The following is a 68,172-nucleotide window of genomic DNA, read 5'->3' on the forward strand; positions in this document are numbered from 1 at the left end:
AACTGTATAAGTATGTTTGCTGAAATTTCCTAGTTTTGTAGTACCTGGGGGCACCTTAAGATGCTAAAATATTATTTCTTTTGTAAATCAAATAAATTACCTATTTGTTCTCTTCTAAAATCTTGAAATTTGGTATTAAATCACAGCTTACTTTAGCTTGTCCAGCATACTAATTGGACATCGGGAGAATTTTACTGTATGGAGACAGCGTAAGATAAAGGAAGATAACCTTAAGTCTGGCTCTGTTTTTATAAAATAGTTCTTAAACATTCGATATTAATTTCTGAATGCCTGGTTAATGGACTCTTATTTCTATCCAGAGGGCTTTGTTTAATATATTTTGACTAGCTGGAAATTCTTATTTTCCAAATATAGGTTATAAGAGCTGCTTTTGACTACATCTTTAACTCTTACACAATAAAGTAGGGAATTCATTTTCACTAGTGCATTTTCAGTAAAAGTACAATCTGGAGTCATGCAGGAATGGCTACATAATTTGGGTAACTGTGCAAGATAAAATGCAGGGCTCTTGTTAAAAATATTATTAAGAATTTCAAGACAGGACAGCAGAGAATTAAACTAAGTGTGAGGCCCTATGCAGCCACACAGGTCGAGTGCCCATGAAGCTGGCTGGCCCTGTTGCCTGTTTTTGAATCCTAACTTTCTTCCTTATTGGCTCTGTTACCTTGACCAAGTTGCTCTGCCTGCTTCATGGTTTGTAAAATGGGGATAATAAGTCCTTTGTTGTACTTTTAAGTTTACAAATATAGAGTGCTCAATAAATGTTAGCCAATATAATTTACTTTTATGATCATTCATGAAATAGGACCATCTGGTTGAAGAAATACACAGGAAAATATTAGTATTTACTGTTTAAAATTCATTAGTTAAAGCCTTCATAATCCTAATTCTTTGCTGTACCTCTCCCCCCCCCCTCGGAAATTATTAACCCTACTTTGCATGTTTTCCAGGCTACATTTTATTTTTGAACCTATAAAGTTCAAAAATAAACTTTATAGGAAAAAGGAATCTAGTTAACTTGAAATTGTCTTAATGTTCATCTAAATTCCCTTCTGAGCTTTCTTTAAACTTCATGGTTAAAACTGTAGGTTAAATAGCATGAACATCAAAATATTTAGTGTGCTTCCTTGAGGAGCTTAAAGCCTTAATACTTTCTGGCTTCTGCATTTAAGGTACACATTTTACTTTATTGATAAATATTTAGCCAGTTTATCTGCATACCTGAAAAAAAAAAGTTGTTACCCATCTTTCAGATGAGAGTACATACAAAAGCCTCAGGAGCCCAATTATCAGGGACAAACAGTAAAATGTACGCATTAAAATTAACCTATAAAAAATCTGTTTCAAATGGACTAGAAGCTTGTTCAATTTGATATGAATGTTTTAATCATCAAAATTTATTTCTTTCCTTTACTGTTTTTAGAGCCAGGTATAGTGTTTAGAGTATAACATGATCTGAATCCTTTTTGAAGGGGAAAAAAGAAGAAAAAAGCCCTCAATATTCTACATAATAAACTATGATTTAAAATTTTTTCTTATCCAAGAATGTTAACTTTGAGTTTAACATAAACATAACAGACAACCTGTCATTTGTTTTGTAGCCCTTATACCCAGCACAGTGCCTGACATTAAGGTGAAAAAACTTAACAAGAATTTATAAACATGAATTTTAAATTATTTGCTAACTAAAGGGTATCTTTTTGAGCACTTGCAATGTGTGTAAAGTTCTTTGAACAATGCTAACTGGCACGTAATAAGTGCTGAATAATGTTAACTTATTATGCCACACTATCTTCTCCAAGCCTGTGTTACACTGCAGCATTAGCTGTATAGTTACATCTGGTTATACAGGCAGAAGTTTAATCAATCGTTGTGAAAATGTTAAGGAGAGTTGCCCTTAAATGTATTGTGACATGAAATTGGGAACATCTGCAAGTTGATTAGGGACATCGTTCCATCTCATTAAATGGACTTTAATTTTTCCTCTATTCTTTGTTTTATGGTAGTATGTTATGGATGTATATCTTTGAATTCTTTGTTTCAAAGAAGAAGGCAGGTATCAAATAGAATAGTTTTTTTAACTGAACATAAGGATAGAAATGAAACTTGGGGTTTGCTTCAGTCTTCTAGTAATTACTAGGAAGACTCTTCCAGCAATTCTGTGCTTCACTGAAGTGCCTCCCTTCCATTTTTATGCTTTATATATTTTTCATCCCTTCTATCTTTGTATCCATTATTTAGTCTCAGTTTTATTAGACTACACTTAGAACCTGCTGACTTCTGAATGTTCAAAAAAGAGAACAGTACCATATTGATAATTTTTCAATAGCATGAAAAACACTGGCTATTCTTAAGCTGCTTAAATGCAGCTGAGAAACTTATAGATTTTTAGAAAGTCTTGTGAAAACAAATCCAGTAGATACTTAGTGAGAATGTATTATAGCTGAAACCAAATATTACAATGAATGCAGAGAATCATTAATTTAAGCCAGTTCATCAGTTACCTTCTCTTCATGGTTCAATATATATATTAAAAAGTTACATGCCCAATAAGTCTTCCTTAATGGCAAATTAGACCAACAAATGGTTTTCTAGCTCAATAAAAAAATCTAATAATGTAAAAAAAATAAAAAATGTAGCCTGTGAAAACTCAGCTATTCACAGCATTACCATAGGCAAAAATGTTCAAAAAGACCTTTTTAAAACTTTTAAATTTACTCATTTGTTTACTCTTTGATAGTAGTCATATGTTTTCTGTGTATCTGTAGTTATGACATTTAAAGATTCAGGATAACTAAATTAAAATATCTTGTATATCTGTTAAAGAATTTTTCTAATTGCATTACTTTTTATTAAGAAATTTACTTTCTTGCCAATCTAATAACTTGTATTAAATAAAATGCCTTAACATTTAAAATTTTATTTTAGACCTTACTGTAAAAATGAAACCTGATGAAACTCCTATGTTTGACCCAAGTCTCCTCAAAGAAGTGGACTGGAGCCAGAATACAGCTACATTTTCTCCAGCCATTTCCCCAACTCATCCTGGAGAAGGTTTGGTTTTGAGGCCTCTTTGTACTGCTGATTTAAATAGAGGTATGGACTCACATAGTTTACAAATCCTGGTTAGAACTATAATTAGCATTCTATTTTCTCCACAAATATGATGATGATGGTGATAATTTAAAAAAATAATACTTGACTTTGGATTATTTTTTGTATTTAATTTTTAACGTGACTAAGACCCTCAATTTCAGTGTGTATGTATCAGGGCCAAGATCAGCTATTACTGTAAAATATTTCAAATAACTTAAGTACAGTACCATTCTTTCCTATAAGAGGCCAAAAGACTTCTCACAAAGGTGAAATTACCATGTATAATGAAACCTAAGGAAGAATCTTCTCTAAGAACCTGGATAGGGAATGAGAGTGGAGATAATCTGCCTGGGATAAGTTACAAAAGGTTTTGTCTACATGTTCCTTTTGTTTTAACAGCTAAGTTCTCCAAAAAGATTTCCTTAAATGTTGGTAATCAAAAATTAACTTTTTACAGTTTTCTTTTTGGTAGGAAACCTGAAGAAACCACTTTCGGTCAAGTTAGTGAGTTTGTAGAAATTAAGATTGTCAAAGTTCTAAAATGTACTGTTCACATTAATTTAAGATAACATGAAGTTAATCAGGCATCTTTAAAAATTGCAGTCTCAACAATTATATTTTGTATAGTATCATATTTGGTCATTGAAAATCTTGCACTTTTAAGTAAAACCAAAGCACATATTTGGGAAAATTAGGCATCCCTTGCATTGAATTTAATGCAAATTACATGAAAATGTACATGCTGGTTCTATAAATATTGAATATTAAGATTAACAATATTCCAAAAATCTTATGCAGGCAAAAACATTGGTAAAAATTATTCTTTGTTTTATATAGTGATTATAGAAAGAATAATGGGTTTCAATTTAACCTTTTGAAATAATAATTTTGAAATGATTCATTAAAGTTTTGAAAAAAAATTCCCCTTATTTTACACATTGCCCTATTTGATATATCTTTCATCTGCTCGTATGACTTGAAATCTGTTTTTGCAAACTAGGTTTTTTTAAGGTACTAGGTCAACTGACAGAAACTGGAGTTGTCAGCCCTGAACAATTTATGAGTAAGTACTACAGCTTCTTTTTTCTGAATGAAAGAAAGGGAAACAAGATTTTATTTTTCTTTAGAGGTCTGTTTAGTGTATACTATGTGATTTTTATTCAAATAGCTAGATATTATTCAAATAACAAATTAGCTATTTTTGTATCTTTAAAACATTTTTTTGTTATAACTGACATCAATATTATATTAGTTTCAGTCGTGCTAGACATTATATAACTTACGTGATCCCTCGATAAGTGTTGCATCTGACACCATGTATTGTTATTACAGTATTATTGACTATGTTCTCTAAGCTGTCCTTTACATCCCTATAGTTTGTAACTGTTGATTTGTACTTCTAAATCTGTTCACCTTTTTCATGCAATCTCCCAAACTTCCTTCTGGCAACCATCAGTTTGTTCTCTGTATCTATTGGTTTGCTTGTGTTTTTTTAGATTCCACATATAAGTGAAATCATGTGGTATTTGTCTTTCTCTGTCTGATTTATTTTATTTAGCATAATACCCTCTAGGTCCATCCATGTTGTCACAAATGGTAAAATTTCATTCTTTTTACGGCCAAGTAATATTCCACATCTTTATCCGATCATCTATTGATGGACACTTGGGTCTTGTTTTATTATCCATTCAGCCACCCTGTCTTTTGATTGGAGCATTTAATCTACTTACATTTAAAGCAATTATTGTTAGGTATGTAGTTATTACCATTTTATTCATGTTTTTGCTTTTTTTCCTTTAAGTCCCTTTAACATTTCTTGTAAATGGTGGTTTGGTGGTGATGAACTCCTTCAGCTTTTTCTTGTCTGGAAACTCTTTCTCTCTCCTTTGATTGTAAATGATAGCCTTGATGGGTAGGTAATCTTGGTAGTAGGTCCTTGCTTTTCATCACCTTGAATATTTTGTGCCAGTACTTTCTGGCCTGCAGTTTCTGTTGAGAAATCAGCTGACAGCCTTGTGGGAGCTCCCTTGTATGGGACTGTTTTAAAACTATTTTTGTCTTTAACTTTTGGCATTTTAATTATGTGTCTTGGTGTGGGCCTCTGGGTTCCTCTTATTTGGGACTGCACTTTGCCAGGATAGGGAAGTTTTCAGTCATAATTTCTTCAAATAAGTTTTCAATCCCTTGCTTGCTCTCTTACCTCCTTCTGGTACCCCTGTGATGTGAATGTTGTTACGCTTGATGTTGTCCCAGAGGTCCCTTAAGCTATCCTTTTTTTAAAATTCTTGTTTCGATTGAGTGTTTTCTGCTACCTCGTCTTCCAAATTGCATATTTGATCCTCTGCTTCATCTGATCTGCTGTTGATGCCATTTTGTGTATTCTTCATTTCAGCTATTCTTTACTTCTGATGGGTTTATCTCTTTTTTTGTTGTTGCCTGTCTCTTTGTTGAAGATCTCACTGAGATCATCTGTTCTTCCCCTAAGTTCACTAAGCTTCCTTATAACCAGTGTTTTAAACTCTGCATCTGGTAGACTGCTTGCCTCCAATTTGTTTAGTTCTTTTTCTGGTTTTGTCCTGTTCTTTCATTTGGAACGTTTCTTTGTCTCATTTGTCTGCCTCCCGTGTTTGTTTTTATGTATTAGGTAGAACTGCTATATCTCCCTGTCTTGGCAGAGTGGCCTTATGTAATAGGTATTCTGTGGGGCCCAGTGGCGCAGTCTCCCTGGTCATGTAAGCTAGGTGTTTCCTGGGCCTCCCTTATGGGGGCTTTGTGTGCCCTCCTGTTGTAGTTGAGCCTTGATTACTGTTGTCACATGAGTGAGAAGGATTTACCCTTAGGCTGACTGGCTGTGAGGACTGGCTGTGAGCACAGCAGACATTTCTCTTATACAGGGGCTGACCCTATGGAGCGAGATTCACTTTAGTGGGGCTCTGGTGCCTGCCAAGTCCACTCCTTTGAGTGTGTCATTCATGTTGCTAATTGGGTGGTGCTCTGGTGTGGTCTGAAGCTGACCACCAGTTCTATTGGTTCTGGAGCCTCTTGGTGAAAGCTAGGTCAGCTGCTACCTATGCTGAGGCCCTGGGAGTGGTTGTGCTGTGTTAGCTGTAGAAGTTGTTTTTACTGTAGTTATTTCCTTTCATGTGGTTAGATTATTCACAGAAATTTAATCACCAGATCAAAAATACAATAGAATGTTTGATTTTTATTGTTCCTTTATATTTATTTTAAGAGTAAGAGGTATTTGAGGTTATAGTTCAGCCCCACTCCCTCTTTTATACATATGAGAATGGAAGTCAAGAGAGGTCAAAAGAGTCTACGGCCATGCTACCCTGAACAAGTCCAATCTGGTCTGATCTTGGAAGCTAAGCAGGATTGGACCTAGTTAGTACTTGGATGGGAGACCACCTACGAAGACTAGGTGCTATAGACATAAAAAATAAGGGATTGTAAACTGACAAGGTCCTTGCAATCTGTGAGGTCAGCCAAGGGTTGCCTCTCCAAAAAAAAAAAAAAAAAGTCAAAAGATCACAAGTAGTTTATTGGTAAGGAAATAACCAGAACCTTCCTGACTCTATCCAGTGCTTTAAGTCATTTCTTATTTTCTATAATTTCATTTCCTTCAAAAAGAATTTTGTTTTGTTTTGTATTGTCTTACCCTCCTTAGATGAGGGTCATCATTTTTTAATTCTCATTGTTTTCCTTCATTGAATTTACTTCTTTCTACTCTGCACCACCCCTATCTAGAATGAGACTCTGGAAATAAACAATATGTGAGACTATTTCGCTTAGTTTTTATTCCCGAATTGCTTTTTGCATGCATTCCAGATAAGATGAGGACTATGTTATTTCGGTAATTAAAGTACTAAAAATCAAATCTGAAAGTAAAGTGCTTATTTTCTTTGCTCCTATTTGCTGTGTGATTTTGGGAAGATTACTTGGAAACATATTTTTCACCTACTTCACAAGGTGCTTTCAAAGGAAACAAAAACAGTGATTTCGTTTCTAAAAAAGAAAGTCGTGTAATCACGAAACACCTAAGATCACAAGGGAAAAACTGAAAAACTACTTTCGTCAAAATATTTTGAAACCAAAGACTAAAAATCAGAGAATGAAGCCAAACATTCCTGTTAAAATTTGCAAAGTTTTGTTCTACTCAAGTATCTGTTAGTGTAAAGGTTGAAGAAATAGATTTAAAGTAACTAATGATTAGGCAAAAAAGTGGTAACATCTATAGTTTATTTGTATTATAAGTGTTGTTCATCTAAAATAGCTATTATTAGTCTTTTACTTTGCTAGCATATTTTTTTAATGTGTGGACTATATTCTAATTTGGTGTTTCAACTACTTGGTCATTTTTAATATTTTCTTAGAAACAAAGTATAAATTACTATGGTGAAACAGCTTTAGCTATCTGATAATGAAGCGGCTAATCTTGGTATTTTTCTGGCACCTAATAGTTTAATGTCTACCACATAACATTGTTTTCCAATTTCCACAGAATCTTTTGAGCACATGAAGAAATCTGGGGATTATTATGTTACAGTTGTGGAAGATGTGACTTTAGGACAGATTGTTGCTACAGCAACTCTGATAATAGAACATAAATTCATCCATTCCTGTGCTAAGGTACATGCTCACATTAATGCTTATGAGCTAAAATGGACAAGTGTTTTCTAGCAAAACCTACACTGAGTTTCCATTAAACAAATCTGTTTTCTCACTACTTTTCATTGTAAAATGAGAGCGATATTGCTCTGAAAAAAGTTCTTAGAAGTCCCTTAGTACGAACAACTTCCCATTGTGTTCTGAGTTATGAGGAAGAAAATGTACTAACAATATAAAATGTTTGCTAAAAATTGTTCCTGAAGGAATTAGATTTGGCATAGTCATAGAGAAACCAAGTCAGCATCATGAAATTTGGCAGTAATGTTTAGAATCCCTAATGCTTTTTTTTTTTAAACAGTACTTTGAATATATTATACTAACACAAATTCCCATCAGTTTCCAAGTGGTAAAGGGTTCAGAATACTATATTTTTTCTAATTGTTACATTTTTAATGCCTGTAAAGCCCCTTTACTCCTAATGACACGCATGAAATAGTAAAGAAAGCCTAGGTAATCCAATAAGATAGGAAAATTTGGAATGTTTTCTATGAGTTACGAATTTTAGTGGAGTTTCTAGCAATTAATAAACTATTTAAATGTCTGAAATAAACTGTTAAGCAAGGAGCAGGATGACAGATATAGTACATTCATGACAAGATTATATTTAGGTGATGGGGATTCTGAGATTTGCTTTAAACAATGGGCTGGGGAGGTTCAGGATATAGACAAATAAGATTAGGACACAAGTTGATTCATTATATTATTTCCTCTATAATAATGGTTAAAAAGTGTTTGCATTTGGTTTTTGTTAAGTTCAAATTTATAAAACATTTATTTTTGTCAATGAATTTTTACCAACCGTAACTTGTTGATTTAGCTAAAGAACAAAACTACATGCTTAGTCCTTTAAACACTGTAAATGTTTTCAGAGAGGAAGAGTAGAAGATGTTGTTGTTAGTGATGAATGCAGAGGAAAGCAGCTTGGCAAACTGTAAGTAAGCAGAAACAAGGTAACCGTGTATAAATTAGATGCTCTGTCACTTTACAGTTTTTGCCAAGATAACTTGAACATGTTTTCCTGTTTGAAGTTCTTTTTTAGGCATCATTAATTGTGAACCTGTTCTCACTCTATAGCTTAGACTGAATTTAATGAAGTAATGAAGTACTTTTATTATTAGTTTTGCCAGTTTGAATATTGGAGGTATGCTATTTTACAGGCAGTAACATCTTTAAGTTACTTTTAACAGTAGTAGTCTCATACTAGTAGAAAATGAACTTTTGGCCAAGTCAATTTCCCCATTTCTCTGTCACGTTTAAAAACAAAGGAAATGTTCTGAGTCTCATAAGTTTTAGAAACATATACTAAAGCAGCCTCCACTGTATAATCCTTTATACATTTACCTAAATCCTTAAAAATAAATGTAAATTTCATGGGTTTAGTGCCTATTTTATAAGATGGAACTTGCTTAACATCTCTTCTGAGTTTTAAGGAAATCACTTAATAAATATGTACCTGCTATGTGCCAGATACTATTTGAGGTATTTGAGATACATCAGTGAATAAAACAGAGCAATTTCTAGTAGTCTAGTCCAGGAGTCCCCAACCCCCAGGCCATGAACCTATTAGGAACTGAGATGCACAGCAGGAAGCGACGGTTGAATAAGCAAACACTTCATCCGTATTTGCAGCCACTCCCCAGCGCTAGCATCACTGCCTTAGCTCCACCTCAGGTCATCAGGCATTAGATTCTCATAGGAGCACCAGTTCCTGATGCCAAAAAGGTTGGAGACCACTGCTCTATTCCACTTAGTCATACTTTTTATAATTCTTAAGTTCTGTCTTCAAATTGATATGATTTTTCAGTCTATGTAAACATGAGGAAACACTTCTGGTAAATATCTGTAGATCTTTTTTAGTTTTTTTTATTTTTACCCATAAGGCAGTTAGAAATCATTCTTATACTGGGCTTGGATTCTTTAAGGATTTGTAAAGCTGTATATGATACTTTCACAAACACTTAAGTAGTTTTAAAATGATAGGTAAACAATAGCTTTGTTCTCTATTTTATGTGGGAATGTTGACTGTTCCTAAGTCAACACTGATGAGAAAAAAACTTAATAATCTGGACTATATTTTTAAAAGGTTGATAGTCTTTAGTGTCAACAATAATCTTAAAACTTATTTTTAAAGAGCGTTAGGTTTAGTATTTGTCCTATTAACAGGCTGAAGGTTATCAAGTATATTTGAAAAAAAAATGCTTTGCGTGATTTAAATGATTATCTATGTACAATTTGAATATTAAAATGAACATACAGTAGGAAAGGCCATGACTTAAACTTATTTCTAATGTAAACTTGAAATTTTATGCAATATTCACTCATATTGTTACTAAAATCCATTTTTATTAACAAATGACCTATGCTTTTCCCCCCCTTTAATTTCAGGTTATTATCAACCCTTACTTTGCTAAGCAAAAAACTGAACTGTTATAAGATTACCCTTGAATGTCTACCACAAAATGTTGGTTTCTATAAAAAGTTTGGATATACAGTATCTGAAGAAAACTACATGTGTCGGAGGTTTCTAAAGTAAAAATCTTTTAAGAAAGACATTTGTCAGAGGAGCTAATGTACCAAGACTGTATATCCTTTTTACAGTTAAAATATTTTGCTGTAATCCAGTGACCTCTATAATGGATTGAAAAAACATTGTAATACAACAGATATGACATTTAGAAGATTACTTTGGGCTGGTGGGACATGCTGTGAGTTTAGATAACAAATATTATGAAGAGGATGATTTTTAACCAAAGGAATATATTTTTAACTTGAATCTTTTCTTGCATTGTATTTTTCTAAAGTTTGGCTTCATTCCTTGGCAGTCAGAGCATAGGTAGTAAGGAGTTATGTATTTGCTATCTGTACTGCTCATTTTTAAAAATCATACAATAAACAAGGCTGTTTCTTACCACATTCATAAAATTATTTGTTTCAGAGAAACATATCTAAATACCAGTTAGAGGTGTCATTTCCCATATATTACTTGAAATTCGATGTTAGATATATCATAACTAAATGTACAGCCCAACATTGTTGTTCCTAATACCGTACTGGCAAATAACCTGGTCAGCCTTTTAAAGTAGAAATAAAAATTAACATAAAATGTGATAAGATTCAAAGTAAATTTAAATATACAAGTTCATATAATTCTAATGTAGTGAAGTACCACCCATCTTATATGTGATATATAAATTCATTTAAAATACCTAAGAGCAAATACAAGGTACTTTTAACAGTGAATTAGCAAATCCTGGCATATTATGTATTTGTAACCTGATTTCTCATCTTTTCATGGGCATCTGAAGCCTCTCTTCTGAGAAACATTTTTATGAAAAATAGATTACAAAATTGAGTAGAATACTTAAAAATGTATCATACTGAATTTGTTATATTCTTAAAAATGTTGATGGAAGCTTTTCTATTTAATGTGATTATAATGGCATTCTGGTCACTATCCCGTTTTGATTTTATTTATTTCTTTTTAAGTTGAAGTAGAAATTACTTTATTAATGGTTCTAATCTTTTGCATTCCGTATTACATTAAAACTATTCATATGATAGTCCTTTGTTAGAATCCTGATGTTGTCTGTGTTTTTCTTGAGTCTTCTCTTAAACTCTATTAAGTCATGGTTGATATAATTAGTTTTGTGTACTTTGTAAAATGAACTTGGAAACTAAAGACTACCTGTTTTTCATCCCTTTTACTCACACCTACCTCAGCTGGATTTCATATTTCCCTCCATGCAGTAAGTTAAAGTTGGCTTTCTAAAATCATAGAAAGCCTTTACCAATAGAGGGTGACTGTTCATCTGCTGATGACCTATGCAAATGATCTGTCTCTTGCGAAAGCAACAAAGCTAGTTTTACCTTTTCTGAAATCCTACAGCCTTGTTATGACAGCTTTATTAAGTATACTCTAATTAAACTCATGTTAAAAAATGAGCCTAATAAAAGGTAAAGTTAAATGCTTCATTGCATTTCTTACCACTGAACAATTTGAAGTAAAACTGTCTACAAGGTTGGTGTTTCAGTGGTGTTCTTAAGGTCTTAAATTCCCCCTAAAGGAAATAGTTACAGGTAAGATAGAGTATATAAAAATTGTGTCACTGAGGAAAATGGCAATCTGTATTTAGCTTTAGTTAACCAAAGTATATTTATGGTTTTCTAAGCCACACTGTGAGTAAACTTGAGTACAAAAAAAGCTGCATAAAACACGTTACATTAACTATATTCACAATTTTGGGTATAATTTGCTTTTGAAAAGGTATAATGAAAAAGGCAGTTGTGATTTTTTTTTTTATTGTGCCCCATATATTGTATATTTGTATTTCACTGATTCTAAGATGTATGTTTTATGATCAAGGGCTTGTAATAGTTTACTCAGCAATATTTTACCTTTTAGTGGTATCTAAAATAATAGTGTGGTGATGGCATCTTAGATTTGATGAAAAATAGTATGTAGGTAGGCTAACAGGGAAGAGGATATTGTAAAAGCAGGAAGTATTTTTCTAAATGGGCTGGAAACTTTTCTATGGATTACCTTCCCTTTCCATTCAGGCATGAATTCCCTCGCTTCCAACTCTAAACTTGATCACCTAAACCTTAAAAAATATACTTGAGCTGAAATTTGGGTCTTGCATAGACTAGTGACCATATTTTGTGTGTGTGTAACCACAATGTTTTGGAAGATACGCAAGTGCTTATCAACATCCAATGTTCATTTATCCTTCTTAATCTGTGGGAGTAAAACTAGGTTAGTCTTACCTAGAAACCAGCAATTTAAGAAGTCCTGAGGCATATCAGTATAAATGAGTTTTTCAGTTCTTTGAGGTATAATGGCACAATAGTTTTAATACAACCACCAATCTTGACAAAATAATTTTAATACTTTGTGTCTGAGCTAGCAGCATCTTGCACTGTGACATTCCTATACATACATAAGCATTTTATCCAAGTACAAATGTTAAAAGCAGAGTAACTTAAGCAATTGCCTATACAAAGGTAAGTAGACACTGTAGGTTATTCTTGAATCGTTTTTGCTGCATAGTAAATTGCAATTACATGTCAGTATAATGTTACTGATCTATAGAATACACTTTGAACTGTGAGGTATGGCAACTCCCTATGAAAGAGAGCTAACATGTAAACCTGAATATTTTGAGTGATTTTTTTTAGCTGCCATGAATGGGTAAGACAAAAAAAATCCAGCATTCAAAGACCCTAAAAACACATTTTTCTAACCAATAAAAAAAATAAAATCTTTTAGCAATTCTCAGCTGTTTCCTAACATTTCCTTTTTGGAGCATTGTTGAATGGACAAAGAAAGTAAATACTGAAGTGAAGCTAAGTTTGTTATGGAATTGTGGATTAAGCCAGTTATTAAAAGAAATCCGCCAGGTAACTGCTCATTTACTTTACATCAAGTTGAGATCTCTATATATACATATATATATATATTCATCCCAACTTTATAATTCAAGATTGCAGTTAAATACTTCTAATTCACTTGAATTACCATGGTAATAAGACAATTAGAAACCTTATATTTTCTTTAAAAGGGCATGCTTAACATTTTTTGACATTACTTCTAAAATCAGGCGAAGCACAAATCCCACCCCCCTCCCACCACAAAACATATATTATGCCCTAAAAGTTAAGTAAGTGGTTGAGAGTTCGTAGCAAAAGTCATCACGGTTTAACATTTCCACCATAGAGTAGATACAAATAAACAGAAGTAACTGCTGTTTAAACATCTGATAAAAAAATTAATCGACCAATTAACTAAAATTAGAAGGTAAGAATACACAAATCCCACCCCCCTCCCACCACAAAACATATATTATGCCCTAAAAGTTAAGTAAGTGGTTGAGAGTTCGTAGCAAAAGTCATCACGGTTTAACATTTCCACCATAGAGTAGATACAAATAAACAGAAGTAACTGCTGTTTAAACATCTGATAAAAAAATTAATCGACCAATTAACTAAAATTAGAAGGTAAGAATACTGCCATTTCAGTTTGAATATTCTCAGTATTTAAGTTCCATACTTTGAAAATGGACAGTAAAGCAGTTGTTTTATATTCTGATGTAATTTTACTTTAAATTCTGTGCCCAGATTACGTAATGTTTAAAATTGGGTGCTACGTCACTCATACATTATTCAAATATTCTAGAAAATAAATCATGATTGGTTAAATGAATTGTAGTTAACTATCACAAAACATCAACGGAAAGAAAGGAATTACAGAAATGGAACCAAACAGAAGAATTAGAAGAGCTACCAGAAGAACTAGCTGAACATTAGGTGGAAGAATGGATACAAGATAAAACTTGCAATGTTCTTATATGAAAGAACAAACAACATGTTTGTCCACATTAATATTGTACTCAAGAAGATGACAGTCCCTTTTCCTAGTGTTTTAAGAAGGAGACAGTCTTTAATGTACAGTGCTGGGCAGGCACTTTAGTGACAAACATAAAAATTATAGTGGTTAGAAAAAGTGGGAAATTACCAGCTATAAATAATAAAATCTATTTTCGGCAACACTACTAGAGAGGATATGCATATTTAAGAAACTAATTTTAAAAAACTGCCTCATTTTCAAAACTTAAACGTACTCTTATGAAGATTCTTTTAAGCAGAATTTCTGCTGAATGAAGCATCACAGATTATTAGTTTACAAGAGAGATCTTTGCTGACCTATCCAATAGTGATCTATATACAGGAAAGCTGTGTTATCTGGCACTTTACCAACTGGAATTTCTGAACACTCGGTCCAGATCTTGACTATTAGACGGCCACACCAAATGACCTAATCACAACAGAATAGAGATCACAATGGGATTAACAATATGCTATTTTCAGGGTGGTAAAGCAGAAAGACAAGGGACATCAGAAGAATACCACCTGGATCAACAAGAAATTAACTCTTATTTTAACAAAGCAATTTTAATTCATTTCTACTCTTGCTATGCTGGATAAAACAAGCTTTGACTGTATTATTACATTTTAGGGAGGAAAGCCAAGCAAGTAACTTGGTGTAATAGGTTACCTTGCATAGTACCTCTTGGTACCGAGGGAACGAATGGAAATCATTCCCATCAATAAAGCACCTCAAGAGAGGACAGAAAAGTGAGATAGAAAGAAGTTTTGTTTGTGCTAACCTAAATCATCAACTATAAAAAGTTAAAAATATTCCTCACTTCCTCACATCATACTTAAAATAGCAAGAATGTTTTTCTTAGAACAATTTAGATGTACATGTATATGGAGAAACTAGGATCCATGAAGTAACTTGCTACTGCAAATTATGGGGGAAATTTGGATTAACTCAATGTAAAGAACTGATTAAAACACTAAAATACACTAAAGTCTCCCACAAACCACTTTCCCCAATAAATGCATCTTAAAAGAAAAGCTTCTGTCTGAGCCAGAACAACCTCACAGAATCATTAAGACAACATAAAATGGAGGAGTTAATATTTCCGAATAATGTACTGAGGTTTCTTCAAGCCTCAGACTTTCAGTGTAAATCAATTTATGGTTTAAAAAAATTACAGAAAATATTTAAAAACTTTTCATTGTTCTACATACTAATTTAAAGGTCATGAGGATTGTTATTTTTTAATGATGCAAGGCACTTTTCTTTTTTGGGCTTCATTTAGAAAAAAATTAGCACTATACTGGTTTATTATATTCTATTTAGAACTATTTTGGACAAAAAAATGGGCTAAGCAACTCTAAAAAGAACAAACAGCATTTGGCTTTTAAGAAATGCAAAAGGAAAGTCCCTTAAAAATCTAAAACTCTCCTTGTTTTTAAGTATTTGGTATTTATAATTAAAACATCTTTTGTTCATTGAACTTTTTTCTGTAGACTAAAATTAGGAAAGTAACAGGAAAGGAAGCAAAACTTGGATCATGTTAAAGTAAGAATAGTTGGCTAATGTCATGATTTAAAGGTAGTAATAAGGAATCAGAGAAGTTTTTAAAAAAGGGTAATTAACTACTTAATTATACTAAAAAAGAAATGTGGCAGATTCCTGCATTTGTTAATGTTTCTGTAAGAGGCTCCATCATAAAACTGAACTGTTAAATTATTTTTTAAATGTAATATATAGAACATAAAATGAATTTTTAGCAAACTTTAGGAAATTCTTGTTATAAATTACCCAAATTATATAAACAAATCCCCCTAACTTGCATTTTTTTAAAGTAATAACTTTATATCATACAAATAAATTTCAAGTATGAAAAGTGCATTATTGCAATAATACCTCTGCAAGTCCAAAATTCTTGGTTTATAATAAAACTGTAACGTTAAAAAAAAAAAAAAAAAAGAATAGGCTTAAAACCATCAGTGCCATCTACTGCAGAAGTCCAACATCTTCTTAAAATGTTGCTCAACAAATTGTAGAGAAACATGTCTGGAAGCAACATATCATTGAAAAGAAACTACTTGTGTTTTTACCATTTTACATTATTATTGTCTCTAGTATTTGCTCCTTCCCAAATAGAAATTCACTTCCTCTATAATGTTGCTGTTGAGTCAGCCATTCTGAGCAGTCGCCACTTGCATGCCTCCAAAATCATCATCTTCTTCATGTGTTCTCTTCAAACTGCCTAAAATTTATTGCATGAACATAACATAATGGGAACTTAAATAAATTCACTTGTTAGAATGTTACAGCTAGTAAAAGTTTCATTTTTAATGAAGTGTTACCATGAATATGCACTATGAAAACTCCATGACTGAATTTCTAGCAAACTTAGTAAATTCTTTGGTTATGAATTATCTAAATAACTTTTTATCTTCATGAGAGGATACATTTTTCCCTCTTGAGAATGAAATATGTCTTGGGTATTGTAAATGATAAACAATTTCTAAAATAACTACATAAATAATTGGTTATCAAGTTTATAATGTGACTTAGAACATTAAATTTAAGAAATTCTATATTTGTACAATTTTATTTTGTAGATATAATTATTTTTGCTTCCATAGATGCCACTGAAAATGTTTTTCCATTGTAGCTGTGGTTTTTATTACCAATGAGTCTGAAGTTGGAAGAAAGGATGGCATGCAGCAGATAAAGGGACTTTCTCTTATCCACTTTTCACATCAAGAGTCAGCCGGCACAGAAATTTCCCACATATAATCAAAGCTATCCCTACATTTCCCATAGTTATAATCAAGAAACTTGAATCTTAATGGAGGAGAACTTTAGGGAACAATTAAATTTGGTAAAATGTGTGCAGTGTTATCTGCCTAACAATGGCATGACCTTAAACTTATGCCCTAAAGATTGTGCTAATAGTAATAATATACAGTAATAATGTTAATTCAGAAGGCAGATTCCAACATGAAAGTAATGTGTCACTATAAGATTAATCAAATAAGAACAGAAACATAATATCGAGACAATGGAATAAATAAATATGGTAGTCATACAGCTAAATACAGCTGCTGTAACTGAATTTCAGATGAGGTGCTACACTTGTATTCTAAGGGAGGTAAGACAATGCAAGGTAGAGCGTGATGAAGTACAGAAAAAGCTCCATAAGAGTCAATCTTGAATGACTTGGGAATAGAGGAAGAGTAAGTTAATCATGTTTTCTTGAGGAGGCAACGCCTGAACTAAATGTATGAGAACAGAGAGACTGCAATGCTTTCTAGGTGGAGAAAAGAAGACACACACAGGAAACCATCAATAGTTCAGCTTTCTGGAGTGCATATATAAAGAGGAACAGTAAGAGATACAATAAAATTAGAAGGGCCTTTAATTACTACTTATGTATTTTCGTCTGTAGGAATTAAGCCAATGAAGGCTTTTGTACAGGAAAAATAATCATAAGTCGAACTATCTTTAATGAAAATAAGTCTGGCCACATACAGAGAACAGACCAAATAATAAGAGTTTGGATAGGAAGCCAATATGGGCATGAACTAGGTTAAAATTAAGGGTATATAAAAGAGGGAATGAATTTTAAAGGTACTGAGGAAACAGATCCTAGCAGATTTGGAATGACTAGATGGAGGTAGCAAAGGAAAAAAGAGTCAATTACAACTAGGAAGCGCACCTGAGGGATGGATATATAGCATTATTGCTACAGGCACCGCAGTAATAGAATGAAGAGAGCGCTGGACTTAGCAATCAGATCACCAGTGCTCCATTTCCAGATCCAAACTAGGAATGTAACCTGTTCTTCCTATCTTATAAGGCTGTTGGTTCAAGTAAGACTGAAATGAACTTATTTACCATAAATAAGTAAATTCCATAAGTGCTCTAGTAGAGTACAAAGAGCAAACGAGTAAAAAGTAAAAAGGTCTTGGAGAAGAAAGGTAAAAGTTAAAAGATTTTAAGAGCTTGCTTGAATCATAAACTTTGAAAATGAAGGGGACTTTGGAGGGAAGGAAGGGATAAAGGATTGAAATTATTGATGGCAAGAGAAAAACTGAGGTAGATGACATCAATCAGTCTATTTAACTTGAAACATACTTTCATTTATTAACCACCACTTATTTTTAGTAAGATCACCTAAGTGTACTTAGTGCCCCTTCTCCAGACTTCTCTTATTATTTTAATATAAGTAGTAACAGCTAAGTACTACTTAAAGACTTAAAACTAAACCAAGCAGAAATGTGATTTTCCACTCAGCATATTCTGATTAACTAAGTAGTGGTGTGCACAGAGCAGATAATACACGTTTATTCATTATAAAATTAAATTCTGAAATTATCTTGTCTTAATTCAATAGTCTACTCAAAATTTTCTAAACAATTTAAATTGTTCACTTTAACCCACATTGAGCAAAAGATGTTGCTGCTTTTCTACCTTTCATAGCATTATTTTTCTCCCCTAAATGAAAAATTCTTACCTGTGGTACCAGAATGAACAGATAATGACCTTTCTATCTGGAGTGGTGACATCATCTGTATTGTTAATTTTGCTAGGTAGATGGCTTCATATTCCTAAAAAAGATTTACATTAACATTAATATACTTTTAAATTCCTGGATACCCAAAACAGCAGTTAATGCGTACATTATTGGTATTGTTTATACTGAAAAATCTGGTGCCATATTATTTTACAAGAAATGCAGGCTTAAAATTCTTACCTCATAATTTCACATTTACTGATGAGACAATAAATCAAGGCAGGCCAATAACTTGCACTAGGGTATCACACACTGAACTGTTAGCAAGTATGTGTTCTCTGCCACTGGGGCACGATAATAAGGTAAGAATGATACTATTACCACTATCACTTATCATTGTTCTGATAAAATGAAAATTCAATGAGAAAGCAACAAGAAAAAAGAAACAAGTGGCAAAATTACCATGATTTGAAGATGAGATGAAAAGCTAAGACAACTAGAAAATTATTTAGAATCAATGAGTTTAATAAGGTTGCCAAGTGAAAACTTAATAAAAACCAGTAACTTTCCTATGTACAAATAACCAATTAGAAAATGTACTAGAAGAAGAAACAATTTATAATGGGAACAAAAAATATCTAGGAATAAATTTCATAAGAAATGCACATATTATGTGCAGAGGAAACTTTAAAATACTAAAGGATATAAAAGTTGATTTGAATAAACGAAACATATTCTTAGAGTGAAAGACTAAAAATTTAAAAGTGCCATTTCTTTCTGAACGGTGACTGTAACGATGATACTATTAAAAAGTATAGGACTCCTTCTAGTAAAATTAACACACAAAAAAAATGTAAGAATTTGTAAGAAAAATTCTAGAAAAAACATTGAGGGAATCTTGAGCCATACCCTTAATATACAAAAAGCCCTTTACAAACCTATGAGAAAAAAAACCAACCACCTTATGGGCAAACCGTAAGGAGCTGTCCTTTTTATCACCATGATGACAAATGACCAAAATGTTTAAAATTCTTGTGGCTATTGGTATTGATTAGGGTATGGGTAAACAGGTACTCCTTGTTTCCTGGTGGTGTAAGTTTACATTATTTCAGCCTTTTTATAGTCAATTTGACATCAAATTTCAAATACCCTCTGACCTAGCAATTCAACTTTGATCGATTATTTTACAGGTATATTTATATGTGTAAACAGAGATGCACTTACTATTCTGTCCAATATTGTTTATAATCAGGAAAGGCTAGAAACAATCTAAAGGTCCACATATAAGGAACTGATAATATAAAACTATGATATACATACATATAAAAATACTTTGCAGATAGAGCTATATATGAATGATCTTTATTACGATCATTAAAAATCATTAGACTGATCTTCGAGATATAATATTAAGGAGACATATTTTTCATTGTATCCCCCTTAGGCATTGCTGAATTTTAAATTTTTTAACCATGAGTATGTTACTTTTTCCAATACAAAAATCAGTTTAAAAAGAGACTGTTTTTACAGAACAGGGTTGAAAGACAAAGAAACTTATAAATTACAGTTAGTTTTGTATTCAATAACTATAAAGAAGGAATAAAAAGAAACATTTTACACAAACAAGGTAAAGACAGGGATACCAGGTTCTCTTTTAAATGAAAATTAAAAGTAAATTGAAAACAAAAATGAGATAAAATTTAAAATATGGTTAGAGACAACCCATATTGTAATGCACTTGATGTCTCAATGTGAGCTTTATTCCTACATAACTGGATAGAATCGGCCAGAGCACATTCTTCAACCTATGATTTTCCTTCTTGGAAAAAATTAAACTAGTCTAATCAGATAATTAATAGGTTTATCTTGTATTTTAGTACATATTCCCAGCACCAACAAAATCTGAAGCAACATGGAAAAGACAAAACATATAAAATAGAGAAAGCTAGTCTATGTAGTACACTTAGAATCAAAACTGTCTTATGCTCTGTGTGTGAGCAAAGTGGGGAAAAAAAAAAAATGAAGAAACTCCTAACATCAATTAGTTAACCTTAGATTAAAGAAGGTGTCTTTAATCCTTTTTTCTTGGTAAAGGCAGCTTTTAAATTCTTTTAAATAGAAATGTAAACTTGAATAAAGAATCAAATTAGATGATGGCAATTTTTAAGTATTTACAAAGTAAACTGTACACCTAAAATTACATGGACCTAAGATTTTAATTATCCTACTTTCTGACTGCTTTAAAGAGGAAGAACAGAGAAGTTACTTGAAGTTGATGGACAAATCCAGCATTAGGATTAATACAAAATCTTCTTTCTTGAACATAAGCAAATGCATCTCTGAAAACAGAAAAAATTAAGGTAATGTTATTATTTCATGAATTAATCTCAATTTTTCCAGAAATTACCCAAAATAGGAAATCAATTATACAGGTTATACTCCAGAGCGGTAGTGAGTTACAGTGGAAAAACTGACAGCATGGTCAGACTTACAATCACAATCCCTCTGCTCACCAGCTCTGTGTCCTAGGAGAATTTGCTTGACTTTTCTAAGATTTATTTTTCTCATCTAAAAATGAGATTATAATAATAACCTATCCTGGAGGGCTATTGTAAAGATGGGAGATAGTAAGTGTAAAGCACTTTGTATAGCACTGCCCCAAAGTACATGTTCAAAATATTATTGGTTAAACAAGAAATATATTTACTTCTTTGTGTTGTTGTGAGGCTTACATGAGATAAAACTGCCTCGAATAGTACCTGGAACATAGCAGAGACTCAATAAATGGATGTTACTTTCAGTATTAACATGGTTACTGATAAGAGGCCGAATAATAAAGAGAATATATAAAACAAAGTCTCCCAAAGTTTGTTAATCTTTTCCAATTAAATAAAGCATTTGTATTCAAATAACATTCCTTTAAGAACTGATACTTTTAAGGAAACTTTTCCATTATAATTTAAACACAAACGATACCAAAAAAACTAAACAGCATTTAAATGTCTACTCCGTCAGGCATGTGGATCCAATTAACAAAGCTCAAATGGAGAGTAATAGGGAACATGGTATAAGGATGGAAAGGTTGATAGGGTGCATGTAATGCAAAGTTTCAATGATCATGTTAAGAATTATTAAGGATTGGAAACTTCTGAGAGGTTTTTGGGGTAAAATGATTATACTATCAGATCAGGTTTTTGAAAAATCATTCTGACTGTAATGTAGAGAACAGAACAGACTAGGGAAGGAAAGAATAGAGTAGACCACTATGAAGACAAAAAAAAAAGTCCAAGGGAAACACAAGTGGAGCTTGGATTAGGGGGATTAACTGATGAACAGAAAGATAGAGACAGACCAAATATATACTTTAAGACATCAAACAGACAGGGTTTGGTAATGGATCAGTTTAGGAGATAAGGAATGAAAGAGAAGGAGGTGTTGATGATCACAAGATTTCTACAACAAGAGACACTAAGAAAGGAAACACTGTATACTAGGCCAAGTTTTTGTTTCGTTCTGGGGCGAGAAGCTCGTGACCCACCCTCGTTTTTATCTACGCGGTATGCTTGGAAAAGATGATTTTGGCTAAGAAAGACTACACTAAATTGTGAATAGAAACTAAAACAATTCCTAGGTAATTTTTCATTCAATTACTATTAAAGGAAAACATAATAAATTAGCTTTTTAAACAAGGAAAGCAGCATCTCTGTCTTCAAGTTTTTAAACTCAGACTAATTCCCTAGTACTAAGTAGCTTCTCATGAGTTATTCTAACTATAACTACCTTTGCTTCTTAAAATAACAACAGCACTAGCTCCATAAAACAATAAAATATTAGCCTAAGTAGATAAGGTAGACAGGCTACAAAGGTTAAGAAACTAGCATGGGGTATTATGGTCCTGCCTACTCAAACATGACTAGATGACAAAATCAAGAGAATATTAATTTCAAACTGCCAAATCATCTCCATTAAGCTTCATTTTAATAAGAATTTAAATTGTAGCTAGGTTTCAGAATACTTTCTTACCTGTACTTCATTCCAAATGTTTCCATAATGTATGCAATAACAAAGGCAGCACTGAAGAGGGGGAAAAAATTTTAGAAAAAAAACAGAAAACACAACTCATTAATTAAATGCTAGAGAAAAAAAGATTATCTCTAACTTCATACCTCCTGGAGATCCCTGCATTTCCATGGACAAGAACTTTCCCTGAAAAACACAATAAATAGTTATTCTTATAGAATAATACCTCATTCAACAGCTTAAATATACTGAAACCATGTATCATACCATAGTAAAATCTTTTCTTAAACATTTTATACTTTATACATATCACTTGGATATATATTAATATGCAAATCTTTACAATGTATTTATACTGTGTAAAGAATACAACAGACTTTTAGATTAAAGAGATTTAAAGGTGACCTAGACTTTAAAAATAGTCCCATAGGGATATTTAAGAAAGCTATCCAAATGAAACAATAAGTCAGGAAAACACAAATTTGGGAATGGTCCATTATATATAATCGTAACTTCCATAACCTGCATTTAGGATGACTACTAACTAAAAACTGAACAAATAATCTCCTAAAAATAAACATTAGCTAAGTAAAGGAAATATTATTTACCTCCAGTTTGTAAACTCCCATCAATAAATTCTTTAGTCTGAGGGCAAAGACAATGTATTACAAAACATGTGGATAAACATAAAATACATATAGTGATACAAAATATGTTGAAAATAATTTCCTGGTAATTTATATGAATAAAAATTATATTAATTCATGCTTGCTTTGGCAGCACATATACTAAAATTACATTAATTCAAGAATTTTTCAAAATGCTACCAACACCACTATTAAGAGGTTAAAAAATTACGCAGGGGCTAAAATTTAATTTGAATTTAATAAATTCAAAGTGTGATTTCTCAAATTTGTAGAGATCATAAAAAGGTTTTAAAAATAATTTAAAAAATATATAACTCCACAATTTTCAGTTATAACAGAGTAAAAGTTTTAGAACCACAATTAAGAGGTCAAACCATAAATAAATTTTAAATGATATTAAAATATTGATACCTACCATGGGAAAAAAACGTATTATATTTTCAACTGGATTATCTGCAATATCCAAGACTAAATATCTGAAAATAGAATATTTTGATAAGTACACATTCAGATGAAACTCTATGTATAAAAAAAATAATAACACTTAAAATTTCTTGGCAACCATGAAAAAGAATGCAAAACAACTTTCAAAGAATCATATTCCCAAGAACTGGGCCTTAAACAACATGTTAACATTTTTCTGATATTTTACTATTAAAAAAAAACTATCTGGTTATAAGAAAAAAACCACAAGTAGGAAGAAACCTTCCTCCAGATCCGAGTGGACCTAGAAAATAAAGACAAAAAGTGTCTGTGTTCCTTATTTATTTCTTCTACGAACTTCCCTAGGACTAGAAAATTCTGAGTGGCCCTGTGACCCCTACTTACAACTCTGCAGAGAACAATTCAGAAGAAGCCCAAAGTCTGAAAGAAAAGGAGCTAATCAAAATAAAAGGCAGTCTGATGGAGCCACGAGTCAAACCTCCCGTTTGAACTAAACTTCATTAGTGCAAGAAACAGCCAAGACACATCTGTTCTGGAATCTGACATGTTGGAAAACATTTAAAATAAGGCATTTTAATGTGCTAATAAGCTTTTTTTATTTTGCGAAAAACTTCCATTTCTAACCTATCCAAGATTACCTGTTTATTAACACAATTATAGGTAATTAAATTATAAAATTGACTTTTAAGGTCAATACTGCTTTAAAAATCATAATTCTTTAATGATCATTTAGTTGGTAACAACATCAATAAATCTGGGGCTTATCAGAGAAAAAGTTGAAGTTCAGGATCTAAGGATGATTCAATGTAAAAACCATAAGGACTCTGACTGTATCCTAAAGTGGTTAGGTAGACCTAACTTGTATAAAACATTGCTTCAGGGGGAAAAGTTAATTCAGAGTCAAACTAAAATATTTTACTACATGCAATTTTGAATGTCAAAAATTACTAGCAGAACTATCAATCTATAATCCAGTACTCTAAATCTAAGGAGAAAGGGTAAAGAACCTGTACCAAGTACAAAAAACAAAAATTCTATACAAATTAGAAACGTATGGTATGGCATTTTAAAATAGAACATATTCATTTTCTTTAATATACACAAGTCTATATGTGTGTATATATAAAGCACATATACGATAGAGAAATATTCAGAAGGAAATATACCAAAATGTTAACTAAAGTTTATCTTCTGGACTGTGGAATTGAATGACTTTTATTTTTCTTGGTATCACTGTAGATTTTCCAAAGTATCTATAAAGAACAAGTATTTCTTTAACACTTAGAAAAATTCAATCTATTTTATTTTAGAATATAGACATTCCTTTTTTAAAACTAGTTTTTATTAACTGGGAAATGTATATACACAGTCAAAAGTTCTAAAAGTATAAAAATATGTGCAACAAAAAATAGGTCCCTCTACCATCCCAGATCCTGAATTTCCCTTCTCAGAAGCATTCACTGTCAAGTTTCTAGTACAGAAATTTTCTATGCCTCTACAATATATATGCGTAATGTATTGTATATATTTTTACACGTAGAGTGTACACATGGTTCTGCACCTTGATTTTTCTTTTAGTAAATCTTAGAGATAATTCCATATCAACACATAGAAATATTTCATTCTTTTTCATGGTTACAGTATTTTCTTGTATGTTCAAACAATATATTTTATAGTGTCTTGTACTGATGGACATTCAGGTTACTTTCATTTTTACAAACTATAAAGCAGAGCACTAAAATATTTTTAACATATATGCTTTTATAGAGATACAGAATATCTCTAGAATGATATTCAAGGAAGAGTTTTAATAGTAGATGCCTCCTAGAAGAGCAGCTTGGTGTCTGAGTTTAAAAGAGGAAAGAGACTTACTTTCATTATATACCTTCTTATACCATGTGTATTATACTCTTTATTGTTAAAATAAAGAACATTAAAAACCATTAGATGTTCACGAGCACTCATTGTAAGATAAATGAGAAAGGCAAATCAAAATTACATGAATACCATTTTTATTTCAGATTTGGAAAAATTTTAAATGTTTTATAATCTGTCTTGGGGATATACTAAAAAAAAAAGTCATTTTTATATACTTCATAATGTAAAAGTAAACTGATACAACTCACTGTAGGACAATTTGTAACATCTACTAAAATTTTAAATGCTCATATTCTTTGATCCAGCAATTCCACTTCTACAAATTTATCCTATTAATATAGTCACATATGAATTAATTGACATGTACAGAGATACTCACTATGTGCTATATTAGCAAGTCTGGAAATAATCTAAATGCCCAACAATAGGAGACAGGTTCAATAAACTTGTGTAGTCTATACAATGGATTACTATGCAACTTAAAAAGAATAACACAGCTCTCTAAGTAATGATATGAAGGAATCTCCAAAATATATACAATTTTTAAAAAGCCAGTGTAAAAATCAAGATTATCTGTAGGAATATGCTTATATATGTAACATAACACTGGAAGGCTACTCAAAAAGTAACAATGGATGCCTTTAGGAGGAGAATTGAGTAGTTAGGGGATAGGAATAGGGAAACCTACTTTTCAGTACACTTCTTTTGAACCTTTAGAATTCTGCATTATTTTCTGCATGAATTATTTTTTAAACATTTTAAAGGAAACTTATTTTTAAATGATGTACTGTACAACCTATCTATAAAATGGTATGCACAGAAGAAAGTCTGATACAATAAAATCAACTTGAAACAAAAGCATTACATGTTTGCTACACTTAACATTTTAATAAATCATAACAATAATTCTTACCTAAATAATTGCTGAAAGTTTGGTTTAATAAAGTTTGCTTCAATATTTTGTCTTATGCATATTATATGGGTTATTCCATGTTTCTGTAGTATAGGTAGCTATAAAAAAAAGGGGGAGGCAGGGGAGAGAAATAGTTTAAAAATATAAAACATCATCTTACTGTAACATGATTCAACATTAGAATTTATATAGCCACATCTGAGCTTTAAGTACAGGGTATTAAAGCTAATTTAAAATTAATATACCTGAAGTGATCAGCAATGTATTTCAATAATTCAAGATTAATACATTAAATGTCCTCAGAAGGTTAACAGTATTATTTTACATCTATAATTTTAGAGTTTAGTAGGACTTTAAAGATAATTTATTTGGAAAACAATACTAAATAGTGGTTAAAGGCATGCGCTTTGGAGTCATCAGAGTCCAAGCTTTATATCGCAGCTCTGCTAATGACCTGAGCTCCATGGTTCAGTTTTCTCATGTGAAAATGGAGAAAATACTATAATTCACTGAGTGGTTTTAAGAATTATATAAAATATGTAAGGTGTTTGGCATAGTGACTGCAGCACATGTCAAAGTGTTTAGTAAATAGTATTTACATATACTAACTACAATCTTTTTTCTTTAGAGGGGATTACTAAGACAAACAGTTGTTCGGCTTCACTGCCTAATTAATAGCAGTACCAAACCCAAATCTTTAGATTACCCCTGGCCTCTCCCAGTATACTTTTTCTACTATAAGCCAGAATTAATTTATCCAGTGCACAGAATTTACTTAAACCTTTCACGGTTTAAAAATTCCACTAAAAGGAAAAAAAGGCAAAGCCAAATGATATCTTCTTGTATTCTGTGGTGCTTTTTTTGACTCGAATTATAGAGTAATTTAACATGACAATTCTAAAAACTACCAGTTTTATTTGCAAGTGATTCGAGGTTCAATGAATCTATAGATGACATGTTATTTTAATAGCTATAATGTAAATTCCACGGGAACAAAGACTTCATTCACTGATTCATATTAAGTATGTTTCAATGCCTGAAACATAGTTGTTCAATAATTACCTATCAATAAATGAACAAACAAAATAACCTTGAGTTTTCTATATATTTAATTTCTACTTTCTGCATTAAATAGACCAGAACAGTAATACTAATAATTCATGAGAGAAGTCAAAGGATAATTTATGTTTGTTATGGACTGAATGTTTGTGTCCCCCTAAAATTCATTTGTTGAAGCCCTAAACTCCAAGGTGATGGTATTAGGAGGTGGGTCTTTGGGAGGTAATTTGAGAGATACCTCTCAAGGCAACTGGCTTAGATGAGGTCATGAAGGTGGAGCCCCATGATGGAATTAGTGCTCTTATGAGAAGAGGAAGAGACATCAGCTTCCTCTCTCTGCAGTGTGAAGATACAACAAGAAGGCGCCCTCTGGCGAGCCAGGAAGAGGGCACTCACCAAAACCTAAACTTGTTGGCACCCTGATCTCAGAATTCCCAGCCTCCAGAACGGTGAGAAATAAATGCCTCTTGTTGAAGCCATCCAGTCTATGTATTTATTATAGCAGCCTGAGCTGTAATATTTCCTGAGTATACCCTGAGTTAGGGGAAGGGAGATAATTAAGCATTTGGTAATGTTCCATATTCATATTTATCCAACTTCCACAATGAATTCATTCTTTTGTTTACACTTGATCTATGACATATGAAAGCCTTCATATCTATTATTGTGAGAAACTATAACATTTATAATTGGTAAAAACAAGCTTTGAGGGCATATTAGACTATTACTAAGTAAGAACACCTTATCGAAATAGAACCAAATGCAATAGCAGAGAATATTTTTTACTGCTCAATAGATTTTCAATTATATAAAGCAAATTATGACCTTATCATACCTACAAACAGAAGTTTTACAAAAGAAATAGTTTTACAAAAGAAATAGTTCACAAAGAGCCTTAATCTGTCATTTCTATTAAAACTGTATTTGAATGTAATAAAAGATAGGCTTAAATAACGAGTCTAAGAAAAGGAGTTTATTCCTTAATGTTTCTTTATCTCCATTATAATTTTTTGTTTTGCTGTTGTTACATATTTTTGGAATGATGGTATAAAAAGAAATATGGGTAAGTCAGGGTGGGAAATAATCATATTTTGCCATACAAATTTTTCCTTAGTCTAATAAGACCATGGTAACATTGAGAGAGAAAAGGTTTTGAAGAGACAGACCAATAAACAATGTATAATTTAACATGACAGATGGTATATGTATATTATAAACAAACTATGTATAATTTAACATGACAGATGGTATATGTATATCTTATAAAGTACAATAGGAATACAAAAAGCAAATAATCTAAAACCACCTTAAAGGCCAGTATTTTGTGAATACTACATTATTTAGGTAAAAGTTTTATGTTTGTCTTTTACAAAGTAAGTCACATTTAAGTCTATAGTTATCTACCCTATCCTTTCCTTAGTACTTTTTTAAAACAAATTGCCCCACCTTTCCAACCTAGTTGTAGGCCATCAAAATGACTAGGGTTACTTTCATGCCTTAACTGTCAAAAAGCCTTCCAGTTTCAAAAGGAATGGCTCTAACTTTAAGAATTCCCAAGCCTAAAATTGACAAATACGTCAACATATCATGAACGTTTAAAATTCTACAGTTTTTACAAAACCTATTGTAAGTAGATATACATGAGAATACTGACTTCTAAATAGGGAGAGTTTTGGGGATAACATTTGTAATACAATGTTTCACATTCTAATTCAAAAAAAATTGGCAGTATTTGTCTTAATTCATAAGGCTGGATCCACTAGGAAGTAGCAACAACAATGCTGCATATATTAAAATGAAATCTCCTGCCTTAACTGTATAACTGAAGAGATCAATTTCAGTTTGACCATTTAGAATACCTATACATAGTGCAATACTTTATAACCTGGAGCATCCAGACCCCTAAAGTCTGGGGAAAAAAAAAAAATTTGAGTTATTTGAATCAAGATCAGTGTGCGTACAGGTACACACACAGGTACATACAGAGGTACATGCACACACACACACATACACTCCCTCTCTCTCACCCTAGATAAGGAAAGGTTAACTAAATGTTAAATATCCTTATTTGGGGCTTTAACTGTATCTCATATTGTTCAGAAGTTATGATTAGCAATTACAGATGTCTAATATTTTAGAGGGTAAAATAAATGATTTAATAAAAGTCCATTATTTGGTAAATCTTCCAAACACATGATTTCATGAAAAAAATAAAATATAAAGCTCATTTGTGATTTGTGGTGAAACACTTGAGAATCCAGTAAAATTGGTCCAGTAAAATTTGGAAAGAGGTAGGTATTCCAGAGTGAAAATTACTGTTAACATACAGTATCTGTAGACTTTTCTTCAAATAAAACTCTTACTACTAAAAAAAATAAATTTTACTCCAAAGTTGGTTAATAAATAATAGTCTCTTGAAGAACCTAAAGTTCATACCTTGCTTTTCATAGCAGAAGAATATGGGCCTAAAAACAATCCAGGTAAAATTTCCTAGAAAAAAAAAAATTGAGATATTTATCATCAGCAATTTAAATCTATGTAAAATATATACTGTAAAAGTAGATTTGTCAGGGTGTTTTCATAGTTGTTATAATAATTGCTGAAACACTTATTATTTTAGGGAGCATTTCTTAGCCACATTGAGCAAACAATTGGGAAGAGAAATGCCAATGTACTTTTTATATCAAATGAGACAAAGTTTAAATACAGTTCCAAAAAGTCAGCTATTCCAGATATTTGAACTTCCACAGTGCTTTTTCTCCCGTTTTATTGACAATTATACTTTTATAGACAGTTTAGATAGAATTAGTACATTTTAGTATTGTCTTTTAGATTAATAAAATGTCTCTAATTTTACTTCTAGACAAAGAAAATCTTCCCTTTGGAATTTCACAAAACCTTATGCAGCCAAGTCAAAAGCAGCACAAGATACAAGATTAGAACTGTTATCTACAGTTAACAATAGAAATAAAGTAGTACGGCAACGTTAAAAAAGACTAATATCAAATGTTTGCTTATTAACAGTTTCAACAATTTAAATAAGTAACTTCTATATGTTGAATTAAAATTTATTCTATGTGAATTCAATATAGAAAGCTTTCAGTCGGGCTATATCATACCCTAGGTACTAATATAGTATAATCTGTAGTTTAGTTCCATAGGCTATCAAAATTATTTGTGTATAGGTCTGACTTCTCCTACCAGCTTCTTCTGGACAGAAATTACATTTTACTTATCTTTGTATTCTCCATAGCATCAAGTAAAATGCCTCACAGGTACTCACATATTTTTAAAAAGTGAATTTTCACTGAGAAAAAGGAAAGAGTTTTAGAAGTCAAGGGATTCCTAGGAAAAGACAGTGCTTGATCACAGGGCTAGCAAAGCTAACTGCAAATGGTGAGAAATGCTAAAGAAAAATGAACCACTACATCAGTATCTAGGGTACGATACTGCAGACTGAGCTTTCTATGTACAGTCAACTCTCCTGAGCTTACCTAAACTAGACAAACCAGAGCAAACTGCTTTTAAAAGGAATAGAAGTATTGTATCCAATTTTTCAGATGTGGAAAAAACAAGTGACTCATTAAAGACATACATATATTACTATGTCCATGGTTCTAATATAAGGAAGAAAGGCAATAATTCATTTCCCATCTTTTTAAGATCTACAATTAACCTTAAATATGTTAACATTTAAAATACTTAATGATGAATCTACAGATTGGGAGTCAATAGATGATGAGTCACAAAGGATTCAAATCCTTTATGAAGTTACATTATTTAATTATAATAATAATAATAATAATAATAATAATTTGGGTTTGCATGAGTAAACAAAAAGGCTGTCATACCTGCATTTCTCGTCTCATAGGGTAGGTCCACTCCTTAAAAATAAAAGGAAAACACAGAATAAAAGTAACATTATGAATAATGTCATCCAATTAAAGGTTAAAGATGTGACATTCAAGTGTTTTAAAAACACATACTTTAAAAGAACATTCTATAAAAATAGCAAATTCAATTGCCTTCACAAACACTGAAAATTTAAAAGATAAACAATTAAGGTGTTCTTTAAATAATCGGGCTTCCAAAATTATGATTATGTTACTTCATACAATGAATGGAATAGTTCATTAATTATAAAAATATATATTCCAGAAGTTTCTCCCCCAATCTTCGAAATCAGAGATGTTAAGTCTTTTTGTCATTCAAGCCAACTCAAATCAACTGGCAGTAGATAGCTAAAACAATGTGTGGAGAAAGACTATGGAAGAAAGAGTACTGTGAACAATGAGCATTATCTGCATCGATGAAAGAATGGTTATGTGACAGGCATTTGCCATACCTGATCTAAACTGCCAGATGCTTATCAAACAGCCTTTCCAATCTCTTACTTGGACTTAAGATCATGTCTAGCTCAATTCCCTTTACACATACGTTTCAAGAATAGCATAGATTTCATTCATCTTTGGAATGCAGACCAAGATAAAGAAATTAGAAAATAATGCAAACTGCAAATTGGAGAAGGCAAAATATTTTAAAAGTTAGGGAAAAAAAGGAACAGTTAACAGTGAATAAGAAGGATCAAATGTAGTCTAATTTGTAAATGATTGCATTCCAAGTTTCTAACTTGGTTGCTTAAAACCCAGAATCATAAAATAGTAATTAGGTTTCTAAAGTTAAAACTAAAAGTTTTTTTTTAATTTCTTTTATTTTGAAATTTTAAGATTACAGAAAAGTTGCAAAAATCATACAAGAAATTCCCTTTATGCGGATTCCCCAAATCAGAAAAGTATTTTTAACACACAAGGTAGAAAAGTTTTACATTTGTAATGGAAAAGCAGAAGACTCCTGCAATGACAGTAGGATTTTTTAAAAAAAGAAAAATTTTATTTTTAATCTTGAAAATTGGTCTCAGCAATGTAGAAGTAGACTACAAACCTTGAGAAACTGCCTATGTAATGACAGTTAAAATATGTTTTAAAAAATTATTTTAAATGCACAGCTGAACTAACAAGCAAGTTACTTCTATCACTAGATAGAAGTTTTTGAACTTCATATAAGTGGAATCTACAGCAGTACTATTTTATATCTGGCTTCTTTCATTCAATCTAATATCTATGGGATTCATCCATGTTGTTGTGTATGTCAGTAGTGTGTTCCTTTTTATTGCTGTATAGTATTCTATTGTATGAATATTCCACAATTTACTCATTCTCCTGTTGGTGGAGATGGAAAGTTTCCAGGTTTTGGCAATTATGAATAAAAGTGCTATGAAATGCTTTTATATGATCTTTGATGGGTATATGCATTCATTTCTCTTGGATATGTAAATAACAACAAATTGCTAGATCGTAGGGTAAATCTGTATTTGGCTTTACTAGACATTGCCAAGTTTCCTCTAACCAATCTACACTCTCATCGCCAGTGTATGAAAATTCTAGTTGTTCCACATCCTCACCATGGCCATATGTTAAATGGCACTGTACATGTGAAACAAAAGACAAAACCTAGGACCTGCTCAAAGTGGGAAACCAGCTCAAGGCCAAAAAGCTGGGACCCCAAAGGCAACACCTTCAGTGAAAGAAACTAGGGAGGGGACCAAAAAAATAACAAAAACAAACCCACCTCACCTCATACCCATAAGAAATGAGTACTCTTGCCTTTCTTAGCTTTGGCTCAGAGTAGAATGTGGTAGTAATGGTGGGGTAGGGTCTTCCTAACCACAACCCGGCCTTCACTCAAGTTTGGCATTATAATTCCATTATCTTTATGAGGCCAAGTGAAAATTTAATGTCAAGTGGTCCTGGGTAGACAGTGTCCATGGGTTCCTGGGCAAAGCAAATGCATTCTCTCTCTAAATCTAAACCAGAAATAATTCACACAGATTAGTTCCAATGAGCACACAATAAAAAACTGATTTTAAAAAGGGAGGGAGGAAGAGGCCACCATGAAAAGCAGATGTAACTGAATCACACCCACAGACTGCAGATATTACAACAATAAAAATACAAAACATTTCATCTATTTACATATAAGAAATAAGAGTATCAAAAGTATGAACAACAATTAAGAAATAGATTTTTAAGAGAGCCAAAGGGATATGTAGAAAACAAAAAACAAAAAAATAGTCAATAGGCTAAACAGAACAAAGGACACAGATAAAGAATTTGTGAAATGGAAAACAAAAGTCAAGAAATGACTTACTTCAGAATTAGAAAATATGAGCAGTTAACAGACATTTAAGATAGAACTAAAAGGTAAAAGGTCTAATATCCATAGAATCTAAGTTTCAGAAGTAGAAGATAAAAAAATAGAGAAAATATAATATTACACAAGATAAAATGAGAATTTCCAAAACTGGGTAAAGACACCACGCCTCAGAAATAGGCAGCCCAATGAATCCCAAGCAAGATAAGTGAAAAATCCACAGGTAAACAATGAAACAGCAGCTAGCAGCACACCAAACACAGAGAATTTTGTTTTCCACACCTTCGAGTCCAAAAGACCTATACATATGCAGTCAATTTTCCTGAAAGATATCAAGACAATGCAATGGAGAATAAAAAGTCTTTTCAGCAAGTGGTTCTGGAACACCTGGATAAATATCTGGATAATAATATGAATCTTGATCCTAACATCATCATCATCACCACACACACACACACACACATCTGTCTTCATTGCTGTATATATCTCTAATGCTGATGACAGTGCCTGGCCCAAAATAAACACTTGCAGAATAAATGAAAAAGGGGTGTATGTATAAACATAAATGCAAAATATGATAAAACTTCTAGAAGAAAATATAGGAGAGTATCTTTGCAACCTTGGGAAAAGCAAAGATGTCTTAGGGTATAAAAGGTACTAAGTGTAAAGGGAAAAAAATTGATAAATTAGATTTCATTAAAACTAAAAACCTCTGCTCAATAAAATACACTAAGAAAATGAAAATTCAAGCCACAAACTAGAAGAAAATATATGTAATACATATATCAAACAAAAGATTTGTATCTAAAAAAACTCCGTAAATATACAACAAAGTGGCAAACCAATTTTTTAAATAGGCAAAGATATCCCACCATGGAAGATATATTAATGGCCAAATAGCACATGAAAAGGTACTTAACATCAAATTAAAACCACTAGATGCCACTACATACCTACCAAGGCTAAAGTTAAAAAGATTGATGTTAAAAAGTTAAAAAGACTAAATGTTAGTGATGATGTGGAGCAAATGGGACTCTCAAACATTGCTGATGGAATGTACAATGATGTGTTAAACATACATCTACCATATTATCTAGCAATTTCACTCCTGGGATTTTCCAAAGAGAAATAAAAACATATATCCATAAAAGGACTTGTACGAGGATATTTAAAGCAGTTTTATTCATCATAATCTCAAATAACCCAAATGTCTATTCACGGTATATTCGTACAATGAAAATAGTGCTCAACAATAAAAAAGAATTAATTTCTCATAAACACGACAACATAGGTGAATTTCATAGATATTATGTTTAGTGAAAGAAGCCATAAACAAGAGTCCATTTTGTATAGATCCATTTATATGAAGTTCAAGAACAAATAAAACTAAACTAATGTTATAGAAATTATAACATTTTGTTGTCTACAATGGGATGAGGTTGGTAGAATTGCTTGGAAATGGCTATGAGGTAACTTCCAACGTGGCAGAAATGGCCTATAGCTTGATAGTAGCAGTAGTTCCACTGGTGCATATATTTATCAACTCACTGAACTGCACACTTAATACCTGTGCATTACACTCTGTAAATTTTATTTCTATTAAAAAAGGGAGCATCCCGATACAAGTGACAGATTACATACAAAGGAAAGACAATTAGACTGATCCTGGCTTCTCAAATGCAAGAATGAAAGCCAGAAGACAGGAACAATACATTTAAAGTGGAGAAATATATAATCGTTAATCTAGAAAATATGCTCTGAAAATCATCTTTCAAGAATGAGAGTGAAATAGAAGACAATTCCATACAAACAAAAACTGTTTATTACCAGCAGATTCTTATTAAAGGAACTTCTAAAAGATGTTCTTTGAAGAACAGTCCTATTGTTTCTATTTTGCATTTCTATTTTGGACACAGAAAGCACTGACTTCAAGTGCAAGTAGCCTAACTCCAGAGTCCATTCTCTTAATCAATACTCTATACAGACTCTCAATGTCAGAAGGAATTATTATGGCAATATATGTTATATTTATCAATATTTAAACAAATTTTATTTAAACAACTTTTAAAGTCAACATTTAAATAAATGTTGGCTGCATAAAATAATAATAATTCATTTATGAGGATTAACAGAATAAAGTACTTATATAATTTCCAAGCCAGCAGAGGAAAATGTAATCGAACTGTACAAACTTGAATGTTTATCTGCTTCTTTAACTTACCAACAGGTTATAACCCTTTTATATTGAAAAATTTTTTAAAACTTAGGTTAAAGACTGTCATTTTAGTCATGGTACTCCTAACACTGAGCATAGTGCCTGCCATAGATGTGCATTTCGGAGATCCATGGCACTAGGTTCTATGGATCTTTTTCCTTTTGAAAAAAAGATTCTTGAAAAGTCAAACAGCCACCCTTATATTCCTGAAGGAATCTGCCAGAGCTGTGAGAAAGAAGAAAAGTTATTAAAGAAACTTGTACTTTTGAGTCTACCTAAAATGAAATCTCTAAATTGTGCATGACGAAAACAGATAGAATGCATAATTTACCTGAATTTTTAAGTAAAACAAGGCTTCAAAAAATTTTTGAGCTTCCCATAAGATTGCATGCAATAGTACGTGAAGGACTGACTGCTGCTATATTTATATAAGAAAGATACTACAGGCGTAAAAAGCAAGTTGCCTAGTAGGGGAGAACGAAAAATTACTCCTATTCATAGGACAGATAAGCATGATACCTCCTTTAGTGAGAATCAGGATTTGCTGTGATAAGCATGGATCTTTTGAAATCTAGAAAGCTTTCTCACAGAAAATTTCATTTGGAACTATTCCTGGTGCTAGGATCCAGTTCTCAAGTCTTCCCTCTTTGTTGCCCTAGCCCTGATTACTACCTACCTACAAAACAAACCTAAACCTTCTTAGTCTGCCAATCCTGCTATGCCTTTAACATACTAAATCAAGATTTTAAAAGTCATTCATGTTTAGTCTTGCTCTACCAGACATTCATCTGTTTGAACATGTCTCTAATAACCAAGTTTTGCTTATATCACATTCAATCTTAATTTCAGCCTACCTATGCTCTCCTAAAATCCATCACTTTAGAGATGGTAGTATTAATGGGAGCACTCCCAAACTACTGAGTTACTATTAATTAGTAGAATCAATTTCTCAAACTTTAATAATTAGCCAAGCGGTCCAACTACATTTTTCAAACCAAAGTAAGCCAACTAAGCCAAAATATACCTAATTGTGAAACACATCATGCTGCTGATAAAAATTAATTCACAAGTGAAAATCCTTCAATCATCAATGATAGAAAGTACCATAGTTTCCTTCCTTCTCATACAAAGTTACATGTAACCTAAAAAGTTGCACTTAGGAGGTAGAAAAAGTGTTATAAAAATGTTCGGACCAATAAATAACTAAATGCACTACAGAATATACGATAAATGAACCAAAGGATATAGGCTATAACTATCAGGTAAAGCAAAAATTTAATTTTTATCATATGGATCAGGTGGATTGAAACACATAATTTTTAGAAATACCACATAGATTAAAAATTTTACATAGGTGGAGGGAGCAGTTCGGGGGAAAAAAATATATCAGAATACTATACCTGAGCTGGGACATTTCACAAAACAGAAAAATTAGTATTACAGTCTCTCTCCTCCAAAAATAATGTATCCTCTCCAGAATAAGCCCTTTTCTTTAGTTTCCACCCCTAGCTCAAGCTCTGCCTAAACCAAAGGAACAAAGGTGATTTTCACTCAAAAACAAGAGGGTTGGTAGAATATGGAAAGGCATTGAAGCATTGGAGTAAAATGCTTCTAAATCCATTAGCCTTAAACCTGGCTACCATTAGAATTATCTGGCTCTATCTCAGACCAATTAAATCAGAATAGGTGATGGTCAGCCCAGGCATGGCTATTTTTAAAAAGCTCCTGGGTGATACCACTCTACAGTCAGGTTAAAAGGGCACCATTTTAAATGTAAAGGAGCTAGAAGAGGGATGCTCAGTTAGAGATATTAAGCAATTCCTATTTTTTTTCTGTACTATGGGAATCAAAAGATAAATAGAAAGGGTAACATTTAAGTTGCTAAACTACAACTGAAATAAATTATATTTCCCTTTCTATCTGAAAATAAAACATTAAGTTTTGAATTATAAAACCAACAGCCCTAACTATGCAACCAGTTTAAAAATTGGTACTGTAAGCTCTTCATTTCTTCCTCACATCTAAAATACTATAATCTTGCCACAAGTAAGACTCAACTATCAAGAATGGATTATTCAGGCAAGGACACCTTCCCTCAGGGGAAGGCGGGAGGTCTTATCAGGCAGATTACCTCAGTGTTGATCAGGAAATTCCAGACTGATTAACAGTTTCTCGGAGAGATGGAAACTGCAATTAGATCAGGTATTAAATCTAGGTTTGGTATCATGGGCTTTCAGCACAAGTGATGCCATTTGGGGCCTGCAGGTTTTCTGTTTAACAGGAAAAACCTAGGAAAACTGAGTAACTCATCAAAATGGCTGAAGCTGCCACCTTAAATATCATCTTCAGCTTAAGACAAAAGGAGGTAGGGGTGGGGTAGTCAGTTATGGGAGGTTACCAGGAAAAGCACATTAAAAAACAGCAAGGCTGTTATGCAGATTTGTCTTCTGCACTGATAAAGAGCCTCTGGAGATAAGGTCATCTCCCTCTTCTTGGCTGGTGGGGAATGGGGAGACAAGACACCCTTACAAATAAAGATTGTCCTTACAAAGGTAAATGTCTTTAACAAAGGATAAACTACTTGGTTTCCAAAGCTTCTGTCATATGTGCCATTTCTTAAAATTAACCAGCCTTAAATAATCTTTATGCCCCAGAGATGTATCTGGGGATGACAAATTCTGTTACCCTACAGCTCCTAGACTACAAACCCATTATAGCATGCTACTGTACTGAATACTGTAGGCAACTGTAACCTAACGGTATTGGTATAATGCATTGCACTAGACAATTATAATGTCACCACACAAAAGGCATTTTGTCAGCTCCATTATAATTTTATGGGACTACCGCAGTATATGTGGTCCTTCGTTGATGCAAAAGTCATTATGCAATGCATGACTGTTGCTAATTAAGTGAGGGTAAGGGGAGTCCTGGCAGTCATAGTAAAGGAACACAACAAATGCAAAGGTCCTAAAGTAGGGGGAGAAATTAAAGCATTCCAGGAAATTAAAGATGATGAATATGGCTAGGGCATACAGAGAAAGGAGCAAGGGGAAGAGCAGTGAAGAGGAATTTCCCACTTAATTGGCCAACATTTCTAATCAGGTCTTTTTTCTGCTTCTGTAAACATGCTTGCTGCAAGGCCAAAGATCTTGGGGTCAACTGAGAACTCACTCTCCCCTAAAGATGTATTGCTTTAGTGCTTGCTAGAAAATCCCATGCTCTGTAACTGCCCATAGCAATTTCAGGGGTCTGTAAATCAGCCCATGCCAACTGTAACAATGCAGGTATAAAAAGTTAAACTGACCCTAAATTCTGTGCCTAGATTTTCAGAGCACTAGCTCTTCTAGGACCACCTGCATAATAAAACTGAGTTTCTCCTAACCTAAGGGTGCAGCTTGATTTCTCGCTTGTCTGAGTTTTTCTCCAACTTTTCTGCAACAGTAGCTCATAAAGAGGTTAGAGTAGACAGATGGCAGGTCACACAGGACCTTGCAGATGTTAGGGGTTATCACAGCAAAGTTTTAAACAACGGAGTGCCAACCGTTTTGTAAACTGATTTAAACACAACTAAATTTTTGCTAGCACAAGAGTGAAAGGCTTGGTCTGACTCCATCTTATTCAAGTAAGCATTGTTCCATACATGGCCTTCGGGCAAATAGCTCCTGTTTTGTCTTGCATATAGGCATGCTAATCATTAAGGAAATTCTGTTTGGGGATTGAGTTGTACATAAACAGCCCCTCCTATTTTCCCTTCCAGTGACAGAACAGAAGCCTGGACTCTTGTACTTGAAGACGAATTTGAGGATTAGCTCTCCCATCTTCTCAATTAATAAACTTTTCCTTACTACAAACTTTGGCCTTTCCAAGAGTCAGGCGCATGGACTTTAGACCAGTAACATTAGCACTGTCCTATAAAGAATAAACATTCTTATAGAGATGACAGGATCATCAAACTATCATACCTTGATCACATTAATCATTAAGAGCATTCATAACTACCTGAATTCCATTTTTCCGAAAGCACGATTTGGATTATAATTTAAACAAAGGTGTGCCAAGGGAGTGTGGAAGTGATTGCTATGTTTAGAACCATCTGATGCCTCACATATCTCATTAGAAATGAGAAAATTAATATTGTTTTATTAGTCAGTTTACCATGAGTTTACATTCCTCATTTACTGGTTATTTACAGTTCTGTCTGCCTAAAAAGCATTCTCCATCTTCTATGGAAATTTCCTATGGTTTCGGTGGGAGGGTTACCAATGATAAACTTCACTATTCCAGTCAAGGTATTATGACCTATCCTGGGTCCTTCATTGTATTCACCCCTTCCTGGCTATAGTGACTGATCCAAAGGATGCGCACATGACCTACGTTGAGCCAGTTCTCTAGATTTTAAATAATGAAGTTTGGAGAGTGGCGCTTTTATTTCTCAGTGTGCAGGCTCCATAAGGCTGTGCGGAACAGATGATGGCCAAACTCCATACTTGTGGAGAAGCCCAAGAAAATGCAAAAGACCCTGAGAGAAAGTAGAGAGAAGCACTGATGAGAGGCAGTTGTGATGCACTATAATACTGTGTAGTCAAGTCTCTGAGTTGAAGCTGCCACCCCTACCATTCTGGATTTCGTTACTTCTTTACTCTGTTTAAACCAGTCTGAGTTTTGCAACAAAAAGAAACATCTAATGCTATGAAATAAGGAATAAATTGGCTTTCAATAGATAATATTTGCATCATTATCTACTAGGCTTTAAACATTACTTCTATCCCACACAGGAAAGAAGGCGATATTCTCATTAAGATTTTACAATTTTTGCAGGTATAAAACATTATATACACAATAAAAGATTAAATGTAAATTATGCAAACATTTTAAACTAGAATTTTTAAGATTAGAACAGTGAAGAATTGAGGTGTATTAAAAAGAACAATTAAAAATCATGATACCAAGGTCTTCCCTGTATCTTGTGCTACTGTGTTGTTACCTTGGCCTAACTCTTATACTCAGAAAGTTACGATTTTTTTTCACCTAAAAATGCGAATGTGCTACATTATTCCTAAGATTGCTTCCAGTGCTTAAATTACTGAATAATTTTGAGGCTATAAAAGCATACACCTCATTCACACTATTTCATATTAAACAATGAACAAACTGTAAATTCATTTTTTTTTTTTGGTAAATTCGTTTTTTAACTAACATAAATTCAATTTTTTCCCTATTTAAGAATGTACTCTGAAAATAATATGCAATTCTCAAGGATCACTACCACAAGCAAAAGATCCCTCCAAACAAAAAATGTGAAACCCAAATGAAGATATTAAACAAAAGGAATATTTGGTATAAATTGAATAGTCTCTTAAAAATAGAGCTTTCTTTTTTGAATTAATTTTAAGATATTTAAAACTAGAAATTTTAGATTTCTTTCTTTCTTGATCCTGTTAAAAGCATTAACTAAGTATCCTCTTCCTGTTAATAATTTAGACTTTAGAAATTCTAATTAAGTAGTCTGCAATACCACAGAGTATTTTAAACTAGCAATAGATGAGGGGGAAAGCGATAGAAACGTTGGATGGGGAAAGAAGGTGGGTTAACCAAATTGGAAATCAGGAGACCAAGTTATAAACAATTTTATTCTCATTACTAACTTCTCGCCAAAGGACAATTTTTCTGATTTAAATTTTGTGACATTTTATTTTGTTGGTCATAGCTTTGCCTCAAAAAACAAGACAAAACAAAACAAAACCAAGAGTACTACTTTGGGGAAATTTTGGAAGGCGCATTTGTATTTTCAGGCCCGGGTCTATTCCACATGTGGGGCCAAGTGTCCCACAAGTGAATCTATGACAGCAAAGCTATCCCTCAAACTGAGATTAAAAACATTACTCTAGTACTGCTTTGCCAATAAAAGGAGAACCTTACTCCAAATCCGCGACGCCGACCTACGGGGGAAAGGACTACTTTTGCTCATGTCATTAAATTAAGTAGAACTGACCCAGACCCTACGCTGACGCCTCAAGAGGGAAAAAGAAACTCTTGGGCCAGGGTAAGAGCCTACACACACACATACAGACACACACACCCCCCACCCCCAAGAGAGGGAGGCTCCACCCCGAGGTCCCGGGACGCACTCAAGAGGCAACAGGGCTCCCCTAAAGCTGGGAGCTTCGACGGTTGGGGCCTGGGGTCGCCCCTCAGCCTAGAGCCACAAGGGGAGGCCTGTGCGTGGCAGTCACTGGGCAGACTCACCTCGGCGTCTTCTTTGCACTGTGGGAGCGAGGGGAACTCCAGCTTCACGTCCTCCATGATCCCAGCCGGCGGGCTGGTAGGTGGGGTAGGAGTAGGAGTTACTCGCCAGCCCTACCCTTGGGCTGGCAGTGGCGGTGAAAGGAAGGAGGGCCGGTGGACCGCAGGGCTGACGGGCGGGCAGCGGGCTTACAACTAACACACGCAGACCAATGGGTCCCAGCGACTCCGTCGGCGGCGGCGACAGCGAGGATGAAAAGGGCTGGGCGGCTCATACCCGGCCGCCATGCTGCTGCCGTCTCCCTGCTCACCGAGACTCCGCGCCCCTCAGGCCGCCCAAGCTCGGGCACCAGCACGAGCCCTACAACCGTCTCCCTCCTTCCCCCCGCCCTCCCTGCGCAGCCCCAGCCAATCCCAGCCCACGCTCGCCTTTGGCCCGCCCCCCGCGGCCGCCAGGTGTCAACGCGCTACCGCACCGCCCCTTCGCGAAGGCGCAGACGCGGGGGGCGGGGCCTCGGGGGCGCTGCGGCGAGAGCTCGCTGGGTGCGGAGGAGGTGGGACTGCGGTAGGAAGGGGAAAACGACTGTGGATGCTGGGAAAGGCAGTGGGACAATCCAAAACAGCTCTGGCCTTTGCAGACAGACGCTAATCTCTTCTTTGCTGTAAGAATGGGCAAAACATCCTAGCCACCCGTAGCTGACATCCGAAAGGATTCCCCTCTCAGAATCCTGCCCAATCTGTGTTGAGGTTATAACTAAAAAAGTGGGCATTCGTCTTAAAATTATTATGCTACACAGAAAACGAAACACCCATCAATTTTAAGCAAATTGAAACAATAGACAGGTATATGACAACTAGAAATGGCAAATAGAGTTCTAAGAAATAGAAATATAATCTCTAGCTCAGTAAATTGTACATAATACTGAAAGGTCTCTAATTTGAAGTTTATTATTTCATCATGTTAACTACATGGCTTTCAGTATCTTTTCAAAAGGAGTCAGAGTTAATACTGTATTGTTAATAAAGATTAGGTATATACTTTATCTGGGCTTAGAGAGATACTATTATCCTTTGTTTTCAAACAGATGAGGAAAATCAAGCTTAAAAGTGGAAGAACCCACACTTAAACATTAAAAGTTTGTACACCAAACTGATTTTTCAAAAAACGACCACAACCAAAGTAAAAAGGCAAGAAAGTCATTTATTAATTAAATTGCGAATTACAATGGATAAAAAAGAATCACATCGATGTTTTACCTAGACCGTCCCCACACAAACATCCTATTACTTTTTATATTGTCATATTTATGAAATGCACTGCCAAAATAGATAGGGAACTATTCAATAACTTGAGTATTAGATGGTTAGCTTGAATGATTGATTTTCTCTATCACTATGTTTTTTCTTTTAAAATTATAAAAAGCACAATATTCTGCTAGTAAGTTTTTAATTAGAAGAATGTACAATGTCATATATTGTTTGTTCTTTGGTGCTTATGAAACTAAAGTTTCAAAAACACTTTTAATAAGTTCAACTGATGCCCAATGACGACTTCCTATTGTAATCTGTTAAAGCTTTAATTCCCACATGATATGAGAAAGAATTGTGTATAGGTAACAGAACTTTGTTTTGAACATTTCTGACATCAACATCCCCTACATCAGACACTCTTAGCCTGGTATCCATAGATACCTATAGAGTCCATGGGTAAGCCTGGGAAATAATAAATATCCTTAAGTTTTAGTATATGCAAAATTGTATATACATATGTGTGAATTTTTCTAGGAAGAGCATCCAGAACTTAACAGTCTCGAAAGGGAACTATCATCTGATATAACTTAATAAAACAAGTCATATTTATTAGCAAATATTACTTTCCAATCATAATCTAAAAAAAGGTTATGGATATGCATGTACTATTTCAATTAACTATTATACAGTCTAGTCATAGTAGGTGAAGAATAAATACCTTCTGGAAGGAGGAATATATATATAGACATACAAATACATCTATGTTATATACGAAAAGATGCTGTTAGAAAAACAGTGTGGGTACTATTTTAAAATAAAATTCAAAAGCCAACGATCTAAATACAATTTCATCTTGGTTGTTAAATAGTTTACTTACTAAAGAACCTAAAGGACTACAGTAAAAGTACTCTTACAAAAGACAATATATGTTGAACTGAATCAAACAGATTTTATTCAACTTTTTAGGATGAGGAAAACAAATGATATAAAATAAGACATAAGAAATGCTCTTTTGCACTACTATCTCAAACAATTTTCAATGTTTTACAAAATGTTCACACAGCAAATACGAAAAGCTACAACATACTTTTATAACTTCTGCTGCAATAAATGCAACATTAACAAATATACAAATTTCTACTGTACCAATCTTAAAAGTAGAATTACCGAATTACTAATTTTTGTTATTCATATTTATTCATATGCTTTTAATGAGATCATTGCCAATACATACATTATTTACCTTAACTTTATTTTTATATTAAGCCAATGTCTGTCATGCAGTCATCAAAATCTTTACAATAAATCACACAGGTTTGTAGTCCAATTTAGACTCTAGCTTCTTAGAATCAGCCACTTTCCTGACTGCTTTCATGAAGTCTTCCTGTACTACAAAATCATGATCAGCACGAATTGCAAACATACCTGTAGAGAATAAAACAACATGACTACTACATATAATAGTGAATTATTTCTTATAAGAAAACTAAATAATGTAATTCTATGGCATAAATGTGAAGGAGCCTACATTTACTACTTCTGAACCACTAGTTCTGATTTGTTAAAAATCTCTCATTTTTCAATAAATTTCCATAGCTATCGTAAGCATTATTTTCCAAACCAAAAGCCAGGAAACAATGAGACAATTATCTGAATATTTAAAATCCAGCACACACACTCCCTGTATTCAATGGCATCTTGGGGAAAAAAAAAAACCCAACTATCAACATAACGCACATTTTAAGCAGTTATTTCTTAACAGGCAGCAATTCCCTGGAAAGAAGGAGCATGTGCATGGTTTCGGAAAACACAAAACACCTCCAATAATTTTGATAGCTGTTACTTGTTAATAAGCAAAAGCTTAGAGAATAAGAAATTTTAAAAAGCCAACAATGGGCTTTAACAAAACTCAGTGCCATTATTCACATATTAAAATTACCCTATTTATGTACAAATTGATATTTTTATGACTTTCATATTCAAGTATCACAATTCACTTCTTTCAAGTTTTTAACAAGTTAAAAGTTTTTTGTTTGGGCCTTTTCTTTTTAACATTATGTAGTTATATCATGGATAAGGGTCCCAGGTTTTGAGAGGATCCTAATTTCAAGATAAGCTAAAGCTGATAAGGTATCAGTACCTATTAATTAAATGAATCCTACTAATATTTTCATTGAGGATCTGCTAATATTGAATTTTCACTTATATAAAATGAGTGGGTTTGAATAGAAAATTATAGGTTAATTCTTATCTTCCCTTTCAAGGTTTCTAATTTTAAGGAGTTTTAAAAATAGCCACTCTATGTTGCCCTCAGTATCAGATGAATGGAAATGACTAATTTTTTTAATAATGAAGCTTTAAAACTTGTTTAGAAGACTACAACTAAATTAGGAAAGTTATTTTTCCAAACCTTGTGTATATGACTGTTTCCAAATCGAGTGAGTGAGTGAATCTGAGATACATTCTAATCCAAAAAGTATAATAATCACTGGATTAAATGGAAATCTGTAACTATATAGTTGTTTATACTATAGTAAAATCTAGTGTATTTTAACTTACAGAAAGATATGTTAACAAAAAAGGCTTGAATTTTAATAAAAAGAAAATTAAAGAATTTCAGTATGTCTCCAGATGTGAATGTCTGAGAGCTAAAATTTTAATCCACATAGAAGTTATAGCTCTGTGAAAAAAAAAGGAGACAATCACAATTTGATGGTATCAGCCTTTAAGATTATGACACTGCTTTTGTTTGGGTTCCAATTTCACTAAAGCACTCTTTGAAAATAATTTGATCCAGTGTAGATTTTGAAAAAGAGAAATATAAATTACTGAGTAGTTCAAGCTACATGACAATTTACCTCTTAATATTTCTGTTCATTAATAAGTCTTTGAGAGCATGACTTACCCTAATTCATACTGAGTTTCTAGACCTGCAGATCTTTGATTCAGATAATGAGTCATAGTATACCCAACAAAGAAAATGCCTTTGGAAAAGTCATGCCCGAGGAGCCTTTTTAAATACTGATGAATTTACAAGAAATGTAAATACAAAGCTCCAGAGGTGATGTGAAAAAAGAGGAAATCACATATTGTTAACACTTATAATAGAAATTAACTTTTTTTGACTTTAAGATTCTGTATGGAGGGACAAAGACTAAATGACTCTGTGTAGAGTTTTAAAGCCACTTTGTACCAGAAATAAAATAGGATCATACAATGCAGAGAAAAAATTGTATTAAAAAACAATTACATTTTACGCAAGTTGCATGATCACAAAATTCATAAATCAATCTTTCAGAGCCTATTGCTGACAGTCTTGTATCAGAAAACATGTCATCTGCTTTGCAGCAGACTCCTCTGGTGCTGACCCGGTCTTGTTTCGGCCATAGGTGTGGCACCGTTCTGTACAGTCTTAATGTACGAAGGAGGCAAGAGAACTAAATGTTAAATCAAGCTATATTCACAGACTGCAATATGCTGAATTCATTCCCTATGGCTATAATTATGAGAAACCTATGGATCAAAGGCTGGTAATTGCCAGCAGGCCTTTTACTTATCCTTTCTCACTGTATGCCCCTATCAAAGGAAAATGTAAACAAAGTCTATAAACAGTAATTCATAGAAACTAAGAATGATATATAAACTGGATTCCTCAATACCTGAGGCTTTTTTTTTTCTTGGCTTTTTGTCTTTGCTTTCTATTGTTTTTTCTTCTACGGAACATTATCCCTTCTCTAATAAACTTTCCTTTTGACTCTAACTCTGGCATGTGTTTGAATTCTTTCTTACTCTCAGCCACAAACTCCCTCTCTCCCTCAGTCTCTCCCCCTCCCTTCCCCTCTTTCCCCTCCCTCCCTTCCTCTCTCCATCCCTCTCTCTCTCTCTTCTGTGTAGGACTTGACTCCCCCAATCAGGGGAATTTGCCCAGGCCTGCATCAGTCTCAGACTTACTTCAGGGGGCCATATCCTATCACATGCATGTCTTTCCACATTCCGCCTAAGGTATCCAGAAGTGCAGAAGAGTCAACATACCCAAGTGCAAATCTCATCCAACAGCGGATGAGAGCTGGTAAACAAATGTGGTAATCCTAGAAAGCACTCTATATGGGTTCTCTAAGGGTCTCCTCAGAATCAAACCCTCCTTGCTGAGAGCAGCTATATCAACAACGGTGCACCATTTAACAGCTTTCCCTTTTTCCATCTCACTTACCCTGCTCTCTCCTGCTTCCTGGAATCATTCCCCCCAAAATGAGCACCCAAATCCTTGCAAAGCCCTGCCTGTGCTTTGAGACAAACTCAACACATTTTTAGCAAATTAAATAAAAACCAATAGCAAAACCTGTATTTAAAAAAAAACATACCTGCTTCAGTACAAACATTTCTCAGGTCTGCTCCATTAAAGCCATCTGAAAGCTTCACAATTGCTTCATAATCTGTTTAGGAAAAAAATAGTGGAAATTCGTTTTAAAAAAAAGACTTTTTTCGATTTATGCTCATATGGAAAATTTAAACTGAAGAGCTTGCTTTGAATTTGATCAGCTCCATTAACATTCCACAATATTAACCAAAAACCATACTTCTGTTAAGTAAACCAGAACCAAGCAGAAATAAACATACTTCTGAAACTTTAAAACCAAGAAATATCCTCAATATCTGAAAGCATCTTATTCTGTTTCACACAGTACAAGTTATCATGTTTGAACTTCAGACGGTATTTTAAACAGAGGAAAGATAAGGAGTGGGAGATATTACAGATGAAACATGACTGGCCAAGAGTTAATAATTATTGAGGCTGGGGGATGAGTAGCTGGGGTCTGAAGTTCATTATAATCTTATACTTACTTTTATGTATTTCTAATTTAATAAAAAATTAAAAATAACAAAAAATTAGGATCATATCATTCCTTTGTTCACAATCCTCCAGTAGCATCCATATTAAAAATAAAAGCCAAAGTTCCTACACGATGGCCCAATAAGGCTATACATTCTGGTCCCAATTACTTCTATTATTTCACTTGCTACTGCTGTCCCATTTACTCTGCCAGAGACACCTTGGCCTCTTTGCTGCTTCAAGAATGTTCCAAGCATGCATCTACTTCAAAGTCTTACTTGCTACTCCCTCTGTATAAATTTCCCACAAATATTCATTTCTAGTTTTCGCCTTTTCAGCTCATTGCTTAAAAATCACCTTCTTGCACTTCAAGTGCAGGCTCCTTCCCTGCACTTCACTCTCCTTACTTCCATTTAAATATATATATTAGATGGTGATAAGTGTTATGGAGAAAAATAAAGCAGGAAAAGGAATGAAGCAGGAAGAAATATATATATATAAACCAAGAATGAATTTATATATTCATTCGCGCCTGCTCTTGGCATTACCTAGTCCCCTTTTCCTAGATTTATTTTTCTCTATAGCACTTATCATCATCCAATATATCTTTTATTCACTTTGTATTTTCTGACATGAATTTAAGTTCTACAACCCTGTACTTAGAACAATTTCTAGCATACAGCAGATGTTCAATAAATATTAGCTTAAATTAAGACCATCGTGTTTGCTAAATTTTAAAACCAGATTCAACAGACTATCAATGATATCCAATAGCATTTTGCTTAATTTACTAAATGTAAATATATAAAAATAGGTTATTTCCTTACCTATTTCACCATGCTTTGTAATGGGACCTGCATGGATTTTCAATATATCTAATCTTGCTTGTTCATTTGGTAAATCAATATCTGAAAATAAGAAATTACAAGAAATTCTTTTGCAGTCATTTTTTTTGTTGTTTTTTAAATAAAGTAGGGATGAGGAGGAGGTATGAAAAGGAAAACGAACATAGAGAGAAATGGACGGAAGGTAAAGAACTTTAACTCACGTATTTTTCTATCTAATCTTCCTGGACGAAGCAATGCAGGATCCAGTGTATCTGGTCGGTTTGTAGCCATGATCATTTTAACTCTATGTAGAGTATCAAATCCATCCATTTGATTCAGTAACTAAGAATATATTTGTAATAAAAATTATAGATTTTACAAAACAACCCAATTATTAAAAGATACATAGCACATTCTTAATATGCCTAATACCATGAAATGTACTGACTACAGATAGCTATGTAACATTAAAAATGATCGTTTTATGGAATCCTATTTTTTTTCTCGCTCTTATTATAAAGGGATATACTTGCCATTCTCAAAGTTGCAAGATTATTTAATTATGTACCTTTTTATAGCTTTCAGGTAGTTTAAACAAGTCTGAAGGTTTCCATCTGGTCAAGAATTATGAAACTAAATTATGTGGATTTAATTTCCAACATCCGAGTTTTTTTCATACAATTACTTTTAAAAATAAAAATAATAAAATCTAATGTTTAAACTGTTTATGGTATGCCTGACATAAAATTTACATTAGGATAACCAAATACAATGATTTTTCTACAAATTTGACAGTAAGTCCATTAAATATTTTTTCAAATAATTTAACAGAAATACTGAGATATTAAACATACTTCCTTTGATTCCTAAAGTTTTCTTGAATAAAGGTTGAAAAACCTAATTATAGTTCAACAAACTCTTTAAAATACAGCTAGCCTGACTTGTCTGTCCCAAAATATGTTAGTTGACAACATAAGTTACATAAATAAAACTAGTATCTGTGATGTTTTAAAATACCTCGATTTAAAGTGTAAGAGACTCTACAACTAATTCTAAAACTGTATATCTTCTGAGCAAATCAGTATGATTTATAAAAAGAAAATTTCAAATACCCATTCTCAGAATTTTATACAGCACTATCTATACTACCTAGCTGCTATCTGAAGAAGTGGGAGAATGTATTTGGGATCTTGCCACCACTTTCACAGAATCTGGAGTGAGGAAAAGCTTCATGTACATTCTAATATCCCATTATTCATTTTCTTCCATTATCAAAACTATTTTAGTTTCCTCTCATTCTCAGCAATAAAGAGGAAAGCGTCATTGATTTTTAGAGCAGACTCATACATATAATTGAGAAAAGGAAATTATAGTTGTAAAACATTAATAAATAATTATAACTTATTTATTGCCACCAGTTTTAATCTGTCCATTACTCATAAAATGTCTTAATAAAACTAGCATAAGATCACATTCATAATATAAATAATGCAATGTACAATTTAGGTATCTGAATGGCTAGTCTGCTCAAAAGACAGACCAATACAGCTGTAAATCAAATGGGAATTTTGTAGATACGCCTATTATTTTCTAGTAGTCGTTTCCTTACTAGAGATTGTGGTGGAGAAATGTGTTCATTCCTGTCAATAATTTCAAATTTCATACTTAAGTGCATTCTTCATTTTAAACACTGTATATATTTGACTTTCAAATATCCAGTGTTCACTTCTTTATTCAATAAACATTGATTTCTTTATAAACCTCCTTTACCAAATCTTACCTCCATTAAAGTTCTCTGAATCTCTCTATCAGCGGAAGTACCCTCAGAAAACCGACGACCACCTGAAATAATGATACGGAAACCCATATGCATTATTTTTTCTTCTATAACTATTATTTAAGAAAGCAGAATACAATAAATAGTGTCTAGTGTTAAGATCGTTAAATAGTAAGAATTATACCAACAAAGTTAATGATTTCGGTATAACGTTTCTTATTTTGTCAATGTCAAAGTTTATGTATTAAAATTAGTTAAACTGTCTTAAGAATTTAAAAAAACAACAACATTCAATTCATTTTGCTACTTCATACAAGTCACAATCAGAGGAAGGGGGAAAACATTCTTTAGGATTTCTAAAAATTTCCTAACACTTTCAAGAAAAATTTAAAATAAATTTTAAAAGGCGTTATTCTTACCAATAGCATCTATTTCATCCATGAAAATGATGCATGGCTGATGGTCTCTGGCATAATTAAACATTTCTCTGATCAAACGGGCACTTTCGCCAATGTACTTGTCTACAATAGAACTAGATACAACCTGATAAAAGGAAAAACATTAAGGTAAACATAAGATAGTTCAAATAAAATTTAATTTCAACAGCTACAAAAAGAATCTTCCCTTACCTTTAAGAAATTGCAGTCCAGCTGGCTAGCAACAGCTCGTGCCAGGAGTGTTTTTCCTGTACCTAGGAACGAAGTCCTAATTAGATGGACAAAACAAACTTTCAAAAGCCTTTTAAGAATGTAATCCTTAGGATAGCAAATTCTGCAAAACGGAAGCTAAATCCTAAACAAAATTTCCATCAAAAATTCCAAAGCACACCTTTCAATATTAAAATTTTAAATTTTATTCAAAATATCCCTTTAAATAATTTTATTTAAAGCGCACTGAATAAAATAACCTTAGAAATAAATCAAACCCTATTTAGTCTACAATGGAAACTTGTTACATTGAAATCCGTTAATCTAGCCTGCACACTAAATGGATCTTACACCTATGCAAGATATTGTATATCAAGTATTGGTTATTTGGAAACTACTGGTTAGTGAGTTATGGAAATGTTCAAAATAGGCATTTCTCATTATAGAATATTAAAAAACTACATTTATTAATATCACCACCAATCTCATCCTTTTAAGAATTAACATATTAGAAAGCTGTAAGCTCATAGTACCAAATATAAGTTTTCAAAAACTATCATTTTCACCTGAAAGCTCAAATTTTATCACTGGCTACAGATGGTGTCAGTTGTTTTCTTTGACATTACAGGCTAACGTCCTTCATTTTTGAAAAATGTGTCCCAGATAACCAATAATCAGTCTGAATAACCAATAACCAGTCTGATAACCACAGACTGTCTGCAAAGTATCCTTTAAAGTAAAAACGGTATTCTGTGAAAAGTGGTTAATTCAGTTAAAAACTCAAATAATTACACAAGAAATAAACTATCCTATTCAATATGCAGCAGAAGTGCTTTATACGTATTTTCTACCTCATCACACAGAATAAAGATGTTATTCAAGGATCAAGACTTAATAAAATTAATAATTTCTACTGCTTTACCAAGTACATTTTAAAGTGAAACTGGCATTTTTTTTTAAACTGCAAGTGTGAGTGGTCAAGAACACAGAGACTACTAGTATCATTTATTGCCACTGACTTAACTGATTCATGCTATGGCATGAACAGTTTTACCTACATTGCTTTTTTACACCGTTAGCACAGACACCAACACAGTGAAAAAGGCAACTTACATCTTAGTATTACGAAAGTGTGAGACACCAATACTCTGAAGTGTATGCACATGGAAAAGGATACTGAATGTGTATGTGCTGTTTGTGTGTAGTGAGTTTTGATCTTGCAGGCTCCCTCAAAGTGTCTCAGGTGTGTGAACCACAGGTCTGTGAACCACATAGGACCATTACACTAGAATCACATGGCATGTTAAGATATATAGATGACCCATGAACAGCATGCGTTTGAACTGCACAGGTCCACTAATACGCAGATTTTTTCAATAAATACTGTTTCGATTCACAGTTAGGAGTCTGCCCATGCAGAGGGCTGACTGTATACACTGATCTATGCCATTTTATGACTTAAGCATCTGTAGACTTTGGTATCTGTGGGAGCCCTGGAACCAATCCCTGAGGATGTCAAGGGTAGTTAAATTTGGGGGGAATCAAAAGTTATATTCAAGAGTTAACTTGTACCCTATGAGGCACAAGAGGACTAAGCATGCTTAGACTAGTAGACACACCTCTATCCCTTCCTTCCTTCCTCTGAACAGAGTAGAGGTTGGAACTGCCCATATTAAATTTCCATCTTATTTTTTTTATTCCTTAATTAATTCATTTATTAGGGAGCAGACATAATTCAATACTAACCTGGTGGTCCATATAGCAAACAGCCTTTTGGAGGTATTATACCTACACGCTGGAATAATTCTGGGTTTGTAAGAGGTAATTCTATCACCTAGAAAAGAAGTTGCATGTTTCTTAAACAGCTGGTAAAGATTTTGATGTACTTTCAAATATTTTAAGTAAAATATCAACGTAGTTACGTAGACACATCATAATTTATAATAGATCTAGAATTCCATGCTATGTAAAACCATTTATATTAGAGGATTTTCTTCAGGTAGATTTAAGGTATCTCATCTTTGAAAATTTTTAAATGTTTTTAGATTAATTCATTAAAAAGTGTGTGGTTATTTTAAACAAACCACACACTTGACTAGAGTGATGGTTACACAGGCATATAACTGGTCAAAACACACTTCAATTATACATTTTAAATCTGTATTTCACTGAATATAAATTATGCTTCAATGTAAAAATTATACTATAAAAAATCAGTCACGCAAAATAAATAAAGATCTATATTATTTTGCATTTGGGCATATAACACAAAATAATTATAAAATAAATTTTGGTAAGTTATAACTGCCACTAAGAGAAAAGGTATATAAAATTTTTACATGTTGGCAGTTTATCATAGCAACCTTAAAAGAACTAAATATTCTGCTCTCAATGTCCTACTAAAACTGATTCAAGGAAAGAAAACTAGAGAATAGAAAAATTGAGGGTTTGACAGCCCAACTTAAACTCTTCAGAATACCAGTAAATTGAGAGTTAAACTTCCATTGAATAGTTGTGTCTGTAAGGTGTGATTTAAGATAAGCCAAAGTGTGAGAAATCAATATTCTGAAGTGTATGCATATGGAAAAGGGTACCGCACATGCATGTGTGTTGTGTGTGGGGGGATTCCTTTTGCTTCTATGGCTAACACAGCAAATCACTATAAAAGATAAGATTTCACAGTTCCATTAAGCACTTGTTCTTCCTTTGTTGACCTTTCACTAACTACAAGGTGAGAAGACTAGGTTTTAATTTATGCTCAGGCTAGTGCTTTATCAACTAACAATTTGGTTTCATAATTACCTGGAATGCTTGCTTTAATGCTTTTTTGTCTCACCCACAATCTGCTGCATCCAAAGCATGCAGAGGGCTTAAGAATCTGTATCTTTAATAATAAGAGTAATAGAAAATTTAATGTACTAAAGTCTGAAAGCTAGTGGCTTAGCACTTGAATCAGGTGATGTAAACCTTTCTGACTATCCTCCTTCATTCCTAAATATTTCCATCCTAAATTAGGATGAAATTAATAGGACAATAAATTTGCTTTAAAGAGAATGGTTAAGAAGTCATCTGTGCTATGAAGCAAGGCAATTCTGTTTAGTTCCTTCACCTAAGAGTTTAAAAGGTTTAAATCCCCTAAAGCCAGTATTTTTCTTAAATGGCAGCAAACAGCTCTATCTAAATAAAATATTTAAGGCACAGGTAACTTACACTACTATAATGGTGGGAAGCAAATAAGGATATGGGAAAAACTTTGTTACACACATAATCCAAATGTACTCTGATCCAAGTAACCTACAATGATCAAAATCACAAATGGCACGGGCATTGAATTATATCAATTATTCTTAGTTTTTTTCTTCTTCTTTGTCAAAAAGAGCAGGATTTTTCAATACCAAGTTATCTCCAAATTAATAAACAGCTATAATTTTCATAGCTAGAAATTCAGGGCTATTCTTATCTCGATAAGAATATTAAATGTGTAATATTCAGTAACCACTATTTGGACAAAGTGATTTTTCATCTTCTCTCTTCCTGCAGGAACCTTAAAACCAATACTCATTATTTAAAGTTCAGAAAACAAAGAATAAACGACCAACCTCTCTTAATTCCCGAATCTGTTCTGAAAGCCCTCCAATCTCAGAATAAGAAACGTTCCCGGGGTCTTCATGAGACATGTTGTAAACCAGTGGATCCACCTCTCTTGGCAAATATCTGTAATAAGGTGTGTATTTTTCTTTTAATTAAGAGATGTATTTTCTTTTGGCCTATAGATAGAGTATAAATGACTTGCTTATGTAAGCACCTGTAGGTAGTTTTATAAAAACATGTTTAAATTAATTAGGAATTAGTAAAAGGGAAAAAGTGGCAAAATATTGAATGATCTCAAAAAAACATATATTTTGGATAAAATCTTCTGTGAAAACAAAGGTACACTAAATAGAATAAGAAACCTACCTCATGATAGTTAGTGTAGTCATATCCAAAGCTACTCTTGTTCCTGGTTTCAGCTTACTTTTGTCAAGCTAATTTTGCAAAACAAAAAGAGTTACATAAACGCTTAATAAAGGGAGCAACGCTCTTAACAAGAAGGTTATATTTAGAAGCTAAGTAACCATTTTTACCCTCAGAGAACACTAATATTAGATTATAAACACCATGCCAACAGAAGGGTATAAAAGTTATAATTCAAAGTTATTTCTATCTTCCCCCTAAAAGAATGCTCTTCTATGCAATTTCAGCATGAAATGTAAAATCACGCACACACAAAGTCTGAGGTAGTAATAATCTTGTTTTTAAAGAAGGAAGGGACTTTAGTATTTTACTTTCAAAGGCTCACTATTTAATATAGTTCTGCTCATTATTTTGATTCAGGCACCATAATACAGTACAGTAACTTTGCCAATTAGTACCAAAGGATTTATACAGAAATCAGCTAAGTGAACATTCTTAGAAAAGAGAAGCATTTTAAAGTCATGCCCATTAGATTTATTCTAAAAACTATAGCTTTTAGGAAGAATGTGTTACTTGATCACAGAAGGTAAGGGGGAAATACACTGTTTCTCCTTAGAGATTTTTATTAAAATGCTAAAAACAAAAACAAACAAAAAAACCCCAGCAATTATCATTTGTGCCTTTGCTACATTATCAGACACTGCTAAATAAGTTATATATTAGGTTGAATCATACTAAATATTGGCATATTTAGGCAGAGTAACTTATTTGGTTAGAATTTACTTTTCAAAACTAAAGTTAGTTTTTTTTATAATTTAAAAAACTGCTTGCCAATACAATTTCAGAATTACACAAATTACTGATCACTTTTCACAGGATTTTGCAAAGAGCTCTAAGTTTAGGACTGAGTGACAAAATGAAGTGGAGACAGGCAAAATACTTAAGCTAAAAAAAACTGACAGTGAGGTACTTTGAGAAAGAGCTAAACAGAGATCAATGTGAAGCTATTTCAACATTTTACATCTATAGAAAATATATACTCTGGCTTTTCTAATGTTTCCCAGTTTCAAATACTCTCTTGCCCTCATACAACCATAAAATACCTTAGAAATGCCAATGTTTGGCATCCTAAGGGCCCTGAAAGGGATTTAAAAATCCTTTGTCAGACTAGGCATCTAATATTTTGATTTAGAAAATGTCATCCCACTTATATGCCTGGCAAAATTCTAAAATCAGAGTTAGTCCCTGGGTTAAATTCTGTTCTACAGTCATGCTTTATCAATGTTTTAAAACCTGAACCTGTTACAACAAATACTTGGAGAAAGCTCTTCCCAATGAATTTATAACTATGCTCCAAGGACACTTCCTAATGAACAGGGTGGTACATAAATGGGCTTCAGAAGCTACTAAATGATTCAAAGCCATTTGTTGGCATTTTTGATGACTGAAAAATGAAATGTGGAGTTACTTCAATTTGCCTATTCTAATCTAAATGAATTCATACTAAAATCAACTTTGGTTATAGTTATAGTAACGACTGTAAGTAATATTTCGAAATGTTTAAATATAAAACATAAGTAATTGATAGGGTATAATCTTTTTAAGTCCCCTTCAAAAAAGACATTAAAATAAAAAAATGATCTGAGGTATTTTCAAGTTCTAAAAGTCTTTGATTTCTAAGAGTGTAGTGCTGACTGAGGCAACTCAATATAGTAGAAAGTAGAGAATATGAGGAGTCAAAGCTCATGGTTTGAGTTTTAGGCTTTGCTAGTAATATCTGAGCAAATCACCTTTGGGAGTTATGGGCATACTACCTGACCTGCTTACCTCAAGAATAAAATAACTTATGTGAAAGAGCTTTTGTCAATTATAAAGCACTATACAGATGTAAAGTGTTACCTGTCGACGACAACCCACAACATATCTTGGTCCATTTGTAGCTTTAACAATAACTAGAGGAAGAAAATGAAAGAACATATTGAAAAATAGCAAGTAAAAAATAAATATACCCACATAGGTGGCAGGTTGAGTTTTATGTTTGTCCTCCAAGAAAATAATACATAGGTGAAAGAAAAGTAAATCTATGTAAGTATAGCATCTACCTTCACTATGGTCATTAGAATAATGAGCCTTTCAAAAGTTGGTGGTGGGAGGGGGGAATCCACTCTTTTTTCTTTACTAACAATCTAATCCACTTACATTTTTCTTCAGTTAACTGCTTAAGAACTTCACCCACAATCTAAGAAAGAAAGAAAAAAAAGCATTACTTTCTGCTAACAGCTAAAAAAACAATGCAATTACCATCACCCCTTACACCCCAAACTCCATTATTTACCTGCCCAACACTTTGTAAGGCCTTCAGATCATTTTCAGACTTTTCATACTGCTTGGTAAGTTCTTTTAACTGTTCCCTTACTGAAATAATAAAATTTGAACATTTTTAATTAAACCATAATCTTAGTGAGTTGAAATTACTAAATCTTACTTTACTTAAATTTATTTAAGTCTATTTCACTTTACATATATTTTATATCCACCGTATCAAACCACAAAAGAAATAATGCTGTTTGTAGATGGCACACTTAAAAACAATGTTACAGAGAAAGCACCATCATTTTTTCTTAATCGCAATATTTCATTGTTTAAGCACTTTTTAGGTTACATTCTTAACAGATACTGACGCTTCCGGATTTGCGACTACAGATTCAAATGATAAAAGCTAGACTCTTCCTCACCTCTTCACCTACCCACATGGATTATTACTCTCTAGCTTTCTACCGTAAATAAGGTCAACAGGTGCAGTGCTCCGCAAAATTACATAGTTATGGTTTTCTTTCATTTAATTAAACCACTCAGGCTTGCCAGTGAAGGTGCACTCTGAAAAAATGTAAGTGCCTTTTTAGCACAGGAGGTAAGGGAAACTTGTGTGCCTGATAAAAGTACAACTCGAAACATGAGAAAAGACGAGGAGGCTTATTATTACCAATGGACTCCTCAAGTTCTGCGTCCAGCATTCCACTCCACTAACAAACCAACTTCCCGAGTCTCATATCTTGCATGAGCTTCCTTGACTCAAGCCTCTTCCCTTCTCCTGGTCCCGAGACTCCGCACTGTTCTCCTTACACCCCAAACTGGTAAACATCCCTGGCCCACTTCTTCCCTCCCGCCTTATCTAGTCTTCTTTCACTTCCATCTCAGAACTGGGAATGTTCTCTCTATCACCTGGACCAGAGTGGGCCACTTCCACGCCCGAAGAGGTTCTGCTTCCCAATCTCAGGGCCGGATGACAAAGCGCCTTGTCCCTGGACCGAGGCCTTCCCATCGCCAGGGCTCGGCTGTCGGGCTCGGCCAAAGGCTTCCGCTTTGTCAGAGACAGAAGCGGGCCCTGGCACGAGATTAAGTGGAAAGGTGCACTCACATTCCTTGAGACGGCCGTCGATCTCCTTGTGCTCCAGCAGCTTCTTGCGGTAGTCCTGAAGCGCCTTATCTCTAGGGTCCGCCATGATGAGAAGCCGCCGCTCATAGGGGATGCCGGGAATGGCCATGGCCGCCTGGGCGGGGGAAGGGGCGGGGCGAGGGAGGAGAGCCTCCCTGGAGGCGTGGATTCGTGGACGACCCCGCCCCTTCCGGTTGGCTCCACCTCTCCGATTTCTGCGTCTCGTTTCACCCAGGGCGCGGGAGTGCGCGTAAGAAGGCCTCCCGCCACACTGTCCCCTTCAGGCCAGGCTGGATAAAGCAGGATGCTGTTACCCTGGTCGTCCCTGGAGAGGCCTAGATATTCTTAAATTACTACTGTCCTGGAACCACAAAAGACATTGAAATAAACTGAGATGGGAGTGAAGTACAGAATGTGCAACCTCCATATATAGCTTCGATAGTCTATTAGTATGACACAGCACTATCCAAGACCTCCAGGTACAGAAAGAGTAGGCTATTTCATTCATTTATTCATTCTGTGAATGAGGTACTAAGTATATGATCCGGTAGGGAGATGAAAAAAAATAATTTCAGACTAACAAATGAAAATAAAACATGATGAGAGTAAGGCGAGGAGAACTAATTTAGAAAAGATATGTGAGATAAGGAGTCAGCTGTGCAACAAACTGGAGAAGAATCTTCCAAACAGAGGAAACCGCAAGTGCAAAGATCCTGAGATGAAAAAGAGCATGGCTCATTTCCAGCAACAGAAATGAGGCCAATGAGACTGACGATGCGGGGCACGAGATGAAGATGCTAAAGTAGACCATCAGTAATTTGAAGTCTCACAGGACTGTCTTTTGCATTTCTGTGCTTTTGGACAAATTAATTTCTCAATGCTCTGTAAAATGAGCATAATGATTATACCTATATCATAGGGATGTCATGAGTATTAAATAAGATAGTGTGCCTATCACTAGTAACAACAGCGGGCACATAGTAAGCATTCAACAGTGTTACTTTAAATTATTTATTTTAAGGGGAGTAATGATCTCAGTTTTTGCAGTACAGGTCCCTATTGTTGTACCTATTCCCAAAATTGTTCCTGGAGAGAATTTATTGTTATTACAATAGAATCAATCAAATTCCCAAATTCCCCAAATAGAGTCCATTTGATCTCATCTTATTCAGTGGCCCTGGATGTTTGAATTTAACTAGGTATATCCTACCTATACATATAAAGTATAAATTTATGTGAATTAAATTACCAAAATCACATAAAATGTCTTCAGATTTATTAGGAAAAAAATCTTATGTGTATTGTGTGAATATTCTATTCCGTTTTTCCGAATATAACTGGGTATTGCAGTAGATAACAATAGAAAATGGATTGAGCAGGAATAGTCCCTTCTCCCACTCAGCTGCAACTATTGTCCATCCATATTAAAATATATCACCTCTGACATCAAGAAGTAAAGAAGAGAAGATGAGACAAAGAAAAAGACATCTCATTTCTGTTCAATTTAATAAATATTTGTGAGCGCATACTTACGTGTTATTTCAACATAACACATCAATATTTCAAACTCCTTTGACCTGTGTTCTTTTTCTCTCACCCATCTGGCAAAATTCCCACTTCAGATGAATCTCCTATCTGTTTTCCCCATGACAGCACTAGAATAGCCCTGTTCCTTTTTTATATGCACGTGTAAGACTGTATTCCTCTTCCTCAGACAATGCAGCTCAATTTGTAATTATACATTCATAAGTATGATTAAATGTTTAATGTCTTTTCTCCCAATAGACTGTAAGCTCCAGAAAAACAAAGACTGTGATTATTTCTTGCTTATTATTGTATTACCAGAATATGTTTACAAGTTATTGAAAGAATATGTGAATATATTAGACACTACGATAGGTAAGCAGAGAGACAAAGATTAAGAAATATCATCTGTCCTCAAGGAACTTACAAGATCATAGAGTATAAAAGAAGAGATATGAGAACGAAAGTAGTGCTATCTTGTTTTTTGGGAGGCCATTAAAAGTGATGTCATAACAAACAGTAATGAGATAGATTTAAATCTTCAAAAAATTATTTAAGGATAGTATAGTCTCCTAATTGACTTACTTATAATTTAGCATTGATGGATGTTGTGGTTTTAAATTATGTACACAAATTCTTTGTTATTTCTCACTTTAAGAAGTGGAACCTAATCCCTCCACCCACCATCCCCATCTAACAACTTGCTTGGACAGAAAGAATAAAGTAGAAGTGACAATACACAACTAGAGGCTGGATCATAAAAGGCATTGAGGCTTGCGCCTTGCTCTCCCTTGGTTCGCTCCTTCTGGGGGAAGCCAGCTGTCACGCCGCGAAGATACATCAGCAGATCTTTGGAAAGGCCTACATGGCAAGGGATAGCCAGCAAGGAACTGAGGCTCCTGCCAGCAGCGATGTGAGTGAGTCATCTTGGAAACAGAGCCTCTAGCATTAGGCAAGACTTCAGATGACTGAAGCCTTAGTCTTGATTGCAGCGTTAGAGACTGAATCATACCTAGTTTAGTTGCTCCTGAATTGCTGGCCCACAAAAACTGTGAGATGATAAAAGTTCATTGTTTTAAACCATTAAGTTTTGAGGTAATTTGTTAGACGGTGATAGATAAAGAGGATAGGAACTGATACTTTTCTAGAGAGAAACTGGGAAATAGTACCAGATAGGAAAGTAGCAACTACTTTTGTTCACACATGAGCCACAACTCTTGAGTCTTTAGAAATTTGTCATCCCAAATATCTACCCCGAAATCCCTACCATAATGCACTTAATTGAATGTGTCTATGGCTAAGCGGTAAGATATTGAAGTAGACATAGAAATTAGAATTCCTAGGCTTTGGGGAAATATACTTCTTTTATCAACGTAATGCATTAATATAGTTGTTATTTTTTTTTTAAGTACTACAAGGCTTAGATTAAAAAAAGAGGCATCTACTGCCCCACCCTATTCTACCCCTTAGGCCTATTCCCCTATTCTTTAATATGTTTCTTCTATATTTACTTCCATATTTCTCAGTAATATGCTTATGCTGCTGTTTCTTGATAGATCAATTAAGATTTATCTTTTGACATCTTCACAAGAAAGTTAAAGATTTAGCACTCATACCTCTCCAGATCCCCACTTTCCCTACCATCATCCTTCATACATACAATACATAAAAGTTTTGGTTAAATCACTATCCAATATTTGTCTAACTGTGGGGCTATGTGAGTCAAACAATATACTATAGTTATATTTGCTTTAATGTAAAACTGTTTTAAACTTCCTGGAATTTAAAAAGCTGCCTCATTTTTTAAGTGTGCTTAGTTTATTTGTAATCGCTTTTTTTTTTCCAACTTCAATATAAATTGTAAACTCTGTCCGAATAATGTTTTTCAAAAAGTCAGTCACATCAGGTATCCCTCCAGTCCTGTGTTTTATCCAGAGTCCCTCTTTTTGGAGACCTCCATCTTCTTGCTCTAATCTGGGCTTTCTAGGGCTGTTGCATATCTCTCTTCTAGAACTTTTTAAATTTCTCTCTCGTGTGTGTGCTATCTTTTCTGACACCCAGGTCTCCTCATTTTTGTTTACTTCTTTGTTTGTTTGGATCATATCCTCTCAGTAATGTTCTGAGAAAGATGTAAAAATGTACATTATTCTTCATATATAACAGTACCTTAATTCTACTCTCAAATTAAATAATAGTTTAGCTATCTATAGAATTCTCTCAGAATTTTAAAGGTCTTGCTCCATTGTCCTGTAGCTTCCGATGTTTCTGTAGTTGCCTTTCTGATTCTCAGTTCTTTGTAGGGACCAGGTTTTTTGGTTTTCTTTCTGAAAGTTTTATCTGTTAGGGGCTTTTTCCATTCATAGAACTGGGCAGTCAGTGTGCCCTATCAATTTAGATTTTGGCTCTTTTCGTAAATAACTTCTAAGATTATCATCTCCTCTGTTCTCCACTCTTTCTTAGTGGTACTCTTATTAGCCAAACTCTGTTCTCCTTGAACTAATCTTCTTCTTTTTTTTTTTTTCATTTCTTCTCATCTATATCTACCTCTGTCTTTTTATTCCACTATCCAGGAAATTTCCTCAGTGTCTCTTTGAATATTTCTGTTGAAACTTTATATTTTCGCTATCATATATTTAGTTTCTAAGAACTCTTTCTTGTACTCTGTTCCTTTTTATAAAATCCTGCTGTTATGTCTTTGACAATATTGATTACCGATTTTTGTTTGTCTTCTTTTTTTCCCTTTTTGTTTCCTCAAAGTACTTTTTTTTTTCCTATTTGTTTTGGTCTCTCTATTTCACTTTGGAAGCTTTCTCTAACAATCTGGCAAGCCATGGTTTTCTGGTCTAGAGTCAGTAAAATAAAAAGACATTAGAATTCTGACTGTGTGAGTGGGAGGAAACAGCTTTTTTATCATTTTTGATACCATTATTTATTCCTGGAAGAGTTTTTCACCTCCTTTTAGAATGCTAGAGATCAGATGTGGTAGGGGTAAGTGGAGAGCAGGTGTGTATAAGGTCTGCTGTTTTGGAGCTGAGCCTTACAAGTGGTCTACTGGAGGCAAGGAGGAATTTTAACATTCAGCATGGATGTTAAAAGACTTAATCTACCTTTTTTCATTTTGCAACTCTCTCTTTTCCCTTTCTCCTCTCCCTGGAATTGTTCTAAGTAGAGTCCCTGGGTTGTAGCCACTCTTGTTTCTTGACTAGATAATCCTGATCTCAAAATATTTTCTAAATGAATTTTAGATAACTTTATTTTTTTTCTAATGAATCGACTGGTAGTTGAGCCCCTACTTCATCATTAGTTTTCTCACATCCATACTTTTGAGAATCTTCTCTTGTTAATTCCAATTCTATTGTGTCCTCTTTTCCATCCATAATTACTTCTGCCCAAAATCATCCCTTCGCTATTAGGCTTATAGCATTTGTTTGAATCATAATCACGCATTGCCCCGTGACATCTCATGCCATTATTGTCTTTTCAAGTTTGTTAGTTAATTTATTTGTACATTCATTAATTCACTCAGGAGTCATCTTGCAAAGCACATACACAAAGCTAAATGCTGGAGAACCTGAGACTACCAAGGCAAATTTCTCTACGGGGAAAAAACTATACATAAACATATATTTCATTCCATGTAGTAAGCACAAATTGTATGACCTTATGGAACCAAAGAGAAGGAATCTAATTCAACCACACAGGATGGGGGAGATTAGAGAGATAGCCATTGAAGTGTGGGTGATGAGCGTGGGACAGGGAAAAAAACATTTCAGGAGAGGAAACAGAGTAAGCAAAGACCTGGAGGCTGGAAACAAGGTCTATTTAGGAAATTCTTAACAATTCACTGCCTAAAAGGCAGAGAGGTGTTGGAGATAAAGCTGAAGAAGTAGGTGGGGCCAGATCATGGGGACTTTGAATGTCATGCCGAGAATCTTGAACTTGATTCCTCGGACAACTGGGAACATTGAAGATGTTTAAAAAGAGGTGTGACATGGTCAGATTTACATTTTTGAGAAACTGGGCCAGCGTGGAGGCTGTTTTCTGAGGGGTATGAGCTTAGAGGCTGAGTGGTCAGTGAAGGTAGTGTGGCAATAAATGAGGTGAGTGACGACAAGGGCTGAAACTTAGTCCTTGGTCATAAAGTTGGAAAGGAGGGAATAAATAGAAAGCAGAACTGGCAGGACTTGGTTTATCAATAGGTAGTGGGAGGTAAAAGAGAGAGAAGAATTGAAGATGGTTTCCTGCTGTAGGTGTCAAGATATAAATGGTAGTGTAATCAAACATTTCTGAGAAAATCAGACAGATGTGTCCAATAGGCAGTTGGGTTTTGAAGCTCAAGGGAGCCACCTGGAAAAATGAACTTGGAAGTCAGATAAAGAGAAATTTCAGGAGGGTGGATCTGGAAACTAGATTGCATGGTGAGTCAAGGTATGAATAGGAAGTTACAAAGTGAAGTCAGTTCCTATCTGTCTCTTGCTCTTTCAGGAATATGAAGTAAATAAAGAAAGTGAAGATAGAGCTTAGGTGGCATGTCTCCCCATCTCAGATGATCTCAAGCTTCTTGAGAGAAAAGTCTAACAATGTACCATGTGCGCATTTGTATTCAGTAACTACTAATTAAATAAGTAGATCTAACCAAATATCAGCACCAAATTTTCAGGTTTTTACTTAGTCTTTCTTCCTCTTTTGTGTATCATAATATTTCTTTTCCTTGACCCAACCTTGTTTCTTTAAATTATTATTTCCATCTAGTCTATTCAGTGCCAGAAAACGTTTAGGAACTGGAAAGCTTCTCACGGAAATCTTTATGTCCTTTTGAGAAACTAGGCTCAACTTGTTTCCGGCTTTGGTCGTTAAAAAAAAAAACAAACAATAGCTGTTATTTGCACAGTAATCAGAATTCCATCAAGAAATGCTGTATTCATTAAACCTAAGTCATATTATTGTTATAATGACTAGTGGTAGAATAACAAAGTTGTTACCTTATTCATCTCTAAAAAATTTAATGTTGTTTAGCAAAGTTATAATAGATGGGAGGCTGGACTTGAAGAGATAAAAGATTGAACTATATATCCTGTGAGTGCTACTTAAATAGTTACTGAATGACTAATCAGTTATTTCATGGGCTCTAACAAAGGTGAAATGGTTGCTAGAGCAGACACAGTTGAAGAAGTAAACTCACACAAAAGTCCGACTTGAAGGATTCTCAGAGAAATGTCAGTGAGAGTTACACCACATGTATAAACTGCATTTTATACATTCTAAAATCTTTTACAAATCTGAAAGGAAAAAACATAATTGTCAAGAAAATAAGTAAGATCCAGCAATATCACTTGTGGGAATATATCGAAAGAAAACAAAAGCATTATCCCAAAGAGATAGCTCTAATCTCATATTTATTGTAGCATTATTCACAATCACAAAAGTGTGGGAACAACCTAAGTGTCTGGCAATGGATAAATGGATAAAGAAGCTGAGGTATACATATACAATAGACTATTATTCAGCCATAAGAAGGAAATCTTGCCATTTGCTACAATGGATATGCCTTGAGGGCATTATGTTATGTGAAATAAGCCAGACGGAAAAAGATAAACACTGCATGGTATCACTTATATGTGGAATAATGATTTTTTTTTTTTAAAAAAGTGGAACTCATGGAAACAGAGAGTAGGAAAGTGGTTTCCAGGGCCTAGCGGATGGAGGAAAGAGGGAGTGGTTGGTAAAAGGGTACAAACTTTCAATTATAAGATGAATAAGGTATGAAGATCTAATGTATAATGTGTGACTATAGTCGATAACCTTATATGCTGAAATTTGCTGAGAGTTGAATCTAAATGTTCTCACCAAATGAGGGAAAAGGGTAAATATGTGAGATGATAGATGTGTTAACTAATTTGATGGAGGGAATCCTTTCACAATGTGTATATATATCGAATCACCACGATGTACACTTTAAATAACTTACAATTTTATTTGTCAATTATACTCCAGTAAAGCTGAAAAGAGACAATAAAATAAAAAAAATAATAATAAAAAAGAGGTTGTCTATTATTTCTGATTTTTCATCCTAGGAACATTGACACTTTTAAACTCTTCCAAACCACAGGTTCTTGCGTCAGGGTGAAACACAGAGCTGATTCATATCCAGGTTGTTCTTCTGCAGTTTTAGGCTTTATTCCATTTCCCTTTTCATATTGTGTCTCTCATTTTGATGGCCTAATCTTTAAATATTAATACTGTGGCCACATAAAACATATTTTCATTTTACAAACATGTGCTGAGATGCTTCTTGTTAAGATCTTTGGGTGTCAACAGGCACAATCCCTGCTTAAACAGTTTAAAGAGATTACAATTCAGTGGTAGAAACACGAAGTAAAAAATATCAAAAGATTGAATGCTAAATTTCATAGGGTGTCCCTGCATGTGCAGCAACTGGGCCTTATACATCTTTATATGTCTAACATCAGGCTCAGCTTGGCATAGAGTAAATTTATTGTATTGAAATTCATTTAGAGACTGGAACTAGGTGAAGAGGTAACCAGGAAGACCTCATAGAAGAGGAAGTGAATAAGCTGGGTCTGGCCTAGAAGGATAAGTAGGATGTATGTACATATATAATGAAAAAGAATTTTCTGGGTAGAAGAAGTTTATATTAATATATTATCTATTATTAACATATGTATTGATACCTACATGTGGCATGTTGTAGATATTAAAATCAGAGTTTCCCAATCCCTCCAGGATCTCAGATGGTTGGTGACTTTTTTTTTTTTTCATTACATTCAGTATGCTTGGCAGTGATGGACAGAGCTAAGACTATGGGCTTTGAAGTAAGAAATACCTAAGTTTGAGTCTCACCTCTACTATATCACGTCATTGAATAATGTATATAAACTTTCTATGCTTATTTTTCTCAGCTAGAAAATAGAAGTGATACCTATTTTGGTTATACCATATTTTAAGCTACTTCATTAAATGATGTCTTTTTTTTTAAAGGTTTATCAAGAAAAAAAGATAATTTGAAATATTTAGACTTTTACTGTATAAGATGTTAGAAAGCTTTCCAGTTTCAATTTACAATCTTCTCCTTGAAAACAACAACAAACTGATAGACTAGCCCCACGGCTGGGAATCAGAGGACCTGTCTCTATCACGACCCAGCTCCCAGTCCTGGCTCACACCATCTCACCCCTCTGGCCTGTTTCCTCTTGTACAGTGAGAGGAAAGTCTCCACCTTCGCTGTCCCATACAAAGCCACATTTGATTATGAATGTGGCTAGTTCGTATAAAATACACAACGGCTTTCAAAGATAAAAATAAAAATGTAAAATATGGATTCTATTTTGAAATATTTTGCATATTGGGTTAAATAAAATATAACATTAAAATTAATTTCACCTGTTCCATATTGTTCTTTTGATGTGCCTACTGGAAAATCTACATTACATATGCAGCCCTGGTCTAGATGATCACTAACATCTCTTTCGGTTTTAAGACGACCAGGGACACTGGGGACACGTATTCGTGCGGTGGGATACGGAAGGACTGATCAGGGGGGCGCGCGGTGGGACGGGACCCTGCAAGAAGACACAGACCCCTCCGGCTCTGGGTCTTGGAGTAGGAAGGAG

At 33.7% G+C, this 68,172-nt stretch overlaps 3 protein-coding genes and 1 pseudogene across 5 annotated transcripts; 2 read left to right on the forward strand and 2 right to left on the reverse strand.

Moving 5' to 3' along the window:
* The first annotated feature begins 2,928 nt into the window (after window positions 1-2,928).
* GNPNAT1 (glucosamine-phosphate N-acetyltransferase 1) lies at window positions 2,929-11,359 on the forward strand. 2 transcript variants are annotated; one of them, XM_006920178.3, is made up of 5 exons: window positions 2,930-3,117; window positions 4,118-4,180; window positions 7,619-7,746; window positions 8,655-8,716; window positions 10,171-11,359. In XM_006920178.3, exons 1-5 carry the CDS (start codon window positions 2,964-2,966, stop codon window positions 10,316-10,318), a joined length of 555 nt encoding a protein of 184 aa, XP_006920240.1. In that variant the 5' UTR covers window positions 2,930-2,963; the 3' UTR covers window positions 10,319-11,359. The 2 variants fall into 2 exon arrangements, with proteins under 2 accessions (XP_006920241.1, XP_006920240.1); XM_006920179.3 differs by lacking the exon at window positions 4,118-4,180 and having other exon boundaries at window positions 2,929-3,117.
* Window positions 6,432-6,550, forward strand: LOC112469769 (annotated as a pseudogene).
* A 3,353-nt stretch (window positions 11,360-14,712) lies between the features above and the next one.
* STYX (serine/threonine/tyrosine interacting protein) lies at window positions 14,713-42,677 on the reverse strand. Of its 2 annotated transcripts, XM_006920180.3 has the most exons (11): window positions 42,298-42,676; window positions 31,475-31,507; window positions 30,060-30,113; window positions 26,565-26,662; window positions 23,745-23,805; window positions 23,291-23,327; window positions 22,829-22,868; window positions 22,686-22,736; window positions 20,929-21,001; window positions 18,663-18,756; window positions 14,713-16,406 (listed from the first exon to the last, which is right to left on the reverse strand). In XM_006920180.3, exons 1-11 carry the CDS (start codon window positions 42,352-42,354, stop codon window positions 16,333-16,335), a joined length of 672 nt encoding a protein of 223 aa, XP_006920242.1. In that variant the 5' UTR covers window positions 42,355-42,676; the 3' UTR covers window positions 14,713-16,332. The 2 variants fall into 2 exon arrangements, with proteins under 2 accessions (XP_006920242.1, XP_006920243.1); XM_006920181.3 differs by lacking the exon at window positions 22,686-22,736 and having other exon boundaries at window positions 42,298-42,677.
* Window positions 42,678-43,475: 798 nt separating this feature from the next.
* On the reverse strand, window positions 43,476-59,144 carry PSMC6 (proteasome 26S subunit, ATPase 6). Its single transcript, XM_006920182.3, has 14 exons — window positions 59,000-59,144; window positions 57,917-57,996; window positions 57,781-57,820; window positions 57,481-57,533; window positions 55,585-55,652; window positions 55,227-55,341; window positions 53,374-53,461; window positions 51,610-51,671; window positions 51,400-51,523; window positions 50,984-51,045; window positions 49,425-49,545; window positions 49,204-49,284; window positions 47,907-47,978; window positions 43,476-44,970 (listed from the first exon to the last, which is right to left on the reverse strand). The coding sequence occupies exons 1-14, from the start codon at window positions 59,124-59,126 to the stop codon at window positions 44,852-44,854; spliced, it is 1,212 nt and encodes a 403-aa protein (XP_006920244.1). The 5' UTR covers window positions 59,127-59,144; the 3' UTR covers window positions 43,476-44,851.
* Between the last annotated feature and the right edge of the window lie 9,028 nt (window positions 59,145-68,172).

The sequence above is a fragment of the Pteropus alecto genome, unplaced genomic scaffold (genome assembly GCF_000325575.1).
Source record: "Pteropus alecto unplaced genomic scaffold, ASM32557v1 scaffold86, whole genome shotgun sequence".
NCBI lineage: Eukaryota > Metazoa > Chordata > Mammalia > Chiroptera > Pteropodidae > Pteropus > Pteropus alecto.

Excerpts from the sequence above, each read along its gene's own strand:
- GNPNAT1 (XM_006920178.3), top strand. The coding sequence starts at position 2,964 with ATGAAACCTGATGAAACTCCTATGTTTGACCCAAGTCTCCTCAAAGAA. Across the intron at positions 4,181-7,618 it reads CAGCCCTGAACAATTTATGA|AATCTTTTGAGCACATGAAG; the intron begins GTAAGTACTACA and ends CAATTTCCACAG. Across the intron at positions 8,717-10,170 it reads GGAAAGCAGCTTGGCAAACT|GTTATTATCAACCCTTACTT; the intron begins GTAAGTAAGCAG and ends CTTTAATTTCAG.
- STYX (XM_006920180.3), bottom strand. The coding sequence starts at position 42,354 with ATGGAGGACGTGAAGCTGGAGTTCCCCTCGCTCCCACAGTGCAAAGAA. Across the intron at positions 31,508-42,297 it reads AGTGCAAAGAAGACGCCGAG|GAGTGGACCTACCCTATGAG; the intron begins GTGAGTCTGCCC and ends TTTATTTTTAAG. Across the intron at positions 30,114-31,474 it reads CTATGAGACGAGAAATGCAG|GAAATTTTACCTGGATTGTT; the intron begins GTATGACAGCCT and ends TTTTTTTTCTAG.
- PSMC6 (XM_006920182.3), bottom strand. The coding sequence starts at position 59,126 with ATGGCCATTCCCGGCATCCCCTATGAGCGGCGGCTTCTCATCATGGCG. Across the intron at positions 57,534-57,780 it reads GCAGTTAACTGAAGAAAAAT|TTATTGTTAAAGCTACAAAT; the intron begins GTAAGTGGATTA and ends TTCTTCCTCTAG. Across the intron at positions 47,979-49,203 it reads TACAAAGCATGGTGAAATAG|ATTATGAAGCAATTGTGAAG; the intron begins GTAAGGAAATAA and ends TTTCCTAAACAG.